The sequence below is a fragment of the Lathyrus oleraceus genome, chromosome 1, assembly GCF_024323335.1.
Source record: "Lathyrus oleraceus cultivar Zhongwan6 chromosome 1, CAAS_Psat_ZW6_1.0, whole genome shotgun sequence".
NCBI lineage: Eukaryota > Viridiplantae > Streptophyta > Magnoliopsida > Fabales > Fabaceae > Lathyrus > Lathyrus oleraceus.
In genome coordinates this window covers 123,435,540-123,507,628 of record NC_066579.1, presented here as the reverse complement: position 1 = coordinate 123,507,628, position 72,089 = coordinate 123,435,540, and the positions used below count along the sequence as shown (strand labels likewise).

General features: G+C 38.1%; 2 protein-coding genes across 2 annotated transcripts; one reads left to right on the top strand and one right to left on the bottom strand.

Annotated features, from left to right (window-relative positions):
* The first annotated feature begins 26,820 nt into the window (after positions 1-26,820).
* Positions 26,821-29,946, top strand: LOC127121380 (microtubule-destabilizing protein 60). The gene is made up of 8 exons (XM_051051882.1): positions 26,821-27,853; positions 27,964-28,009; positions 28,108-28,203; positions 28,288-28,407; positions 28,546-28,644; positions 28,731-28,790; positions 29,068-29,162; positions 29,493-29,946. Exons 1-8 carry the CDS (start codon positions 27,042-27,044, stop codon positions 29,605-29,607), a joined length of 1,443 nt encoding a protein of 480 aa, XP_050907839.1. The 5' UTR covers positions 26,821-27,041; the 3' UTR covers positions 29,608-29,946.
* A 34,480-nt stretch (positions 29,947-64,426) lies between these two features.
* On the bottom strand, positions 64,427-64,891 carry LOC127095118 (uncharacterized). Its single transcript, XM_051033854.1, has one exon. The coding sequence runs from the start codon at positions 64,889-64,891 to the stop codon at positions 64,427-64,429; it is 465 nt and encodes a 154-aa protein (XP_050889811.1).
* Positions 64,892-72,089: the final 7,198 nt, after the last annotated feature.

Sequence of the window (72,089 nt, the reverse complement as noted above, 5' to 3'; positions counted from 1 at the left end):
AATTTCTAAACTCACTCTTGTCCATTCTTGGTTTGCATTATAGAACTTTTTTATGTGTGTGCTTTTGTGTTAGGGATTCCCATTTGAGCCAAATTGAAGAACCATTGTCATGTGCATCTAAAGTGAGAGATACAAGAGCCATTGGAAGATTCCTAAGAGCTTGCTTGATTGATTGGTTGCTTGAGTATACACTTATTTGCTTGCTTATTCCAAAGGATGGGAGCTACTTGGATCATCAATATGATCTTAAGAAGGGAACTCCAGTTGTGGTCTCATTTCTTTTCCTTCATCTTTTGTATGTTTAGGACTTAGCCATTCTTCTTCTTCCCTCCACTCTAACCCAAGCCAAAACTTTTGTGCAAACATTAACATTTTGTTTTCAAACATTAGAAACCTAAGCATTATGCTTTTGATTTTCAAACTTTCTTTTCATAACACTTATTTTGAATTGAATCCTTAAGTCAACTTTGACTATATTTTGTAAATACTTTTCATTGGTAAATATAACTCATTCAAATAGTTTTGTGGTTTCAATGGCCACTTCTTACCATAAACTTTTTCCTAACCATTAGCTATTAGGTTTGAGTTATCTTTGAGGTAGATATAATACTCACCTATATCCTTAGTGATGGACGATGAGTCTTCCATGCTTATTATAGGGTTAACCCCTCACTAGCATGTTGAAGCTATCCTCACATGGTGGATTTGTAGTTTTAGGTTGATTTTTCTCCCTTGGATAACAAAAGACCTTAAGGCTTTTGGACCAATCAATTCACCAACTTATTTTGAGATTTTTACCCCGAACTACGAGGTTTTGATCCTACCTTTTTAAGATGGTACGTAGGCAATGGGTTTATCCATTCAAACATAAAAATTGTAAATAATTTGTACCTTCTTCTCTCATCTTCCCAATCATGTTTGCACAAATATTTTTTCACAAATACCAACCTACCTTACAACATTGTGAAAAGGGCTCCCTAGGAGTACCTAGGATGTTTTGGGTGCTTAAAACCTTCCCATTGCATAACCAACCCCCTTACCCCGATCTCTGACATTTTTATTAGTTTTTGATTCGATAAAACTTCTCGGTTTTTGTTCGCTTTATAACCTTTCCTTTGGATAAATAGAAGTGCGGTGGCGACTCGATTTGTATGATTTACTTTTGATTTAGTCAATAAATCTAAAGGTAACGAATACCCCGCTACAATATGGGGCTAGATAGTGTAAGCATTCACACTTTCAATGACTTGGGAGAGGCTTTTGTCAAGCAATACAAGTACAACACGGATATGGCGCCTGATAGAGACCATCTAAGGTCTATGTCTCAGAAAGATAAGGAGACATTCAAAGAGTATGCGCAGAGATGGAGGGAATTGGCTTCCCAGATCACTCCTCCTTTGGAGGAAAAAGAGATGACAAAGATATTTCTAAAGACCCTGAGTTCATTTTATTATGAACGAATGATTGCTAGTGCCCCCAGTGACTTTACCAAAATGGTAAACATGGGGATGAGACTTGAGGAAGGAGTCTGAGAGGGACGTTTGTCGAAGGATGAGGCATCGACAAGTAAGAGGTATGCCAGTAGTTTCAGCAAGAAGAAGGACAATGAAGCGAATGCAGTAAGCAGTGGGAGGCAGAGGAGGCCTCAGATCAGAAGGAATCCAACATCCCATCAACACCATCATCAAGTATCTTCCATTATCCCGGTATTTTCTAATCAACAATCAACACCAGTTCAACAACTACAACGTCAACAACAACAACCGCAACAACGAGCAAACACCTACAACAACAATACCAACAACAATCATCATCAATAAAACTTTGAGAGGAAGAAGGTCTCTTTCGACCCGATTCCTATGTCTTACGCATAATTGTATCCATCCTTGGTTCTCAAGAACCTGATCCAACCAAGAAACCCATTACAAATTCCAGAACCACTTCCTTGGTGGTATAAACCTGAACTCCGTTGTGCTTTTCATCAAGGGGAACCCGGACATGATATCGAGAACTGCTACCCACTCAAGTATGAGGTTCAGAAGCTGATGAATAGTGGAATGGTGTCCTTCGAGGACCGTGTGCCAAATGTGAAAGCAAATCCGCTACCTGCCCATGGGAACTCTTCTATGAATATAGTGAATGGTTGTCCTGGCGAGTTTAAAGTCTTTGATGTGCGTTTTATCATAAGGTCCTTGGTGCAGATGCATAAGGATGTTTGTTTGGTAAGTGATTGTGAGCATGACCATGATGGTTGTGCTATTTGTAGTGTTAACCCGAAGGGTTGTGAAGTTGTGAAAAGGGACATCCAGCGACTGATGGATGAAGGCATGATTCAAACTGTTCAATCCCGTCATGTAGATGACAATGTAAATGTCATAGTGCCCATTTTCAAGAAGCCAAAGAGATTGGTAATACAGTACGATAGCAGTAACAGTAACAATGTCAGTAATAGATCAGTATCGCCGTTGGTAATACGGTTAGCGGGCCCAGTCCCATATTCATCTGATAACGTTGTTCCATATCAGTATAATGCTACAATGATAGAGGGTGGTCAAGAGGTCTCGTTGCCTACGACTAGCTCTGTGGTGAGCATTGCTGATGTTACTAAGGTGACCCGCAGTGGTCGTGTGTTTAGGTCGGTGTTACCAAAGGATAAAGAAGAATATGTTGTGACTAAGAAGGTGGAAGTGTCTGTTGAGGATTCAGTTGGTGTTTCAAAGGGTAAGTCTGGTGAATCCAGCAATTTGAAAGTTAACGGTGATGATGAGGTACTTCGGTTAATCAAGAGAAGTGAGTTTAATGTGGTAGAGCAGCTGCTCCAAACCCCCTCAAAAATCTTAGTGTTGTCTCTGCTCATGAATTCTGAAGCACACAGGGAAGCACTACAGAGAGTTCTAGAATAAGCTTTTGTAGAACATGATGTTACAGTGGACCAATTCGATCATATCATGGCTAACATCACTTCTTGCAATAATCTTAGCTTCTGTGATGAAGAACTCCCTGAGGAGGGAAGGAATCATAATCTGGATTTGCACATTTCTATGAATTGTAAAGAGGATGCTTTGCCTAATGTGCTTGTTGACACCGGTTCATCGTTGAATGTACTTCCGAAGTCAACTCTGTCAAAGTTATCTTACCAAGGAGTGCCTATGAGGTATATTGGTGTAATCGTCAAGGCTTTTGATCGTTCGCGCAAAACAGTTATTGGTGAAGTGGACCTTCCAGTTAAGATAGGTTTGAGTGATTTTCAAATTACTTTTCAAGTAATGGATATCCACCCGGCCTACAGTTGCTTGTTGGGAAGGCCATGAATCCATGAGGCAGGAGCTGTTACCTCCACATTACACCAGAAACTGAAATTTGTGAAGAATGGCAAGCTAGTGATTGTTGGTGGAGAGAAGGTGTTGTTAGTTAGCCATTTGTCATCTTTCTCTTACATTGAAGCTGAGGATGAGGTTAGAACTCCATTCCAGGCCTTATTTATTGCTGCTGAAAAGAGAGTTGGGGAACCTATGTCCTTATTGAAAGACGCTAAGAAGATTGTGGAGGAAGGCAATGTTGATTAGTGGGGGCGCATGGTAGAGGTCTCCGACAACAAAGGCAGAACCGGTTTGGGGTTCCAGAAAGGTTCATCAACTGCAAGGTTTGAAGATATGCAACTTAGCTTCCGTAGCGGAGGGTTCACTCATGGCAATGAACAACACTTAGTTGTTGTGCTAGAGGATGACGAAGAGGAAGACTGCACCAATTTTGTGACGCATGTAAAGGCTTGCAACAATTGGATTGCTATTGATATTCCTGTTATTTTGCATCGATCTAAGTAATTGCTTTTATATGTTTTAAAATCCTTCTCCTATGCCTAAGGGATAAGTGAGCATTGTTGGGCATTTTCAAATTGATCATTAATAAAATTAATTATATTCATCCACATCTATGATGTCTTGTTTTTACTTTTTGTTTTATTCTTAAAATGGTAATCACAAAAAACATAAATAAACAATATAATTGTCCATCTGCATAATATTTGGTCACAAATTCACTTCTCTAAAATCAAAATATCAAATCATTATGCAGGTTGGTTCCTAACCCCATTGAATACAATGATCCTTATCCTTCTCCAAATTTTGAATTCCCTATGTTTGAAGCCGAGGAGGAAAGTAATGTAGAAGTGAGTGATGAATTATCTCGTCTTCTTGAGCAAGATGAAAATACCATTCATCCGTTCGAAGAGCAGATTGAGCTAGTCAACTTGGGTTCCGAGGATGATGTGAAGGAAGTCAAGATTGGGTCTCGACTGTGTCTAGATGTCAAGAAGGGGTTGATTGATCTTCTTCGAGAGTATTCAGATGTCTTTGCTTGGTCCTATCAAGATATGCCTGGTTTGGATTCTAAGATTGCGGAGCATAGATTGATGTTGAAGCCAGAATGCCCGTCAGTCAAGCAGAAGTTGAGAAGAATGCATCCTGATATGGCTATGAAGATCAAAGAGGAAGTGCAGAAGCAGATTGACGCCGGTTTCCTTGTGACCGATGAGTATCCGCAATGGGTGGCCAATATTGTGCATGTGCCGAAGAAAGATGGAAAAGTCCGCACGTGTGTCGACTATAGTGATTTGAATAAAGCCAGTCCGAAAGATGATTTCCCTCTACCACACATTGATATGTTGGTAGACAACACTGCTAAATTCAAAGTCTTTTCGTTTATGGATGGATTTTCCGGATATAATCAGATCAAGATGGCACCCAAAGATATGGAGAAGACCACATTCATTGCACCTTGAGGAATATTCTGTTATAGAGTGATGCCTTTCGGTTTGAAGAATGCTGGTGCAACTTACCAGAGAGCAATGGCTACTCTTTTTCATGATATGATGCATAAATAGATTGAAGTTTATGTTGATGATATGATTGTTAAATCAATTGATGAAGAGGAACATGTTGAGCATTTGTTGAAGTTATTCCAGCGTTTGAGGAAGTATAAACTCCGCTTGAATCCCAATAAGTGTACTTTTGGTGTTCGTTCTGGTAAGTTGTGGGCTTTATTGTTAGCGAGAAGGGTATTGAAGTTGATCTTGCCCAAGTCAAAGCAATACAAGAGATGCCTGCGCCCAAAGCTGAGAAGCAAGTCAGAGGTTTTCTCGGCCGCTTGAATTATATCTCCAGATTCATTTCCCACATGACTGCCACTTGTGTGCCTATATTCAAGCTTCTTCGGAAAGATCAGTCCTGTGATTGGACCGAAGACTGCCATAAAGCTTTTGATAGTATCAAAGAATATCTGCTTGAGCCTCCGATTTTGTCTCCGCCTATTGAAGGAAGACCATCGATCATGTATTTGACTGTGCTTGAAGACAGTATGGGTTGTGTTCTGGGTTAGCAAGATAAGACTGGAAAGAAAGAATTTGCAATTTACTACCCTAGTAAGAAGTTCATCGATTGTGAGACTCGGTATTCTATGCTTGAGAAAACTTATTGCGCATTGACTTGGGTTGCTAAGTGGCTGCGTCAGTATATGTTGAATCATACCACTTGGTTGATATCCAAAGTGGATCCGATCAAGTATATATTTGAGGAGCCTGCTTTAACTAGGAGGATTTCCCGTTGGCATATGTTGTTATCAGAGTACGATATCGAATACTGATCTCAGAAAGCGATCAAACATAGTATCTTGGCTGACCATTTGGCTCACCAACCAATTGAAGATTATCAGCCAGTGCAGTATGACTTTCCTGATGAATAGATTTTGTACTTGAATATGAAAGATTGTGATGAACCATTGCTTGAAGAAGGGCCAGAACCTGGTTCCTGTTGGGGCATGGTATTTGATGGAGCTGTTAATCAATATGGAAATGGCATTGGGGCAGTGATCATTACTCCTCAAGGCACGCATCTACCATTTACAGCTATATTGACTTTCAAGTGTACAAACAACATGGCAGAATATGAAGCTTGCATTATGGGGCTTGAAGAGGCCATCGATCTCATAATCAAGTATTTGAATGTCTTTGGAGATTCAGCTTTGGTTGTGAATCAGATCAAAGGTGAATGGGAGACAAATCAACCCGGTTTAATACCATATAGAGATTATGCGAGGAGGATTTCAACTTTCTTTACAAAGGTTGAGTTTCATCATATCCCTCGAGATGAGAACCGGATGGCAGATGCTCTTGCAACGTTGGCATCAATGATTATAGTGAAGTATTGGAATGAAGTTCCCAATTTGTTTGTGATGCATCTTGATAGGCCAACTCATGTGTTTGCTGTTGAAGAAATCAAAGACGAGAAACCGTGGTATTATGACATCAAATGTTTCCTCCAAAGTCAGATTTACCCGCCTGGGGCATCTGTGAAAGATAAGAAGACTTTGAGAAGATTAGCCGGTAATTTCTACTTGAATGGTGATATATTGTATAAGAGAAACTTTGACATGGTTTTGCTCACATGCGTGGATAGACACGAAGCAGACTTGTTAATGACCAAAGTGCATGAAGGTTCCTTTGGTACTCATTCCAATGGACATGCAATGACGAAGAAGATGTTGCGAGCAGGTTACTATTGGCTGACAATGGAATCTGACTGTTGCAAATTTGTGAATAAGTGCCACAAGTGTCAAATTTATGCTAATAAGATTCATGTTCCTCCGACGCTTTTGAATATTATCTCTTCCCCATGGCCCTTCTCCATGTGGGGAATTGATATGATTTGGATGATTGAGCCCAAAGCTTCAAATGGACATTGTTTCATTTTGGTGGCAATTAACTACTTCACAAAATGGGTTGAAGCGGGATCGTATGCGAATGTGACCAAGCAAGTTGTTATGAGGTTTATCAAGAACCAGATTATATGCCGTTATGGTGTGCCAAGCAAGATCATTACTGACAATGGATCGAACTTGAATAACAATATGGTGGAAGCTCTTTGCAAAGATTTCAAGATTGCACATCAAAATTCTTCTCCTTATAGACCCAAGATGAATGGGGCTGTTGAAGCTGCAAATAAGAACATTAAGAAGATTATTCAGAAGATGGTTGTGACGTACAAGGATTGGCATGAGATGCTCTCATTTGCTTTGCATGGGTATCGTACATCCGTCCGTACTTCAACATGGGCAACCCCTTTCTCACTTGTGTATGGTATGGAAGTTGTGTTCCCCGTAGAAGTTGAGATTCCTTCATTGCGTGTGCTCATGGAAGCCAAGTTGACTGAGGCTGAATGGTGTCAGACCAGGTTTAACCAGCTGAATTTGATTGAAGAGAAGAGATTGACTGCCATGTGTCATGGTCAGTTATATCAACAGAGGATGAAGAAAGCTTTTGATAAGAAGGTCAGACCTCGTGTGTTTAGAGAAGGTGACCTTGTGCTCAAGAAGATCTTATCTTTCAAACTAGATTCTAGGGGAAAATCGACCCCCAATTATGAAGGCCCATATGTTGTTAAGAGAGCCTTTTCAGGTGGTGCATTGATTCTTACAACTATTGATGGTGAAGAGTTCACTCGTCCTGTGAATGTAGATGCAATCAAGAAATACTTCGCCTAAAAAGAAAATAACAACTCGCTAAGTTGAAAACCCGAAAGGGAGGCTTAGGCAAAAAAAAGCGTCTCGGTGGATTGAAAACCCGAAAGGGCGATCCATGCAAAAGTTAGAGACATAAAAAATAGAAAGAAATTTCCCGATAAGTTGAGTACCCCACCTTGGGGAAACTTATGCAAAAATTAGGGATTATGGCAAGTAACTGCAGTCTGCTGATCGTCCAATTTTGGAGAAACTTTGAGCACAAGGGTTGACATCGATTCATCATCCCAGCAGCAGTCAAAAGCACAGTGAATATCAAGACTTGGTAGAAGGATTAAGGATCATTTGTATTCAATGTAACCCTTTTCCATGTAAATTACCATTTTTCAACCTTGTAAAAATCTATGGAGTCTTGTCATTTACAGACTACCATCCCATTTTCAAAGCAATTAAAAGGAAATATCAACAACACTTCAAAAAGCAACAAGTCCTTAAGTGCTAAGCATCAGAGGTTCCCCAAGCAGTTTGTTTGTGTTGATCCAGTTCCCCTGCGGAGTGTTTGTTCCCTAGCGGAGTTCCGATCCTTTTTCCCAGCTAAGTTGGTTAATTTAGTACCTTGCGACGTGTTATTTCCCGACGGTGTTTATGTTTTTCCCCAACAAGGTTGATATTTGGCAGAGTAAGATCTTTTCCCTAGTAGATCGCATTGGTTTCCCCATCAGACGTTATCCGACTCGCTCCCAATCAGAGTTTCCTCCTGGTTTCTGAGCAGCTGTTTTGTGTTTATCTTCTACATGGTTGTCTCCCATTCGATATGGTGTTGACCTAAAATTCCCTGCAGACTCGATAACTTCTCCTCTCCTCGGCAGATCTCCTCCCTCGGCTAGTTTTGAGCCTTTGGTTTGTGATTTCTCTGTTCTCCAGCAGTTGTCTCCCTCTTTTTATGGATTGACCGAGGATTGTACCGATGATTCAATTTCTTTACGACACCTTTGTATCCTTTGTGATCGTTTTGTCAACATAATCATCATATATACATGTACATATACATTCATATAATTTCATAATATGCATATTTGCATCATCATATCTGATTAACTTGTTAATTTGAGATTCTCATTCTCTGTATGGCGGTACTTTATCCCCATACCAAATTTCGGTGTTTGTCCTCCCTCAAGTGTAGAGCGTCAGCCCATTAGGCAGAAAGACTTTAACCTTTCTCCTCTTCCCCATTGAGTTTGTTTTCTCGTGGATGATTATTACTTCAGTTTCCTTTCCAGTTGTTTATCTGGATGGAATCACTCCCCATGAGTTATATCCTCATTGGGATGAATCTTGATTTATTGTTTCTTTCTAGCTCTTACCTAGATAGATGCTTCGAGTCTCCTAAGAGTTTATTGCCCAGTAACTGGTAATATTCTTCTTAGTTTGCAGTTTGTTACTTCTTGCCCAATACCTGACAAAAGTACCCCTGTTTTTCTCCTCATTAGAGTCCCCAGTGGATCTATTCCCCAGGAAGTATATCCTTGATATGTTCACCCTCACCGGTGACAAATATCTTTCTCTCTCCTGAGTTTATCCTTGATATGTTCATCCTAACCGATGTTGGATATTCTCACCTTTTAGTATTCTACCTAGCAAAAAGGTAGTTGTAATCCCTATTCTTGTTTCCCAGAGAGTTAATCCTTGATATGTTCATCCTAACCGATGACGGGTTTCCTTCTCTTTGCGGTCTTCTACCTAGTAACCGGTAGTTGTAAATCCTGCTTTTGTTCCCTCCGCAGAGCTTATCCTTGATATGTTCACTTTAACCAGTGATGGATTCTCTCTCTTGGTATTCTATCAAGTAATCGATAGATGTAATTCCTATTTTCTCCCCTCTCAGAGTCTATCCTTGATATGTTCATCCTAACTGGTGACAGATTTTCTCTTTAATGGTTTTCTATCTAGCATCCGATAGATGTAATTCCTACTTTTTGTTCAGTTGGTTTATCCTTGATATGTTCATCTTAACCGATGACGGGTATCCTCCTTGACATTCCCAGGTAAGTCTATCCTTGATATGTTCATCTTAACCGATGACGGATTTTCTTCCCTGTTGAGTTTATCCTTGATATGTTCATCCTAACCGATGACGGATATTCTCACCCTTGGTCTTCTGCCAAGTAACTGGTAGTTGTAAATCCTATTTTCTGCAGTTTTTCCCCAGCAAGGCTATTCTTACCCAGTAACCGGTAATGAATATTCCTTTTTGTTGGTTCCCAGCGAGTCATCCTTGATATGTTCATCCTAACCGATGACGGATGTTCTCTCTGTCAGATCTTTATTATCTCCTCACCCAGTAACGGGTAGTAGATAATAGATTTCTGTTCTTCCTGCATTGAAGTTTATTTCTTCCCCAGTCGAGTTGAAAACACATTTCCTTAGTGAAATCGCTTTTCTTGCATGATTCAAGTACTTCAGTTTTATCCTGACTTACTCGTATCCCTTGCAGATATTGTTGTTTCCCTGGATGAGTCTTTCCATGTTTGTATGGAATTCCTCGAGTCCCCCAGTAGTTTTAAGTCGTAGCCTGGCCTACGCATAAATGCTTTTCCCCCCATAGTCTTTGTCTCCCTAGTGAATTTTTCCTTACGGAATATGTTATACTCCTGTGGACTTTCGGTCTCTCTGATTTCTTTTCTTTTGTGGCAATATTTCCCCATAGAGCATTAACTTTTGCATTCATACAATTTGCATCATGAGGTCTCTTAGGGACAAAAATTTGTTTATATATGTTGTTATTTAAGCCCATTCTACTGAGTCGACATGAAGATTTTAACCTTCGCCTCCTCAGTTAGAATGTCCTTAAATATGGGCAGCTGTAAGACCCCAATTTTGACCCTAAGATCCCTCATGCAATTTCATCATAAGCATTAGCATTGGGATCATACCTTGGCATCCTCCTTACCCCTCTTTCATTGGGTTTGTTTTGGGAGAGATCACCAAGCACCATGTGATTGTGTCATACTTGTATATTATCATTTTACTAACCAAAATACAAAAATATGTCTTTGCATTTGCCTAACTCTTTTGAAGGTAGGGCATGATCTCCATTGATCTATCAAGTTCATATCTAGGGTTTGAGACCCTCATGACAAAGAGCACAACCATGAATTAATCCAAGAATGGTTATGAGTATCATATATGAGTTCCATTTATTCCTACATGTTATATTGATCAAGTTTTCTTCAAGAGTTTAGAGGTGATTTGCCTTGGAAACCCTAGTTTGTTTGGGTATCTTGAGTAACTTCTCCAACAAGCTATCTAACCAATTGATAAAATTTCTCAAGGGAAACTTCAAAATTCACCATCTTATGCATATATTATCTACCATGAGCCAATAAAGTCAAGAGAATTGAAGGTTAGCAAGTTGGTTGATGGTGGTTGGCCAGATGAATTCATCTGATCAAAACTGGGTCTCCCTAGACCCTATCTCCTACAATTTTCACCATATGAAAATTATTCCAAGATAAAATTTACTCTAAATGACATCCCAAACAACTTTCATGTTGATACCTAGAGCTATTTTTTCTTGTAAAATCATTTTCTATGTTGAAACATTATAGATCATTTTGTCTAAACCCTAATTTGAAAGTCAACTTCCCAAGGTCATAACTTGCTCATTTTTTATGAGATGAAAGATTTCCAAGTTGCACAATCAAATTCAAGATGTCTACTTCAACTTTTATGTTTGGAGTGAAAATAAATTCAACGCTTATGAGCATATAATATGAGGTTACATTATAGGTCATTTTTTACCTATATCATTGACCAAGTAATTTTTCCAAACTTCAAAAATGCATAACTCTATCATTTAAAATCTAAATGACATGAAATTGGTGACTGTTTTGAAGTTCTTTGAATGCACTACAACTTTTATGAAGACATTTTCCTCATTTGAAGCTCACATAAAAAGTTAAGCAAGGTGGAACATTGAGATATATGGCTTGACACTTAGAAAAAATTTCAACATGTTGAAATTTCCAAACTTCCACCTCAAAATTCTTCATGTTCCAAGCTTCAAATGAAAAAGTGTTGAACATGAAAGTTGTTCCTCTTGATCTAACCTTTCCAAAAAGTCCAATTTCATCTATTTTGGACAAGAATTTCTAAGGTTGCGCATGTCATGAACATTGCATCATCATTTGGAAAAGATCAAACTTCAAATTTCCATACACATTTGCCTTGCATTCGAAGTTGATTTCAGACTTGTTCACACTCAATTGTGGATCAAATGGAATGATTTCATGGGCCTGTACACGCCCATGCACACATGTATCACTCATTGTCAATTTTGGAAAGTCATTTAGAAGGTGCAAATATCACATGATCCAGCTATAAATAGAGCTCCATATGCTCAGAATTGAGGACCCCTTCGTGCCAGCTTTGATCCCAAATACCTAACCCTTCCATTTGAGAGGATAATCCTGAGAATTTCCTTTGGAAATTGAGTTGAATTCTCACTGTTTTGAGATTCAAAACTCCAGGGATCCAAGACCTTTTGTGCATTCTAAGCTACTTCTGCAAGCATCCTGAGAAAGATCAAGCACGAGCCAAAGTAAGAATAAGTGAATCCAGACCTGCATTGAAGGTGTTTTCTAGAAAATTTCATCTCTTCAATTCTCTCTCAATTCCGCTTAATTCTCTTGGATCTTTGGTTGTCTGAAGTCCTACCAATGTAGGCAAGAAGATTGAGTTGCTTAGAGGTCAAATCGAAGCAACTCAGTTGACACACCTCAAAATTCAACTCCTCATATCTTTTTATATATTTGGAGTTAGTTGAAATTGAGGTCAGATTCGTGCTCTACACCATTTTTTTCTTTCAGATCATGTCCTCCTTTTTTATTTTGGTGATGGTTGAAGGTGGATCAGTCCGGTGAGATCCACCGGAGAAGAAGACCGGAGCTACATCTCTGGTCGTGTGTTGACACGTCTCTAACCATAGGATCCATTTAAAATGATATAATCTCACACGTTGGTTCTGATTACCATTCCTGTGGCGCATTGACTTAAGTCCACGATGGAAAGCGCGTTGAGGACCACTTGATCTGCCACCTCAATTAATGAGGGAGATCAAGTGGTCCACATTTTTTTGATTTTTTGATTTTAATTTGTATTCCTTTGATTTTTATTAATTCATATTAATTTTAATATTGAACCAAAAAATATGAGAGTTTCACCAAAAAAATTCAAATAATTTCCTCTTTCATATTCTGAATTAAAATCATTTTTTGGATCATTATTAATATTTTTCATGATTTAATTGATTTTGAATTTGTTTTTAATTGTTTAAAAATACTTTTAAGTCTTTAAAAATTCTGAAATTTTTTCTCCAATGTCCTTTGACCTTGTTTGACCTATGATAAATCTCATGGCCATTTATTTGGTGTTTTGATGAGGTTTTAGGAATTTGACAAACCATATTTACTTTAAATGCATTATTTTAGTACTTTTAATTTGAATAAATGCCAAATAATTTTGTTGACCAATTGTGGTGACTTGTTTGACTTTGACTCTTGTTGTTGGGCATTGGTCAAGGTTGATTTGACTTTGTCAAGTTAATATCATTGGATTTAGGGGATTGATGGAATGTACATTTCATCTCCCAAAATGAATGGATGATATTAATTTGATAAAAGTCCTCCTTTGATCAATTTGAGTTTTAATCCATTCCCCTCCCTCTTCATCTCATTCCCCTTCTTTATGCATTCATCTCATTTGGCCTATGATATCTCAAAGTCCTAAAGCTAGTTGATTGAAAAATTAACATGAGTATGGATGAGATTGGGACACTTCTTTTGCATATTCTTTTTTTGTGTGTGGTATGTTTCATGAGCTTAGTCCATTATACTATGTCTCTAACATGCATTAACACCAAAATTCTATTGCCCGGCCTCAAATAGTTGTGACTTCTACATAAGTCCAATTATGATTGCTTAACATAGCACTAAATTTGTGACACAAAAAGGCATAACATTCTAGTTAGTGAGATTGTAAGTCTCCCCCCTTTCATGGTATTGTGTGGAAACTTGGCCTTTTTTCGTTCCTTTGGAAGATGTCTGGCTCAAGGATTCATGCTTGTGATAAGTGGGTTGAGTGTTCTCCAAAGAATGTCTAGAAAAAAGAAAAGCAAAAGCAAACAAAACTAACTTTTAACTCATTAACAACTAACTTTTAATTTTAAGCCATTTACTTTAATGTCATTAAATTCTAGCCTTTATTCATTTGCCATTGTTCATACCATTCTAATTGTTTATGTTAATGCAATTTTCACTTTGTCCACTTGGACTATATTGTGTGATATATCTTGTTTGTATATACTTTGCTTGTTTGTGTGGTCTTTGACCATTAATGTACATAGTAACAACAAAAATCCTAAAAAACCTTTGTGTGGACTCTTGGCTTGATCTTGGACAAATGGAATTAGAACGTAGGCAACATTCCTATGCTAAAGGACTTGGCCAATGCCAACTTATTGAGAAACCAAGTACTTGCAATTTGAAATGTCATATGATACATCATTCAAGATCCTTCTGAGTTCATCTGCAACATGATCATTGTGAAGCTGTTATTTTGAACCTGTGACTTGTGGAATTCATCTGCTACATGGGCTAATTTTGAAAGAAGATCATAGAGTGGCTATCTTTATTTGATTCCTTTGCTCTTCAAGATAATATAATTGTGCATTTGTGTGTTGCTTGATTCTAAATGTCCAAGGAAATTATGGGTTTCTATTGACATTCTTGTCTATTGGATTGCTACCTATTTGGTCAAATTTTTTCAACTCTTAACTTTTAATTTTGTGCATAGGATTAGTCTCTTCATCTTCTCCCTATTTCTTTAATTTTAAAATCTCTCCCTCCCTTTTCAAAATCTTCTTTGGTTGAACTTATTTTGTTCTAAACTTTGACCATTTTGCAAAAAGATAGAAACTTTGGCCTTCAGCCATTGCATTTTGAAACTTCTCTTTCTTAAATCAAACTTGTAAATAAACTTAATTATACTTGACTTAAACTTTCAAAAAAGCCAAAAAAGAACTAACTCATTCAAACCATTTTTAGGTCTTTGTGCCTTTCAAATTTAATTTTTTTGTTAAAAGCAATGCATCCACTTTGAAATTTGTATCACGAACTACGAGGTTTTGATCCCTCATTTTTATGTTGGTACGTAGGCACAAAACCAAAGATCTTGCCAAACAGAAAAATGTAATTAATGGATTCTTTTCTCATTCCCCCATTCTTTTTATTTGTAAACATCATTTTGTACCAAATACATATGTGTAGATGTTTAATTGGCTGCATTGTATGGTAAAACACTGGTTGGATTCTAATGTCTTGACTGATGTCATGACATGCTGTGGAGATGTTTGCTTGACTCCATTGTATGTTAGAATATCTAGCTGTACTCTGATGTCTTGGCTGATGTCATGACATTCTGAGTAGTATACTGCAGGTTTAGCTAATACAGGATTTATTGAATGTCAAACTGGATGTTATGACATTCATCCCTGTCAGCAGATACTGAGGAATAGAACAGTTGGTGTTCTGCTATAACTCAGTATTTATTTTCAGTTTGTTTATCAAGGAAATAACAGACCTGGCATAAGGCCTACTATCTGAATGTCAAACTGGATGTTATGATATTCATCATTGACAGCATATACTGAACAATAGGCAGATTGGTTTTCTGCTACATTTCAGTATGCAGCTCAGTCTGCTTATCAAGAGGATAACAGACCTGATGTAAGGCTCTATGTGTGAATGTCAAATTGGATGCTTTGACATTTATTAATGTACGCTGATACTGAAGTATGGACAGATTGGTTCTGTACAGTACAGCAAATTTGTACAGTCTGTTTTCAGGAAAAACAGACTTAGCATATGGTCTATGTTTTGGACGTCAAACTGAATGTTGTGACATTCATTCCTGACAGCGTATGCTAAATTGTAGGTTGTTTAGTTTTTCTGTTTCAACATTTTTCTCAGGCTATTCTTCAGGAATTCAACAGCTGAGTTAAAATCCAGGAAACCAACAACTAAGCTACAATTAATGAACCTAACAAATAGCCTATTTGTTAGTAACCTAGATGTGGAATTTAGGGGAACTCGCGTGACCTTAAATTCAGGAAAATACAAGTACAAGGCCCAAGTGTTGCAATATAAAAGGATAGCAATCCTTCTTTCAGAACTAGGCGTTTTAGGCGTGAAGATTTTATTGGTCCAATTTACTTCACTGCTGTATTTTTGTGTGTCTTGTATTAGACGTAACTTGTAAGCCAAGCTATTATCACTGAGATGATTGCATTGGTATAGGGTGTTCATTGAGTTGTAAGTGTTGTGTCACTCTAAGCTTTTAAGTGTGAGTGATGTGTATCTTGATTAAAGTTATTAAGCACAATCAAGAATTGTTTGAAGTGTGACTTCACAATTGTCTTTAATCTTAATTAAAGGTTGTAATCACTGAGGTGATTGAGGGGGAGTGAGTAGGAACTCTGATCTTAGTGTAAGATTGAAATTGCATTGGGTAGGTATTAAGTGATAGGGTTAAACAGTTGGTTTAAGGTCTGAATTAATACTACTAATAGTGGATTTCCTCCCTGGCTTGGTAGCCCCCAGACGTAGGTCATGTTGGACCGAACTGGGTAAACAATTACTTGTGTTATTTACTGCACTTACTTTTTAAGTTCTGCATAGTTCTTGTCTGCGCAGAATTGGATGTCATAACAACCCGTGTGACATCGAAAGTCTGATAACTAGAATTTCAATTGGTATCAGAGCAGGCACCCTGCCTGTTAATATCTGGGTGAGATCTAGGGAAGTTACTTTCTAGTACCATGGACAAGGATATAGGACACTCAAATAGACCACCCATGTTGGATGGTTCTAACTATGATGACTGGAAGCCTCGTATGATAGCCTTCTTAAGGTCTCTAGATTGCAAAGTCTGAAGAGCTGTCAACAAAGGATGGGAACATCCAACGAAGACAGGTGAAGATGGAGTCAGTGTGCAAATTCCTGAAGAAGAGTGGGACAAGGAGCAAGAGGCATTAGCCCTTGGAAACTCTAAGGCCTTGAATGCATTGTTCAATGGAATCAGTAAGAAGATCTTTAGGCTGGTGCACCACTGTGAGTTGGCTAAGGAAGTTTGGGATACCCTCAAGATAACTCATGAAGGTACCTCCAAGGTGAAGATGTCCAAACTTCAGATGCTGACCACCAAGTTTGAAAAATCTGAGGATGAAAGAGGATGAGGCTATTCATGACTTTCACATGAATATTCTTGAAATTGCAAACACCTCTGGTGGCCTAGGTGAGAAAATGGCTGAAGAGAAACTTGTAAGAAAGATTCTCAGGTCCCTACCAAAGAGATTTGCTATGAAGGTCACAGCCATAGAAGAGGCTCAAGATATCTGCAATATGAAGGTGGATGAGCTCATTGGTTCTCTCCAAACCTTTGAAATGGGCTTTTGTGAGGATACTGAAAAGAAGAACAAAAGCATAGCTTTTGTATCAAATACTGAAGAGAATTCAAAAGAAGGAAACATTGGAGGAAATGAAAGCATTTCAGAAGCCATAGCCATGCTTGGAAGACAGTTCAACAAGTTCATAAAGAAGGTTGATCAACAGGGTAGACCTAATGTCAAGAACTCTTCATATGACATCAATAGAAAGTCAAAATATGAAGAAAAGGTCACTCAAGGCAAGGGAATCCAGTGTCATGGATGTGAAGGGTATGGTCATATTAAAGTTGAATGCCCTACCTTTCTCAAGATGCAAAATAAAGGGCTATCTGTCACCTGGTCAGAAGGAGACTCTGAGAGTGAATCTGAAGGAGAATCTGCCAAACATGTCACTGCTCTGACCAGTGTCTGTGCCTCAAATGATGACTCAAGCGGAGATGAGCTTACCTTGGATGAACTTGCTGCTTCATATAAAGACCTATGTGTTAAAAGTGCAGAAGTGTGTATCCAAGGAGAAAAGCAGAAGAAACTCATCAAAGAGCTGGAAGCTGAGAAACAGAAGCAGCTGAAAGTCATAGATGGTCTGAATGGTGAGATATCTTTGCTGACATCTAAGCTAGAAAGAATGACTAAATCCATCAGAATGTTGAATAAAGGAACTGACACCTTGGAAGAGATTCTAAAGGTGGGACAGAAGTCAGGAACCATGTCTGGTTTGGGCTTTGCTAAGAAATCTTCAACTGAACTCAAAAGATCAAATGTTGAAGTTCAGAAATTCAAGCAGAAGTCACAACCGATGTCTCAACATCAGGGAACCAGAATGAGTAATCATCAGAAGAAATTTTTTTAGAGATGGAGATGTCATTACTGTGGTAGATTTGGCCACATAAAACCCTTCTGCTACAGGCTGCATGGTTATCCTAACCAGACTACTCAAGTCAGACCCAAGCAGAAGGATTCTAAGCATAATGCCCCCATTAAGAAACAAAAATGGGCTGCTATTCAGACACCTCAATTCAGACCTAAGCAGCAGGCATCTAAGCTTAATCTCCCCAGTGAGAATCAACAATGTGTTACTAAACTAGCTCACACATCTCCAAGGGTATCTACCAGACAAGACTGGTACTTTGATAGTGGCTGCTCAAGACATATGACTGAAATGAGCAACTTATTGGTGGATCTACAACCCCATGCCACCAGGTATGTGACATTTGGTGATGGAGCTAAAGGAGAAGTCAAGGGCGTTGGTAAGCTGGATTGTCCTGGAGTTCCAAAACTGAGGAATGTGCTATTAGTAAAAGGACTAACTGCTAATCTCATCAGCATAAGCCAGCTGTGTGACCAAGGATTCAATGTGCAATTCACTAGGGGAGGATGTGTAGTGTTGAATGGTTGCAATCAGGAAGTGATGATAGGAGCCAGATCCAAAGATAACTGTTATCTATGGGAAGCCAAGGGAGAGCAGGAAGTGAAGCTGGAACATGGAAGACTTGGACAACTTCATTTAAAAGGAATGAAGAAGATCATATCCAAGGGAGCAATTAGAGGAATCCCAAATCTGCTTATGGATAAAAGAACAGAATGTGGAAAATGTATGATTGAAAGTTGTGAGTCACTGTCACCTATTGGTCATCATACAAATGGTGCAGTAGCAAGGAATAAACAGATGTGTGTATCACTGTCCACTGCAGAAGCTAAGTATCTAGCTTCTGGTAGCAGGTGTTCATCACTGGTATGTATGAACCTGATGCAGACTGAGTACAATGTCACTCAGAATGTCATGACATTGAGTGCTACTCAGTTTGACAAAGTTAGGGGCAAAGAGGGAATGTGCGCCTCTGAGAAATTATAGCAACTAATGAGGTTAGTTAGTCACTGTTTAGTAAGGCAACTTATTAAAAAATTAATAGTGCACTCTGAGTGGTCAACAAATAATAGACATTACTCGTGCAATAAGCGTTTACTATTCCATCGCTTCAACTCTCAGTCTTGCAAACTTTCTTCCAAAGAAATTGTTCAACTCTCCTCCTAGATATTCATCATGTCGCACCAATCCGACTCAACCTCCTACACGACCATGTCTGATTCCCCCAGCACTGAGTCTTGCAACCCTAACCGGGAGGATCCTGTTTCTGACGCTGCAACTTCGTCCCATGCAAGAAGACCTAAAGAAACGGTCTTCGGATTCTCCTCAGCGCTCGCGCTTGATGAACAAACCAGAGAAGGTTCAAGGTATGTTCACAATTCCATTGCAACCTTGGTAACTGGAATTCTGTATGGTAATCATAAGGTTACTAGGGTCTCAGTTCCCCTAAACACGATCATACCTGATAATGTTGCATGTCAAGAAAACGCAGTCGTGTTAAGAAAGAATGTCTCTGACAATGCTGAGCAACCTGATGCTCATGAGGGGTCAAAAATTGACAAACCCTCAGACAATGTGAGAGGTGAGAAGGTTTGTGTCACTCAAGATGTCAGTGACAACCCTAATGCTGACACAGTGATTCTGGAAGAGTTCTTTGATAATGAACTGTTGACCTCAGTTGTCCTTAGCATAGCCAAAAGGGTTAGGACTAGGAGAGAGAAGAAGACTGTGGTGCAGAGGTCCCCAACAAGGGAGGTTAATGTGGCAACTTCTCCCAATCCAAAGGTGACAGAGAGTTCCCTCAAAAGGAGAGGACATGGACCTGCAAAATCTTGGAGCAAAGAGGTGCCCAAGAAAATGAAGACCAAGACTGTTGTGGTGGAGTCTGATTCAGATGTCCCATGTGATGTCACAACATCTCTGTCTAAGAAGAAGCCAACCACTAGCAAGCTTGTTGCTAGTGTTCCAGAGGTACCTATTGACAATGTGTCATTCCATTTTACCTCTAGTGTGAACAGGTGGAAGTTTGTCTATCACAAGAGGCTGGCCTTGGAGAGGGAACTAGATCAGAATGCCCTGGAGTGTAAGGAGATTGTGGACCTTATTAAAGAGGCAGGGCTAATGAGAACTGTAACTCAACTCCCAAAATGCTATGAGACTTTGGTGAAGGAGTTCATTGTCAATGTGTCTGAGGAATGTGCAGATGGGAAGTCCAGAGAATTCAGAAAGGTCTATGTGCGAGGCAAGTGTGTGAACTTCTCTCTCTCAGTAATCAATCTGTATTTAGGAAGAGCTGATGTAGTGCAACCAGAGCTTGAAGTGACTGACAACAGAATCTGTCAAGTCATCACTGCAAATCAAGTCAGGAAGTGGCCTCTTAAAGGTAAGTTGGTGGCCAGCCAACTCAGTGTGAAGTATGCTATGCTACACAAAGTTGGAGCTGCCAACTGGGTGCCCACAAATCACAAGTCAACTGTGTCTGTGATGCTTAGAAAGTTCATCTATGCTGTTGGAACCAAGGCAAAGTTTGACTATGGAATCTACATCTTTGATCAGACCATGAAACATGCTGGGAGTTTCAGTGTGAAGGGACCTATAGCCTTTCCTTCTCTCATATGTGGCATTGTGCTGAATCAATTCCCAAACATCTTGACAGACAATGACTTTTTGAAAAGAAGAGAGAGTCTGTTGGCCTTCAATTACAAACTGTTCCTGGGTAAGCATGTCCCTGACATTGTCATGACAACTGGAGAAACATCCAATGTTGGCAACCAACCAGATAAAGTTGCTGTCATTGCTGTGCTCAGAGAGACTTGCAAAGAGCTGGAGGCTAGGAAGCTCACTTTGGAAAAACTGATTATTCAATTGGAGATGTCAGCTGAGGATACAGATGGAGCTGCAAGGCAAAGCTCAGAGGGTGAGGAGGAGGCCAGTTCTGATGGTGGCACTAATGATGAGGCTGATGAATAAATCATTTTCTGTAATTCTGTCATTTGTGTGTAATTCTGTTTATGTTGGTCTGTAATTTAAAGTGTTGCTTTGGCAACATTTTTGACAAAAAGGAGGAGTAACACCTGTGATGCCCCAGGACAACAAATTGTTTTGCTAAACAGATATTCAGGACAGATATTCAAGATCCTCTAATCCAGAGGTTGTGCTGCAGCTGATGTTCCACTTCCATGAGTGTGAGTGTGTTTATGTATGCTGCAATTAGAAGTTTTTATTTAACTTCTGTATGTGTGCTGATATGTGAAGTTTTTATTTAACTTCCATGTGTGTGAGTGTGCTGCTACTCTGAGTGTATTAGTCAGGTTAATTTCCTGCTAGATGTGAGATTTCCGCTGCTATGGACTCTGTTGTGAGACCAAAGTGTTTTAGCCAAAAATTTGCCAAAGGGGGAGTTTGTAGATGTTTAATTGGTTGCATTGTATGGTAAAACACTAGCTGAATTCTAATGTCTTGACTGATGTCATGACATGCTGTGGAGATGTTTGCTTGACTGCATTGTATGTTAGAATATCTAGCTGTACTCTGATGTCTTGGCTGATGTCATGACATTCTGAGTAGTATACTGCATGTTTAGCTAATACAGGATTTATTGAATGTCAAACTGGATGTTATGACATTCATCCCTGTCAGCAGATTATGAGGAATAGAACAGTTGGTGTTCTGCTATAACTCAATATTTATTTTCAGTCTGTTTATCAAGGAAATAACAGACCTGGCATAAGGCCTACTGTCTGAATGTCAAATTGGATGTTATGACATTCATCATTGACAGCATATACTGAACAATAGGCAGATTGGTTTTCTGCTACATTTCAGTATGCAACTCAGTCTGCTTATCAAGAGGATAACAGACCTGATGTAAGGCTCTATGTGTGAATGTCAAATTGGATGCTTTGACATTTATTAATGTACGCTGATACTGAAGTATGGACAGATTGGTTCTGTACAGTACAGCAAATTTGTACAGTCTGTTTTCAGGAAAAACAGACTTAGCATATGGTCTATGTTTTGGACGTCAAACTGAATGTTGTGACATTCATTCCTGACAGCGTATGCTAAATTGTAGGTTGTTTAGTTTTTCTGTTTCAACATTTTTCTCAGGCTATTCTTCAGGAATTCAACAGCTGAGCTAAAATCCAGGAAACCAACAACTAAGCTACAATTAATGAACCTAACAAATAGACTATTTGTTAGTAACCTAGATGTGGAATTTAGGGGAACTCGCGTGACCTTAAATTCAGGAAAATACAAGTACAAGGCCCAAGTGCTGCAATATAAAAGGATGGCAATCCTTCTTTCAGAACTAGGCGTTTTAGGCGTGAAGATTTTATTGGTCCAATTTACTTCACTGCTGTATTTTTGTGTGTCTTGTATTAGATGTAACTTGTAAGCCAAGCTATTATCACTGAGATGATTGCATTGGTATAGGGTGTTCATTGAGTTGTAAGTGTTGTGTCACTCTAAGCTTTTAAGCGTGAGTGCTGTGTATCTTGATTAAAGTTGTTAAGCACAATCAAGAATTGTTTGAAGTGTGACTTCATAATTGTCTTTAATCTTAATTAAAGGTTGTAATCACTAAGGTGATTGAGGGGGAGTGAGTAAGAACTCTGATCTTAGTGTAAGATTGAAATTGCATTGGGTAGGTATTAAGTGATAGGGTTAAACAGTTGGTTTAAGGTCTGAATTAATACTACTAATAGTGGATTTCCTCCCTGGCTTGGTAGCCCCCAGACGTAGGTCATGTTGGACCGAACTGGGTAAACAATTACTTGTGTTATTTACTGCACTTACTTTTTAAGTTCTGCATAATTCTTGTCTGCGCAGAATTGGATGTCATAACAACCCGTGTGACATCGAAAGTCTGATAACTAGAATTTCAATATGCACATAAAAAGGGCTCCCTAGGAGTACCTAGGACACTTTGGGTGCTAACACCTTCCCTCTGTGTAACCAACCCCCTTACCTGTAATCTCTGACATTTTATTAGTTTTGATTTGAAAACTTCTTACTTTTTGGGTTTTGTTCGTACTTTTTCCCTTTTCCCATGGAAACAATAAAAGCGCGATGGCGACTCTTGTTATTTAATGTCTAGCTTATCCATAGCTTGATGATCATGAATTTACCGCTACATGTTGGTATGCAAGTTGCTGATATTGGGCATCGGCAATGTACGGACAATGGTAGTATGCCATAGGATCTATAGATGCTTGAACCCGAGGGCCGACATTTTCTATCATAGCACCTGCATCGGCCTCCTTCTTCTTGGCAAAACCCTGAGACTTCTTAACCACTGTCTGGATATCTACACTAGTAATTTTTCCTGTTTTCAGCCCATTTTCAATGCGTTCTTCAATGGTTACTATGTCGGTAAAGTTGGACGAAGAGCTACCAACCATCTTCTCATAGTACATACCTTAAAGCAATAAAACAAGAGCCAGAGGAAAAAATGGATCCCTATATATTCTGCTCTAGTAGGGGTCTCTAAGAAATTAACATCAGAATTTATTATAGTGCAAGATAGGTTGAAGGAGTTCCATTTGACTATGCTTTCGTGAGTTTGCATTTGGTCAGAGTTATTAAAACAAGAGTGGAAGGAATCTTCCATGTTGTGAGCCACATAACGAAAATGATATATGGGGTTGTTATCATGAATGATGCAAGTAAAATTTTTACTCTTCAATATCAACAATCTCCCACGGGAAAAAGATTATGATGAGGGTTCAAAATGATATTTTGTGAGCCAGATGATGTCTTTTTGGATTGTGAAGAAATGTGAATTAGAAAAATAAAGATTTAGCCAATGAGTTTTAAATTGATCACAATTTCAAAGACACTGGAGGAAGTTTCGTCTTCCAAACTACACCAAGTGTACACACTAATATTATGATGATACAACATAGATAAAGTTAAGTCGAGGTTGTTTCCAGCTCGTCAACATAAGATTTTTCCCCGGAAGACGGAGCTTCCAAATTCAATACCAAGAATAATGGAGAGTTAAGTGATGATTACTAGCACTCTGTATGTTGTTCAAGAGCTACAAGTAGCCATTTTTAATTATGTGATTATAAAAACAAAGACATATTCAATGTGATTTTTTAAACTAAGGATTTTGATGTTGGCCTCTAATAAGGAAGCTTTGTGAATAAATATTTGAGTTGTGGATATCTTGTTTACTGTTATATTGAGATCATAAATAGACGTTTCGGGCTCCCATGACAATAACATATTTTGGTTCAAGAATTTATTCATAAAATCAAACTAAAGAATGAACTATGTTCATAGGTACGGTGCTCGTTATTAAACTGAGGAATATATGCAAAGAACTAGAGAGTGGTACCAGTTCATAATGATCAAATCCAAATCAAGATTCAATTAATGAAGCGAATTCAGTGAAGCAATAACTAGTATCTTAGAAAAGCGATCATAAACGGGATAATATTGACCAATTTGAAAGATCATTTAATATAGTAGAAATAACTAATTTGTTTTGTTTTTTTATCAAGGAAAACTCAATGAAATTCATAATTGTCTCAATGTTTTGTTTAATTGTCTAAGTATTCAAGACTATGTGATTGTGTAAATCCTCCTTTAGAGGTTGCAAGTCAAAGACTCATTCCTTTCTTCAACACCAATTCATATTTTTCATAGAGAAATTTTGCCAAGCATATACTGAACCAAGATTAATAAATAGACTTTTGGTTTTTGTTTTGTTATTATAAAATATGTATGTGTATGCTTTAGGGGGAAAAGAATCAGAAGTTAAAGTATTCTGAATTCTATCAAAGAATCATACGTGGACGTCTAAAATAGAGATACATGTAGTATATATCTTTGTGTATTGAATTGTGAATATGGATATTTGATTTGCCTAAATATGGATATCTAATATAAATGAAAGAAAACCAATAAAAAAAATAGAAGGAAAATTTAAATCATCTCGTCTATAACCCCATAAACTAACCAATTAAGTAAATTATATATTATATTTTGGAGATTAGCGACTTACTAATTCAATGACATTGACATTCAACAGTAAAAAAAAGGATGAATTTCATAATATGCGCATATTAGCATGATAACCTTGTTTCTCCTTTCAAGATAAGACATATCTAAAAAAAGAGAAAATTGTTACTTGTTCGTAGCAAATATCAAAATAAGACAAATCACCTCGTTGATTTTTTTTTATTTGCTTCAAATTATTTTTATATTTGTCGGTAGTGAATATATGAATATGACAAATCACCTCGAAGATTTCTTTATTTGCTTCAATACAAGGAGAATTATTTTTGTATTTGTTGGTAGTGAATATCTGAATAGGACAAATCACCTCGATATTAGAGAATCTTTCATTTGAGAAGATCTTTTGCTATTAACTTGCGAGACGAGAAAGAAAGCATCTATTTAACTTATTTATTTCAGGAGAGTTATTTTTGTACTTGTTGGTAGTGAATATTTGAATAGGCCAAATCACCTCGATATTAAAGAATCTTTCAATTGAGAAGATCTTGTGATAACGACTTGAGAGACAAAAAAGAAAGTATTTATTTAACCTAGTTATTAGTTAAACAAACCTTTGTCAGAGAAAAACCTTTTTTTCTCAACAATGTGATTTGGATTGATTTTGTTCCACCCGACTTCAAGTCTATGTCATTATATTTATTATATTTATGAGACATTGTTCATTTTGGGTGTGATAATTACCACGACTTTGTTCTTTAAAAAATGTGTCTCGTTGAATTATGGTGTATGAGTATTATATATAATATGAATGGTCATGGTTCATGGACTACACTGAATCAAATCACATTAATAATTCGGTTAAATTTTTTAATAATTATTCAATAAAAGAATATTTAATCAATTAAGTGATTTTAGTTAAGATTAAAATAAGTTTAAAACAATTATATTTATAAACCGATTTATAATCTGTTTGCATTTATGAACGGTTTTATATTTGGAAGTCTTTCAAAACCAAATTTTCAACTTTTTTTTTTGTTTTAAGAAATAAAATAAAAATTTTGACAAATCAATTTTTCCATATATAAGGAAAAATATTTTTAAAATAAGTTTTTTTTATTTTCATAGAATATAATATATTATTTTATTTTCAAGAATATTTTTTCCCTAGAGATTTTTTTTTCAAAAAAAAAAATAAAAAATATATTTATAAAACAATTAGTTAAACAGTTCAAATTTGATTAATTGAATTATTTATAATATATAAATCAATGTATTAATCATTTAAATAACCCAATAGGTTCAATATAATTCAATTTGAGTATCTAATTCAGTTAATCATATTTGGATACACTCTTAATATATAAATTATCTTTAATTTTGATTTTTAAATAATGTAAAATTATTTTGACCAATTTTAAACAGATACCATTATCTCAATATTTTCAGTATAAATCCAGTCAGATGTTAACAATCATGTGTTATATGATTCTATCCAAGCTACCCTCTTCATCATAATCACAAATAATATATTTGTCCCAAAATAACCCTTTCTAATAGGAAAGTCTTAATTTATTGGATATTCACTTACTATTTTACATAATTGATAAAGTGACTAAACTTAACAATCTCAGGATAAGATTAAGAAAAAAAGAATATAAATTCTAGAGCAAAAATGCATATTCTCCCCCTATAAAAAGTTTTTCCTTAATCCACCTAATTAACTTTCAATTTATTTCTAATTTTCCATTAAGTAAATAATTGAATTACTTAAAAAAAAAATTAGGATACTATCAATACCAAGATTTGGCTTGCATTATTAATATTTTAAAAAAAATAAAAGTAGAGGCAAATCCCTATAAACCTACCTAACCTATATAACATATAACGGTCAAAATCTAGAAAGGAAATAATTTATTTATTATTTACTATTATTTATTTTAACTATTATAAAAAAAAACACTGAAATTAATCCAAAAGTAGCCGTTACGATAATATAGCGCCTCTTTCTCTCATATCATAAACAAAACAAAAAAATACGAATTTTTTTTTCATTCAATTTCGTTTCATTTGTTTTTGTTTATCCGAATTCACTCTCTCACACACTCAATTTTCAATCTTTCTCAATTTTCTGAATACCCTTTTAAATTCCGATCAAATCGGTGTATTTTTTGGGGGCAAAATCAAACTTTTTCAATGACTCCAGAGAAACCCTCGCACACTGAAAATCTGAATCCCAACTTGTCTAATCGTAGCGTTCTTCAAACATCATTGAACAAGAACATTAATGTTGTTTCGCATCAGAATAGAATTCGTCAGAGGAAGTTTGTTGTGGCGAAGAAGAAGAAGAATCGGTGCTCTGAGAAGAAAACGGTTTTGTGCAAGTGTAAGGAAAATAGTGATGGAGGTAAGTGTGTTTGTGAAGCATATGAGAATTTAAGGGCTTCCCAAGAAGGATTTTTCGATAAAGATAATATTTTTGATGATGAGGGGGGAGTGAAAGAGGAAGAGACAGAAGAAGAGAAAGCTGAGAATGTTCTTGAAGAGGTTATTGAAGCGAATTTGATTATTCATGATGTTGGTAATGAAGAAAGGAAATTGGATGAAGATGATGATGACGATGATGATGATGATGAAGAGGATGAAGAGGATGAAGAGGATGAAGGAAAGGGTTGTCATACTGCTATGGTGAAGCGTAGGAGGGAGAGAGTATTGGAAGAGGCGAGGAATAGTGTTCCGGAGAATGGGAAGGTTAAGCATTTGGTGAAGGCTTTTGAGAGGCTTTTGAGTATAAATATTTTTAAGGAGAAAGAGAATGATGATGAGAAGAAGAAAGTGATGAAATGGGCATTACCTGGATTGCAATTTCAACCAGGTTTTAACGAATCTGAAACTGGAGAAGTTGATGGTGGTTGTGATGAAATGTTTAATTGCATTTTGACATCTGAACAGCTTGGATTGGATCAAAGGAATTCGGTTTCGTCTTCTTGGGATTGCGGCAATGGAAGGTTGTTGTTTTTTACTGCTTTTACTTTGATTTGATCCTCTAAAATTTGATTCATTTTGCTTGAAATTGTTGACTTGTGTCAATTGTTGCTTGTGCTTTTTCATGGTGCAGTGCTTGTGGCAGGAATTCTTCTGGTGGTAGAAGAAGTAGAAGAAGTGTAAGTAGTACTAATAGTAATACTAATAAAGATTGATTAATGACTCACTGTTAATAAGATTGGTTTTTGAATTTTATTGAATTTGGTGTGTGTTTTAGAGCTTGGAATCATCTAGTGTTGTTGGAGGAAGAAGGTGGAAGAAGAAGCAGAAGCTAAAAATCACTAGTCAGAAACCTTTTAAGCTAAGAACTGAGGTAATAATTGGTAATTCATTGAAAGTTTCTTCGAATTTTCCGTTGATTATTTAAGTGATGTAATGAAAATAATGCTTATTGCAGCAAAGGGGAAAGATGAAAGAGGAACAGCTTATGAAGAAGGTAAAAGATATTTTGACAGAAGAAGAGAAATTGAGGATACCGATTGCACAAGGTCTTCCATGGACCATAGATGAGCCCGAGGTAATATCATTTTCTCGTGTAAATCGTTACTTTGTAGTGTATATGCTTAGGAACAACTTGTTGAGTGTGTATGTACTCATTCTCTCACTTAATTATAGCATTCTTAATGTATGCATAATATCATTCTTTTTGTTTTAGTGCTTAGTAAAACCTCCGGTAAAAGAAAGCACGAAGCCTATTGATGTAAAGCTTCATAGTGATATAAGGGCCATTGATCGCGCCGAGTTTGATCATCAGGTACATCTTTCGATCAATTCCTTCTTCCTTCCCCTTTAGTTTTACACATCATGAAATGTGAAATTGATGGTTGTTTAATTGTGTAGGTGGCTGAGAAATTGAGTCTCATAGAACAACAGAAAATGGAAATGGAAAGACAGCAAAAGGTGCAATATCTACCAACTTTCACATCTCAAACTCATGATTTTGAGTTATCGTGTTTCCTAAGTATTGGTGTCTCGGTTATACATTATGAGTTTAATTTTGATAATCGTCATTGTAAAATGTTTTAGGCCAGCCAATCACAATCAATCATATATATGTGACTTTAGAAGTAACTATGCTTTAAATCAAACCTTTTTACTGATACGACGATTATGATTGATTGAAAGTGTATAGAATGAAACTGTGTAAAATCTGTGTTTATGGTGTATTCCTTTACAGTTGGCTGAAGAGGAAGAGATTCGTAGATTGAGGAAGGAACTCATTCCTAAAGCACAGCCAATGCCTTATTTCGACCGACCTTTTATTCCAAGAAGGTATCATATATTTTTAACAAACTCTTTGGCATTTCATTTCAGAATTTGGATTCTAAACCGTTACCTCAGCATGTACACGACTACTGATCTCTTTGTCATTCGATTTGAAAACACTGTATTGGTTGAACTATCTCAATGAACAATCGTATATTTTTAACAATCTTTTTTGCCATTTTATTTTAGAATTCGGATTCTACACCGCTACTCTGCATGACACGGTTACTGATCTTTGTCATTCGATTTGATTCAGTAAAAGGTTTAATGTGTACCAATTGATCTCAAATCAATGACCGAGATGAATTAACGTGTGCTTTTTAATTTGATTTATAGGTCGATGAAGCATCCAACAATACCAAGAGAACCAAAATTTCACATACCACACCATAAGAAGATCAAGTGTTTGTCATTGAATGAAATGAAATCATACTCTTCATACTTCAACTGAGATATCATAAATCTTTTACTGATGAGAGAAAGGATTCATGTGTCTTTCATGGAATGAACAATATTCATTTTGCTGATGAGAAGGAAAATATTCATTTTGTATAGCAAGCAATAATAGTTTGCAAATTTTGGTTTTTGCTTTTGATCAACTGTAGTGCAATAATTCTTTGTACTGCTAGGCATCAGCAGATGGATTGGAGATAAAGAGTGTTATGTTGAAATGAAATGAAATGAACTTGCTCTCTTTTTTTTTTATTTGAATTCATTCTTAATTCAATCTCATATTTTATATTGTAATCTCTTATGTATTGAATTAAATTAATGTATTATGTGTTGAATTGCTCGGTCCCAAAATAAATGTCATAAAGTTATTTATTCTAAAATAAAAATTATTTTTAATTTTTAATATAATTTTAATTTTAACTTTTTAATTGTATTCTCTAATTAGTAATCTTCATTAATTATTTTCTCACTTTACATTTATAATAATTCAAATACACTAATAACTAACAATGATTTGGTAAAAATATTATTTATTTTGCGGCGGAGGTATTATTAATTTTGAAAAAAGTATTTGTTTTAAATAGTGTCTTTTCTTAGTTTTTAATATAATATATAATGTTTTTTTAATTGCCCCCTCTATTTATTATGATCATTGCCACATTATTACTTTTAACTTAATAAAAATTTTCCAAAGATCAAAATGTATTTAGTAAAATTGTTCATAATGTTATGAAAAAAGATGTGCATGTAAGATCATATTCCTCTTTTCATTCTCTAAGTTTGATTAGTTATATAGATCAAATTTTGTCATAATATTCTATTTAAATTTATATTTTTATTCTATTTATTAATTTTGATATTTTTCTAATAATTTTTCTAGGTCTTTCAAACCACCTAAACCTATTTTTTAATTATATATTTTACTATAAGTGTTAGTCCAACATTGTTTCTACTATTTTCATTTCTAATATTATCTTGTATAGTCTTACCACACATCTGACGCAACACTTTATTTTTGCTACACTTAATTTATTCACGTGATGATTATTAAATGCTTAATATTTTTTTCAATACAAACATCGAATGTCTTACCGTTGTGATAAAAAATTTCATTCGGTTAAAACCTCCGAGTACATCACCTAAGGACCATTGAGGACCTCCTCAATTCAACCATCGAGATTGAATTCGATAGTTTACATTTTCTTATATTTCTTCATCGTTTTGTATTAAGGATCCAAGGTATTTAAACCGCGTGACTTGTGGGATGATATGGTCTCTAACTTTCACACATGTGTTAAAAACATTTCTTTTTGTTGAACTTATATTCCATATACTTCGTCTTACTTCTGCATAGACGAAAGTCATTTGTTTCTAAGTTTCATCTCCAAGTTTTCCACCTCTCATTTAAATCCCCATTCGATTCTCCGTGTAGGACTATATCATCTGAGAAAAACATGCATCTCGGTATTATCTCTTGGATGTGTTATGTGTATTGTAATTGGGAAATCGTTCGTCTCTCCACCATGTATCCGCTCACTAGTCGATACCTCCTTCATACATATCTAGGATAAGTTGAATATAGGAAATCTTAACCACTTTCTTCTCTAGAGTTTTCTACAAAATCTCTTTACTCACTTTATCATACGCTTTATCCAAGTCAATAAAATTTAAGTGCAAGTCTTGTTGGTTCATCCGATATTGCCTCATCACACATCGTAGTAGAAAGATCGCTTCCATGATCGACCTCTCAAGCATAAAACCAAATTGATTCTCAGTAACTTGAATTTTTTTCTTAGTCTATGTTCAATCACTATTTCATATAAGTTTATGGTATGACTCATATATTTAATCTCATATAATTTGCACAATTATGTATATCCCTCTTGTTATTATAGATTGGAACAAAAGTATTTCTTCTCCACCCATCTGACATTTGCTTTGACATCATAATTTTATTTAAGAGTTTGGTGAGTCATACAATATCGCTCTCTTCAAGAACTTTCCACACTTCAACAGGTATGTGTATGTTGATCAAGTGAATCAAAACACAAAAGGGAAGGTAAATTGTAATGGTTGAAAATTGAAGTCCAATTATAAAAAAAATTTATAAAAATGTTTAAGTTGATTTTATATAACAAATAGAGATTAAGTAGCAAAATAAGTAAGTAAAAGAAAATCAGAGATATGGAGAGAAAGAAATGCAGTTGAAAGAAGCAAAGAACAAAAAGATAAATAGATAAGGGAAAAGAGAAATGCACCGGAGATTTATACAGGTTCGGCCTAACCAGTTGACATACTCTTGTCCGTAAGAGTTTTCTCTTGAGAGTGTCTACTAAAATGATTTTGAGATTTTTAGAGGATATGTCCAAGAACATTTTTACCATTAAATAAGATATTTTACAGAGGCTAATCTCCAAATCAAATAAGTGATTTTAATGGGCTAATCTCATGAACCAAACAAATCTTTTACCAGGTTGGGATCAGGAATCAAACCTAGTTTTTCACGGGCTAAACTCAATAACCAAACAGTGATTTTACCAGGCTAATCTCAAGAATCAAACCGAAATTTTACATGTTAATCTCAAGAAACAAACAAAGATTTTGCAAGCTAATCTCAAAGAACCAAACAAAGCTTTTAATCGATTAATCTCAAGAACTAACTAATAATTCTTACAAAGATATTACACAAGAGAAAATACCCTCTTGAAAAAAATACAATGTTAGCACAACACAAGTACAACAAAATTCTCACTGGTATTTTTCACTATCTTAGTATTAAGGCAACTTCGGTGAAAGGATATAAAAATAGAAGAAGAGGGTAGAAAATGAGAAATAGAGATTTCAAATTCGAACTCTGGTGTTAAATGAAATAAAGAGGAGTATCCTTTATATAGGAAAATATTGGTCTCAAGAGGGAAATGATCCATGGGCATATTTAATGCTCTAATTGAATAACCCTACCTGGTAATCGAATAGACATGTCAAATATGGAAAGGTTTTTAATTCCAATATCATGAATCGATTAAAGGCTTCTCTAATTGATTTGGGTCACAAAAAATGAGTTAATCGATTAATCCTAATCCGGTAATCGATTAACTAATGTGAAAATCACTTATAATTGATTAAAGAAGTTTTTAATCAATTAAGTATGCTTATAAAAAGGTTTTCATGTATTTTTATAAAATAAGAGAGAATTTAAAAAGTGTGAGTGTGAATGTGTGTGTGTGCGCGCGCGCGCGTGTGCGTGCGCGCACGTGTGTGTGTGTGTGTGTGTGTGTGTGTGTGTGTGTGTGTTGCCTTATTATCTCGAGAGTTACTCTTATATATTTATATTAAACTAATCACTCCGACATGCGCTAAGTGCAAGATCATGCGAGCTTTCACACTTCCTCTCATTCACAATCTTGGAAGCTTCAATTCCCTTAGCTAGACTTATAATTGAGTTAAAACTTCAACTGGAACTTGAATCTTATGACTTATGATGCTTTAGATAGATTATTGATCACATGTCATCATTAGAGGTTGCTAGAGTGATGTCACTGTAGGACTTTACTGAACACTGTTTGATCTAAGGTGTTGTCATTATTAAGTAGGCTTGACATTTGACCTTGCAAAGATTTTATTGACCGTTTAATTATTCTTTGATAGATAAATACTTCATTGAGCATCATTTAAGATAAGGAGTCGTCATCATCGAAACCAATAATATCGTCTAATAGTTGCAGACAGTTGTACCTGCAATTACGTGGATCCATATTCTCCCATTTCTTAATGATGATAATGCACCTCTCAAGGAGGTGGTAAAATAAAAAGTAAATGGATAAAATATTGGAGTGGTTAAACTCCTTCTCACAAATAAAGAGAGTATACTACACTTCTCTTGAGAGTATATTTCTCCCCTTTTGGCATTATCAAAAAGGTGAAAAAACAACAAAAAGATACAAAAGGAAATTATTGAAATATAAAAGACGTGAAAAAACAACAAATAATCATGTTAAGAAATAGCTTAATATTAAATTGAACGGAAAACGTTAAGAAGAAAACATCATTCATTAAGGAAAAGGAATAGTTACAAAAGGAAATTATTGAAATATAAAAGACAAAAAAACAAAGCAAACAACATAGGCATAACAGATAACAGCTACTCAATATCCTCATTATCATCATTAAACAGCCCAGGAGGCAAAGGAATTTGCACTAGGCAAGCTTGTGAGCCATGTAATCATTCTTGAAAAAAATTCTGGTTTTGAGCTTTGGTGTGAGCCTGCTGGTTCTAGATGATAATGTTAGGAAGAGTTATAGTAGATGGATTTTTAGGGATGTCATAATTGAAATCCTCCAATCATGAATTTCTTTCTTATTAGTTGCTTGTTTGTTGAGCTAGACTTGTTGTCATTGAGAACCTCCCCTTGCTCTGGTGCCTCTTTGTACTATGCATCCATTGTGGTGGTCATATTGCATATGTCTCAGACAGTGACTTCCTAATTTGATTGCATTTCCAAAGACTCTTCTTCTTCTAAATCTAATCCAAAATGTTCTAGAATTTTCTTGACCAAGTGATTGTATGGAAGCCAAGCAAACCCCTTTCTTCGAATCTCTACAAAATGACAGAACACCCCGCTGGCCCAATTAGTTTCAAATTTATTGGCTAACAACCTATTCCAAACAACATCAATTTTGGAGTTTTACCCAATATTGAATTTTCTTGGGATAAGAATGTGTGTCATCATATAATGTATGAGATGAATATCTGGACACATGTATCCAACGGTAAGGGGAAATCTATGAACCTCATCTATATTTGATAGAAGAGATTGAAAGACAAAAAGGTAATCAAAACCTTAAAGTGATTCTATAACTTCTGAATTTTAGAGATATTTGGAGCAAGGAATGTCACAAATAGCAGAGAATTTTTCAAGAGAGAGAGATTTCTTACTTTCATACCTCAGTTCTGATGATTCTATCTTTGTAGTTTAGATGAGCATAAAACATTTTTGTCAAGTTTGTAAACATATCTTCAGGCTTGCTGTAGACAAAATTCTTCAAGTTGGCTTGAACAAAAAGCATCAAAAAATTCAAATTTTTATAGAAGCTCTCATCCACAAAGTGAGCTGGAATGAGATTATTTTTACAAAAGTTTTTTAGAAAGCTTTATTTTTTTGTCTTAAGAGGAGAAATCATCTGAGATGTATGTTTGAGCAGAGGAACTACCAGATGTTTGGATTCTCTTTGGTGTCATTATAGTGATGATAATGAAAAATACTATAATAGTACTCAATAACACCAAAGAACACAAGAACACAAATAAATAATAAAACATATAAATGAAAAGGATAGTTGATATGGGATGAGGAAGTAGGTTTATTTTAATCGACTAAATGAGCATGTATATGATTAAAGCATTTATGTTAATTGGTTCTGATTTATTGATTAAGATGATATGCATGTGTAGAGTTTTTAATCGATTGGTCCCATAGGTTTAATTGATTACTTGGCGCAACATTGAACTTCAAGAGGATAACATTTGAAATTCAAGAGGATTAATCGATTAAATGTTGCCTTTTCAGCTTCCTTGGTTTGTTTGGTCCTTGGGGAACTTTGGATTTTTATTTTTATTTCTTTTGTGTTAACGGTTTTAAGATGTCTTGAGTCACACCCTCTAGACCATATTAAATCATTTATTTTAGCATAACAAAAAATATTCTAAATGACCAATTTTATGATAACCATTGCATTTATACACAAATTGATTGATATTCTTCTTAGCATGGAAAATACTTATGAACGACTTATTAGGTTGATAACTTAATCCATTTTAATAGGAACCCATTTGATTTGATAAAATCAAATTTAAATTATCTTTACCTTTAGTAAATTTACCAATTCATTTTTCAAAGAATCACATATTTCACAATTGTAGATTTTAAAGATTCTCCTAAACTCCTCTAATTTAATTCCTAGCCTTTTATTGCTACTTTCAAGAAATTAAATATGATCTTTAAAGTCTACTATTTTTATTTCTAACTTCTCATTTTTCATATTAATCATAATATTTAATTTAAACATTTTCTTTTAAAAAAGATTAGTTACCTTATCGTCATCTTCTTTAAATCATATGTTTTCCGCTTCATCAAATTCCTTTGATGATATTCTCAAAGATGCTTTATACAAATCTTCGGATGAACTTTTGGATGACGCTTTGAATAAGTCTTTGTAGGCATTTCTACACGAATCTCTATTTGATGAATTTGAGGTTTCTCCAATTGATTCTTCATATTTTATTTCATGTGATTCTACAAAAAAATTATGCAGGAATGAACTGAGGATTCTTTAAGTATTTTTCCGGATGATAATTCCTCAGAAGATCCTTCATACATAGCGAAATTTCTTTAATATGATATTACTAGTGTTAGTCTTCCAACATTTTCTTCACGTAGCTCTTTTGATGAAGATCAAGATGATGATGGTTCCATGAATGTACTTGAATTCTTTTCTTCATATGTTAGTAGCTGGATTAACTCTTTAAGTTTTATTGTGATTTCCTTCTTCTTCAATTTTTCATGAAATTCATCACAAATCTTTCTACCTTTAGAACTAAGTATTGAATTAAGTTTCTGATACCAGTTCTTAAATCTAAGATATTTGTTAGAAATGATTTTTTTTGAAATAACTACCAATGATTTAAATATTTGAGAATCATTCTTGAAGATGATTTTCACTTTCACTTGGGGTCTCTTCTTCTTGAATACATATGTTCATTCTCTCTTGATTGATCTCGAGAAAATCTCCATAGATCATTTCAATGGTGTCTCATACTTCCTTGCTAGTATTAGAGTTAAAAATATAGAAGTACTCTTTAGTGTTTAAGACACTCATCAACAAGTGTTTGATTTTAAAGCCTAATTTATCTTTATTTTAATCTTCTGTGGTCCAAAAATTACTCGATTTACTACTTTATTATTTAAAAAAATGAGTATGAACAAACAGACTATTTATAACAAAATCTCATTATTCAAAATCAATAGCATTAATGAAAAAAATTATTCTTCATTTCCACATGACGAACCTTTCACCATCAAATTGTGGAGAAGTGTTCATAAAAAGTTTCATATTAAAATAAGTATTTGAAGTCATCATATTACCACATGAGATGATTGTTCTTATAAGATGAATTAAGTTCGAATGCATAATTTGTGAAAGAGCTAGGAGTGGTTATGTGTTGTTGGGAGTGGAACTTGGAAGATCGATATTCATCAATGGAAGATGTATTACTTTCAGTGAGTCACATTAGAGAAAGAAGAGTAAAGACCCAGTGACAAAAATTTTAGAAACTATGACGGAGAAGACTTAGTTTGAAGTGGAGGTTCCTACCATGAATAGGAGTAGTAGTGAGAGAACGATTACAAATATCTATTGTTATCATTTGATTCGTGATAAGGTAATGAGGAATATTATATCATCTCAAAGGGATGATTATGTTGGCCTTAGCTGTTATATTTCGAATGTGGCTGAAGGATTACTTAACTCATAAAAAAGGACTTTCAGGGAAACATTCAAAAATAGAGGGAGTCAAAGATGGTTAAAGAACCATACTTATGGGTTTGTTAAAATAATAAAGTAGAAAAAAAATGTTTGAAAGCAACTGGATGGAAGTGGTAGGATCAGGGTTCAAACAAAACTTAAATTTGAATTTTAAAAATTGCTCGATGAACGTGGAATTGACATAGAGAAACAATTTGATTGATGGGTAAATTGGCATCAACACGCTTTCAAGTCAAGGTTTAGATTGTTGATGTCTTAAAATCTTAAGTGATGAAAAGAAATAAACATATTTAGATATTGCAGAAGCCTAAAAGTCGTAAAAACAATTAGGAAGAAGTCGGAAGGCGTCATAACTATAAGGAGACAACTCGACATAAATGATCGACTACAACGGGTGGTAGTGGCGTTCGGACTCTGATCGACAACTGTGACTGACCGTCAAGTTAATGGTTCTGATGGCTCGATTAGCCAATAGTTTTTTTGTGTTAAATTAATTTGTTAAATATCACTTATTTTAACTGTGATTGTTGTGTATTTTCATGCACCAAATTCTAATTGTGATTGAACATTTCAATTTTCTAAAGACTTACTCTACCGTCTACATTGCAATATCATATTGAATATTTAGATATGTATAGGAAGCATTTAGCATAGCTACTAGTTTTCTGTCAAGAAAATTGCACCTAGTCAAAAGGCAGTCTACCTACTTATCTGGCCATAATTATAGCTAAATAAGTGGCCATTGATGTGTGCACATGCAAGTGTTTTTATAAAAGAAATGGGAAGGAAAACAGTTACTATTGATAAATAAACTATTAATGATCATTTTATAACCATTTTGGAATCACTATAAGGATAAACTCTTGAATATTGAGTTGATGCTGTCTAATAAAATAAATACTAGCTTTATACTATAATGGTCTATTTCCTATCAATTAACATTTGAATTCTCTATCTAACTAGTATAGTTATTACATAAATTCATTAAAATTCAAATTTGAGAGTGCATTAAAAAATATTAAGTCCGTTAGTATTTTTATATGTAAAAATCCCAATATTAAGCTTCAAACTTAGTTACTATTCATTAATCACTTCATCCTAATCAATTGATTATTTAAAAATAATCTGTTTATACCAAATTTGACATAAACATCCATTAATCATTCTCAAATCCTTCTTCCACATTATTTTCAAATATTGTATTTTGATACGATCTTTTTAGTGTTTCTTTTTTCTTTTTAAATGATTTAATAGCTAAAATTTCACTATAAATTAAATAAATATAAACAGTTTATTTAATTGGGATAAATATTAAGTTAAGTATATATAAAATATTTTTTTTCATTAGCTAAATTGGGATAAAAATTAAATCATTAAGACAAAATACATTCAATTAATTCATTAAAAATTCGTTCAATTCATTCCCACATAAAAAAATAAGTTAATGAATTAAATTCATTCATTTATATATATGGATTGCATCCAACATATTTTACCGATTTAATGGATAATTTTTATCTCTGTTGTATCAATTTTAAAAAAAATAAAAAAATGATTTTTTTAGATACAAAAAAAAGGAAAATACAAAAAATCAATTTCTTTAACGAAAATAGAAAATCTTGAAGTTTTTTTAAAATACAAAAAATCAAATTTTTCCCGAAATTACAAAAATGATTTGTTTCTTTTTCGAAAATACAAAAATAACTTTTTTTCCAAAAATAATAAAATTAATTTTTTTCCAAGAAACTGATTTTTTCCCAAAAATAAAAAAACTTTTTTCTTATAAATATAAAGAAATTATTTTTTCAAAAATCAAAAAAAAAAATTCAACACAAAAATTGATTTTTTTCCGAAACAAATTGAAGTTTTATTAGAAAATAAAAAACTGATTTTATTTGAAAAAAAATTGTTTTTTTAAAATTTAAATAAACTGAATTTTTTCAAAAAAAAAAAATCCTTTTTTATCTATAAAATACAATTTTTTGGACTATAATAAAATAAAATAAAAAATTGTTATTAAAAATTATAAAATAATAGAAAAACAAAATGGTTATATTAAAATAAAAAGTGAATAGAAAGATAAAGTATGAGATAGAATAGAAGAAATAGAATGAACTAAAAATATAGTTAAATGTAAATGCATCATATAAGTTATGAAAAAAAAATAGAAGTAAGAAATGTAAATAGGAAGAAGATAGAAAGAAGAAATAGTGGGTCACAATGGGCCATATCATAAAAGCTTTGGACCCATGAAATACTGAATATATTTAGTTGAAGGGTTGAATGCCTTATGAAACTCTGTGGATTATCCAAAACGAAGGAAGTGAAATGACGACCGAGATACCAAGGAAATGATGAAGGTTGAGTAAGTTTGAGCATGTATTTTTTAAATTATGTGATGTGCAAAAAGAAATTTCAGAAATGGTGATTATAATAGATGTATGTTCTTACGGAGTTAATAGAAACTATTACAATTAAAATTCCAATCAGATGAGAGGAAATATATTATACTGATATATGTATGTGTTTGTAAAGTGTGGAAACCATATATGATTACAGGTATGTCATGCATGTAAATAAATCAACAATTGTTTTGTGAATGGTATAGGTTCAATTGAGATAACTTAACATAATACAAAAAAAAAGCAGAATTTATAAATATTAGATAGCCACTGTATTTGTACAACCATGAAAATCATCACAAAAAAAAAATGTAAAATAAATACGACAGATTTAAGAATTCGATACGGCAAATACGAATCCTGTCAAAGAAAAGAAATTACGATAAGTTCATACAAAAATTTGTATCGCAGCCTATTAAATAGGAAGAAAAATACAGATTCACATTAATTGAAATGCAACAAAAGCATACCGTAATTTGGTATCATTCAAATATTGTTGAATACTTCCTTGTAAGTAACGTTTGTCGTCATAGTTTTGAACTTGTCATTTTCATCGTGTGTCAAGATCTTTATTCCTTTTCTTTGTTGTCACCTTGTTTACTGTGGAAATTGGTAAATAACCGTTGGTCCTCCCTAGGCCTTAAAACTAAGGGTTACTTGCAGGATCGACCAGTTGATCCTAAGACATGTGCTAGTGCAAGTGAGGTTTTTCCAATTCGACGGGACAACTTTGTGAGGAACAGCTCCTAACAAAGTGTTGAACAAGCGTAGGGTTTTCCACACGAACGGTTTAAACGATGTTACAACCTATAGGTGACTCGTGACCGACAACGCTACAACGTTCAAAAGATGTACACGACGAACACGCTTTTGGTAAACTCTATTATCGTAATAGAATCAGTGTCAACAGCGTAAACGACAACGTAAAATGATAACTCAAAAGTAAATGAAATTAAGATAAAATGTTCAACGGGAACAATTGAAAAGTAAGGAAGTTGCATTGAAATAAATGTGGTGATTCACGTACATAGCACTCTCAAAAACTCTTGCTTCCTCGTGCTGGAAATGGGAAGTTTCTTACAAGTGGTTTGTTAGTACAAAGTGAACACCCCGGGCCCCTCGTGGGACATTCTATTTATAATAAACTAAAGGAACTGCTCATAAGCTAAAACTCCTAGAAACTAGCAGATGTTATGTCACACGATCTGCAAACTGTTACACCCACGTCTTGCCAACTGCTCCAGATTCTGGCGCTCTAATTCTTCTTGTAACTGCTGATTATTTTTAAATTTCAAATTTCTCCCGCCCAGACGTTTAGGGCGACGCTGTCCTCTACGCATTTGGCATAAAAGAAAATTCTTTAAGTCTCAGACTTCACTTCAGTCGACGGAATGGCCTGTCGACCAAGCAAGCTTCTCATGTCGGCTTCATCCCTTGACTTGTGTTTTTTCCACTCTTGCTTGCCTCAAACATCTCTTCATCCTTTTGTAACACCTCAAAATTTGCCCTCCTCTCTTGGGACTAGCTTAGCATATTGCATCTTATTTTTAGGGCATTAGGCATTTGCATATTGCATATCATGAGAGAATAAGCAAGTCATCCTCCTAGGTCTTTCTCAGAAGATAGAGAGGATAAAAGATTCAAGCTTGAGGGTCTCATGAATTGATCACTAATCATTTGAGTGCTTCAATTAGGGTTTTTTGGTTCCTCAAGGAGGTTGGGTATTATCTTGGTTGAAATGGTACACCATCATCATCATGGTTCATTATTCCTGATCAGATTCCTTGGGATTAGGGTTTTGACCTCTGGTCAACCCTAATCAGTTGCATTCTAGTCAGGGTTTTGCAGGAGATGAGGTCTTTATTGAGATGGGGATCATCATATGATTTTATTAAGCTTGTATAAGCTAGGGTTTCATTTTGGTGCCATTTCATCAAGTGGTTGAGGCTCAGAATCATCAGTGTATGTTCAAGTCATCTGTCAACCATAAAAGTTGACTGCAAAGTCAACTATGGATTTGGAGGTGGGAAGTGGTCAGTGATGCCTCATTCATGTGCAAACAAGTCTCATTTGACATTTCAAACATCAACATTGGAGAATTTGAAGTCAGATCAAAACTTTCCAAAAATAGAAAGTGACCTATAATTCAAATTTGCCAAAAATGGAAAGGTTTTAACCTAACTTCAACTTCAAATTACATCATCAAGAAAGCTTCAAATGAAATTTTGTTGAACATGAAAGTTGTAGATGTTTCTCTCCCATTTCCAAAAAGTCCAAGATCATCAATTTCTCATGTGTGGTTAAGGAGATATGATCAAATCATGGCAAGGTGTACTTGAAGATTCAAATGGGCATAACTTCTTAACCAAAGCTCCAAAATGGATGGCTCTTTTTGCATATTGCTCATCATGACCTCTGATTTTCAAATCATGCATCACATTACATGAATTGTCATCACATAATCATTTGTTAAGTTATTGGATTTTTGGAGGGAAATCTCAAAATTCAAATTTGGTGCATGGTTTAATTTTTTGCCATCACCATTGGTCTTAAAAATTGGTTTTAAGTGAAAATGAACCAAAATCGTGCACTGTTCACACATGCATTCCATGCATGAGGGTGAAAAGCAAATTTGCACTTACACTCCATAACTCATCAATTTCATTAGCATTTGGTTTAAGCTTAATTAAACATGATTAGCAAGGCATATATATAGAAAACCCTAACTGTTTTCAGAGGAGGATTCATAATTTCAGATCTAGATCCAAATCTCTCAAAATTCTCTCTCAAAATTTCTTCAAATTTCTTCAAACAATATCCATTTCTCTTGCTTGATTCATCATCCTGAAGTATCATTGAGCAAGATTGGACGTGGAATGGAATGAAATCGTGCCTGTTTGTTCATAATGGAAGCTTGGAAGCATTAATGGTGAATTCAAATTCTGGTGAAATCAAGAGCAATTGAACCTCAATCTCTCCTCCAATCATTCATACAAGCATCATAGAGGAACATTTGAGCTATCACAAGCCTTGAATCAAGCCAAGTCCAGATCTGCTCTTCAAGAGGTTACAAAATCGATCCTCTTAATTCTCAAAATTATTGTGATGTTATTGTAGATCTCTTTATGCTGATCATGCTGAGCTTTGAATCATGATTTTTGGTGCAAAATTGAGTTAGTTAGGGTTAATTAAAGTTCCATGCATGAAAATAGATTTGCTCGATTCTCTCTTAGCATGATGATTTAAGCTTAGCTATGCATTGATCTTTGATCTCCATGGAATATCCTACATGATGATGTCCTTAATTGTGAGTATTGGAGATTTTGTTCTTGGACATTGATGAACAGTTACTGTTCATCTTCTTCACGAGGAAGAAGATGAAGTTTCAGCATAGGCAACGGTTTTGATTTCAATTGCCACGAAAATCCGTTGCTGAATGTGTTTGCTAGGGCACGCGTGTGATTGGTGCATGCGTTTGGCCATGCTGGTCTCTGATTGGTCCACTTGCCTTGACCGTGCCATTGGCTGCCACCGCATTAGTGAAACGACCGCGTTTCACTTGCTGGCGCCAATTATTTCAAATTCAAATTAATTATTTCATATTAATCCATTTTAAATGTCACATGTTATTTCATTTTGTTCTCAATCTTTAAAAAATCATATCAAATTGAAAATTAATCCAAAAATTACCAGGTTTTTTGCATTGTGATCCTTGGTTTCTCTAGTTTTTTATCATCATGATTTTACAAGTTGTACTTGGCTGGATAATGTTTTGTGCTAGAATGTTTGAACATGTATGCTTATTTGACCTTGCCATGCTTATACATTTGTGAAATGCTGGTCTTTGATCCAATGATTCTGAAAATTTGCATGATGAAACTAGACTCACTGCTTGACATTTTGGTGTTGATTTGGTATTTTTATCATTTACCATTTCTGTTTTATGATCATGTTAAGTTGGTGTGACAATTTGTGTCACACCTTTGCTTGTCAAACTTATGTGATGTGTTTGCCATGCCAAATGATCTCCAATTGTCCTGATTTTTTGTGTGATGTATGATATGAATGTTGTGAATGAGCATGAATTTTCATGGAATTATTTGAATCATTTCTGATTTGATTTGCATTTTTCATTCTGGTTGATCACATTTGAGCTTTAAAATTGCCTTGAACTTAAATTGATCATGAAATGCTTTTGGTTAGTGATATTGATGTGAGACCTTTTGGAATGTTTCAAGATGTGTTTGAAGTTGATTCATGTTAAATTTCAGCTTTTGTTTTGAATTTTCTCTTCACCTTTGACCCTAGGCTTTGACCTAGTGGTTTGCCTCTCATCTTTGAGCTTTGATTTCAGGTTGAACATCCAAGTTCCATAGTTGTTGATGCTTCACCATTTGAGCATTGATGTTTGCTTTTGATTACTAATCTTTGTGTGTTTTGTAGGTTGATGTTGACTCATTTGAGTTTGACCTTTGGCTTACACATTTTGTACATTGGGATTGTTGGTTGCTTATTGACTGTTGTTTGATTGTCTGAGTATTGTACTGATTTGTTTGATGTTTCCACAGGTACATAAGTTGCTTTAAGTTCACTTTGAACTTTGCTTTGCTTGGTTGCTTAACCACTTAGGTATAATTTCTAATCTTCATGTAGTCTGGAAGACCTACTGTTATTGGTAGGCACCTGTCTGAAGTCCTCCGTAAGAGGCAATGCTTGTGAATGTTTAATTTTGTGCCAAGCAGGTAAAGACCTCTTAGGAGGCAATTGGCAGATAAAAGAGATGTGTAATCCATCTCCTGCTACTCAGTGTGTCATTCACTTTGCTCACACACCTTGTGTTGATGTATTGTGGATAATAACCCAAGATCATGTTGTGTCAGTCACTTGTGGAGAAGAGTTCCTAAATTCTGAACTCCAACACATTATATTTTGTCTGAAGCTCTCCCAGGCCAGGGATAAGAGCTGTGAGGTCTTACCCTCACTTCCCATTTCATCTGCTTCACCCTAACTCTCAATGTTAGGGTTAAGAGCTAACTACACCCGATTCCAGTTGGCTTGTGTTTCACAGCCTAACCTTGTATGAGCCAACTGTTTACATATAGTGTGTGTGCTTGTTTATTGTGCTTGTGTTTGTTTGCCTGTGCTGTTTAGGATAGCTTGCTCCCTGTGCAAGTTAGATAGAAACCTCAACCTAGGACCATTGTGGATTGCATGATAACTATTAGGCTCGAGTCAGGCTCCCTTCTAGTTTGTCATTTCCCAGTCTCTGGTTAGGTTAGGAGTTCTCGCCCTGTTTAGGGGAACTACGTCGCCCTGATCCTCATACCAGATGAGGTACGTAGGCAGGAGATGAGCAGATCTCTCCGGGCGCCCTTTTCCTTTTTCAACCCCTTTGTGTGTGTTAGGAGTCTGACGTAAGTCCAGCGATTGGCAGTTGGTTTCCTGTGTCTTGTTTGCTTGTTGGAGTCTGACGTAAGCCCAGCGATTGGCGCTTGGTTTCCTGTGTGTGTTTGTTGGTTCAGAGTCTGATGTAAGTCCAGCGATTGGCATTCGGTTTCCATGTTTGCCTGTTTGCGTAGAGTCTGACGTAAGTCCAGCGATTGGCAGTTGGTTTCCAGTGTGGGTTTTGTTTGGCGTGTGTTAGCCGAACTACGGTAGCTCTGATTCTCATTCCCGATGAGATACGTAGGCATAGGATGCGATATCCTAGCGAGCCCGTTCCCCCTTTTTCCATCTGTGTTTTATTCCAGTGTGCGTGCATTCTTTTGAGCAGTGTTTAGCAACCTTTCTTCTATCCTTTTGAGCGTGGATCCCGTCGAGTACGACGGATGCGTAGGGGTGCTAATACCTTCCCTTCGCATAACCGACTCCCGATCCCATTTCTCTCTGGTCGCGAGACCATGTCTTTTCCAGGTTTACTTCGAGTGTTTCCTTTCCCTCTTTTGGGATAAATAACGCACGGTGGCGGCTCTGTTTGTTTTGTTTTTCCCGCCGGTTGATTTTTCGCGGATGCGACAGTTGGCGACTCTGGTGGGGACATAGAAGTTGACCTCTTGCTGGTCCATCTTCCCTAAGCGAGTCATTCCTAGCGCTCTCTAGGGTAGTTTTGGTTGCTTTTGCTGCTTTATTTATTGCATTTATGATTATTATGTTGTGTATATATTTGCATAAATGTTTGCATGCATCATACTATCATTGTGCCGTCTTCTGTACAGGTGGTTCCTCTGATGTGGGGTGGGTGTTCTGAGTGGGGCTAAAACCCAGGCCCGAGTATACACCTAGGATTAGCGTGGTCTCATGTTGCCTCTCATGTTAGGTCAACATGTTTTGGGCAACGTGACATACCACAAGCCGGACGAGGTTCATCTGAGAGTGCTCTTCCTTTGTGGAGTATCCACTTTGGTTGATTCACCTCATCTGAACTGGTGACTTCGGTGACCGATCTTTCCCGGATCTTTGGTTTAGACGATCTTACGAGAGCTGCAACGGCACACCCGAAAGGGCAAACCCGTTGAGTATCTTTGCCCGATTGTCAAGACCATTATCCGCCTTAGGATGACCTGATTAGAATTCACCTGTGAGGGGAGGGTTGACTCTTACAGATGCGTGTTCTGATGGTGATTAATGGTTCAGCTGTTGATCAGAGTCCTATTTATAAGTCGGATTTATGGATTTATTTCTGAGACGCCGGAGTTCTGTCCGTGGTATTTATCAGTGGGGATCCGTTTATTTCAGGATTCCCTGGGTTGATACAGGTGATTTTGAGGCTATCAGTTCAATGTCTTCTTTGTGGTGACAGTGGTGATGGTGATATATCCTCAGGTTCCGTTTATTTCGGAACCCTAAGTCGGATTTGTGGTTACATATTCCCTCAGATGGATGTGATCAATTCAGAGGCCGTAGCTCAGTGCAGTAGATGTTCAGATGACTCGGAGGATGGCACAATGCATTGCATTCATACATCAGCATCATTCACATTTTGCATTTATGTGCATCTAACTCATGTTTATCCATATGCAGGGGACATTCTTGATTGAGATCCTGGTTGAGAGACTTCTTTGTTCCAGATATGAGGACCGGTTTGAAAGGCGATGTTGTATACAGCTTCTTTGACCCAGAGATTGGTGTACTGAAGGATATGATAGCATTGATTACACCTGACCATGTGGGGTTGTTCCGTGAGGCATATGGTGGTATTCTGAAGTTGGTTTTCAGGCTCACAGATAGTGATAGGAGTGCCGTCCATACTCTTTTCCAGTTTTATGACCCGGGCTTAAGGTGTTTTGTTTTCTCAGATTACTTATTGGGGCCTTTGATGGAGGACTATGCTAGCATCCTGGGTATCCAGATCAGAGACCAGATTCCGTTCTACGTCACTAAGGGGGAACCTGATGCTGTTGAGATTTCTCGTGCTCTTTATTTGAGCCCGGAGGTGACCAAGGGGGGTTTGAAGGAGAAAGGAAAGTTACCCGGTTTTCATCTGAGTTTATTGGAGGCTAAAGCCAAGGAACATGCTGTTGTGGGTAATTGGAGGGCTGTCTGTGCTTTGATTGCTGTGAGCATCTATGGAATCATCCTGTTTCCTAATCAGAAGAACTTCGTGGACATTAATGCTACCAGGTTGTTTATGCAGAGGAATCCTATTCCTACCCTGGTTGGGGATGTGTACTACTCGGTCCATAATCGGAACGAGAAGCGGCGTGGGGGATTGATCCGGTGTTGTGCTCAGCTGTTGTACAAGTGGTTTATAGGGTACTTGCCTTCCAGAGGTGCCTTTGTCTTTCTTGATCCTACTGTCAAATGGTCAATCAGACTGATGGGTTTGCGAGCCAAGGACATAGCGTGGACTCACAATGGTATGGCTGGACGAGATTTCATTTACAGTTGTGGGAGTCTTCCCAATGTGCCTCTTATAGGAGTTCAAGGTTGCATTAATTACAACCCGGTGCTTCTTAGGAGACAGATGGGGTTTGCTGTGGAGGGTCCTCCTCTTGGACGAGAGATTCAGGAGTCTTTGTACTTCCCAATTGAGGGTAATCTGACACGGTTGAGGCAAGTGTCTGGGGCATGGCTTAACATTCAGAGAAAGGGCAAGGTTCCTTTTGGCAAGGTTAGCAGCAGGTTTTTTCCTCCGTTTGATGATTGGCTTAGGAAGAGGATTGAGCTCACACATCTACCATTTCCTAGAGGTGATCCTTGGTGTCCATTGATTGAGGGGCCACGTTCTTCTGTCAGCATGGAAGAGTTCCTTGAGATGAAGAAAGCCAGAGATCAGCTGCAAGCAGAGAAGACTGAATTGGAGATGAGTGTTGCTAGAATCCAAATGGCTAATCAGGAAATCAAAGGGAGAATAGAAGACCAGGATAAGAGACATGCCCTTATGGTGAAGCGCTTTGAGGTAGACACCGCTTATTATGGCAAGGTTAGCCAAGCTTTAGAGTCATCCACGAGGGAGCACGACATCACCAAGGAGAGGTTGGCTAGAGCTTCGAAGGTCATTGAAGATGAGAAGAGGAGACAAATCCTTGTGAGGGACCAGAGGGAAGACAGAGTCAGAGTCCTTATCACTGAGTGGGAGGCGAAGCTGAAGATTAAGGAAACAGAAAACGTGAAGATCATTGCTGAGAGAGATCACTATCTTGCTGAGAGGGATCATTACTTCAGACAGATGAAGATTCATCAGAAGGAGATAGGAAGACTGCAGCAGGAGAATACCGAGCTCAGGTTTGCTGTGAAGTTTACCAAGATGGTAGATGATGCGGAGCCTTCTGTGGGGCCTTCTTCAGTGTAGCCTTTTGTTATCATTTGTGTGGATTACCGTCAGGCCTGTTGACGGAAGTCACTTGTTTGTATTTTCTTTCTGTTTCTGGAGAATTGTATTTGATTTGTATCAGACTTGATGTATGACTCTCGCACATATGGTGCACTTTTGATATACAGTGGTTATTTTCATTCAGTGATTGATCTTCAAGCTTTATTTGCTTTGCTTCACTCACATAGCACACACATGGTTGGGTGGTATCTTTGCTAAATCATAATTCTCTGCACTGTATGTCAAAATCAATCGATGAATGTCAGAATATTGCTGCCGGATTATTATCTGTCTCGATGAAGCCAGGATCGAAAGACAGAGTGTTCCTTATATGGATAGACATTGCATTCATGCATGAATCATAATAACTTGTCTTCTGTTTTGCAGGTGTCAGTTTCTAACATGTTTGATTGACACAGGAATGATGAATCCACCCAACGCCGACATTCTCGAATTGAAAGAGATAATGAGGGAGTTGTTCAATGTTGTGCGAGGGCTCGCTTTGGGGCAGAAAGCAATCGCCGAGAAGGTGGAGAGGATTGAAAATTGGCTGAGAATGGGGGAAATCCAGGGAGATGCTCTGTCGTCTGGAGTAAAGAAGCCCCCCGGCAATAGTCAGCACAAGAAGGAGGTTGAATCAAGTGATGTGTATGCCAAAAGGGGTAAGGATCGTTACCACTCGTATGCTGTTACAGTAACGATCCCTACTAGTAATCAATCTGTACTACAGCAACGGCAGTCACCTCAACAGAGAACACAGAAAGTTGGGTGCCAAGTGAGAAGAAGGACGACAGATCATCATTTTAATAAGCCGCCCGTGACTTATGCCTTTCTGTTTAAAAGGTTGAAGGATCTTGGGTTGGTTCAGCCAAGGACATTGGTTCCAGGGAAACCGGATCAGAGGCTTGCAAGTTACGATGAGAATGTCAGGTGCGAGTTCCATGCTGGTGCACCCGGACATCACATTGAGGGGTGTAAAGCTTTTAAGCATGTCGTTCAAGATTTGGTGGATTCTAAAGCCATCAATTTTGCACCAATGCCGGATGTTAATGCTAACCCCATGCCGATGCATGGTCCTATGGAGGTAAATATGATGACAGAGGATAAAAGGAAAATAGAGGTGACGGGTGTGGATCAGTTGAGGACTCCAATGTTTGAGGTCAAGAGACATTTGATGAAGAGTGGAGTTTTCCCTGGTTGTGATAATCGTTGTGCTGCCTGCGCCGTCACTACAAATGGGTGTGTAATGCTGAGGGAGACGATTCAGAGAATGATGGATGAAGGACGTCTCCGATTTGAGAAAGTTGATTGGGGGGAGGAGGACATCTTTGTCAGCCACTTGTCATCGTTTAAGCAGGTAGAAATGGACGGTGAAATATTTGAAACACCATGTCAGGCAGTTGAGACCGTCAAAGTAGAAAATGCCATTTGTGTTGAGAAGGAGAAAAAGCTGTCCATTTCTTCTTACAAGCAAGCCATGGAGGTGGTGAAGAACGGGAAAGCCCTAGGTTGGGGAAAAATCATAGACATTGTGGTGAAAGCAGATATGTTCGGGGTTGGCTATCAGCCAGACCAAGATTTGTGTGGGCAAAATAGAGGACGCCGTCAACCGTTCCCGTTCATCAGTGCTGGAATGTTGGATCCAGGTCACGCCTGTACAGTAGGTGGAGAGATTGACAGTGACTGCGAACGGAACTCGTGGATAAAAGGGTGCGTACCAGGGAACTGGAAGGCCTAAAAGATCATCACTGTCACTCTACTTGAAGAGTAATATTTTATGTTTTCAATTTTATTTGCATGGAAGCCATACGTTTTGCCCGAAACGTAATGGTTCATTGTAAGGGCTACCTCATGTGTTTCATTTTACAAAATTTGCATCAGTAATAAATGAATGTTTTTCAATTAAAAGCGGTGTTCCCTGTTTTTCATTTATTTTTACAGTTTAAAGACAAATAAAAATGGCAATGTTTGTTTTCATTTTTCCCTTTTTTTTGATTGGTCTCGTTCCGACTTCGAAAAATAATTCTCCGGATCTCATTGATAACAATTCGGTTACACCTTTGAATGACTTCGACAATCCGATCTATCATGCCGAAGAAGAAGGCAAAAAAGATGGTGATCTGCTGGAAGATTAGCCAGATTGTTGAAACAAGAGGAGAAGGTGATTCAACTGCACGAGGAACAAGTTGAGCTTGTCAATTTGGGTACCAAGGAGGTCAGGAAAGAAGTAAAGTTTGGGGCCGCCCTGGAGGCGAGTGTCAAGAGCGAAGGTGATGCCATTCGGTCTCAAGAACACCGGTGCCACGTGTCAGAGAGTCCTGGTGACTTTGTTTCATGATATGATTCATCATGAAATCGGATGCTATGTTGATGACATGATAGCAAAGTCCCAAACAGAAGAGGGGCATTTGGTAGATCTGGCCAAGCTGTTTGACCGATTGAGACAGCTCAGACTGAGGTTGAGACCGAATCAGTGCACTTGTGGAGTGCTGTCCGGTAAGTTGCCGAGGCTTATTATGGGCAAATAAGAGGAGTCGAGGTTGATCCTGCTAAAAAAAAGAGAGAGAAAAGAAAAAGAAAAAGAAGAAATAAAAAGCCATACAAGAAAGTGCCTGAACCGAGAACAGAAAGAGAGGTTCGTGGTTTCTTAGGTAGATTGAACTGCATTTCACGGTTCACATTTCATCTAACAGCCACGTGGGAACCCACTCAAGCTGTTGAAAAAATCAAATCAAACGGTTAGGTGAAATAATGGTTGCCAAGGGGCATTGAGAAATAAAAGAATAAGTTGCAGGAGCCTCCGATTCTGTTGCCTCCCTATGGAGAGAGACCATAAACCCCATACTTGACAGTCCTCGAGGAGTCTATGAGGTGTGTATTGGATCAGCATGACGAGTCTGGTCGAAAAGAGCATGCAATTTACCTTAGCAAAAAGTTTGCCGACTGTGAAACAATACATTCACTGCTCGAGAAAACTTGTTGTACTCTGGCATAGGCTGCTCGCCGACTGAGACAGTATATGCTGGTTCATACCACTTGGTGGATTTCCAAGATGGATCCAATCAAGTATATTTTTGAAAAGCCAGCATTGACCGGACGGGTTGCGAGGTGGCAAATGATTTTGACTGAATATGATATCCAGTATACCTCTCAGAAGGCGATAAAGGGGAGTGTATTGTCTGATTACCTCGCCCAGCAGCCCATGGAGGATTATCAACCGATGAAGTTTGGAGTTCCCTGATGAGGACATCGAGGTTCTCAAATCGAAAGATTGTGAGGAACCGATCCCGGAGGAAGGGCCTGACCCTGAATCCGAACGGATTTTGATGTTTGATGGGGTCGTTAATGTGAATGGAAGCGGGGTTGGTGTTGCTTTGGTTACGCCGAAGGGATCCCACGTTCCTTTTTGCTGCCCGACTAGCATTTGAATGCACCGACAGTGTGATTGAGTATGAAGATTGTATCCTGGGTATCGATCTTCGGTGCGTACGTCTACAGGGGCAAAGCCTTTCTAGCTGTGTATGAGACGGGAGCCGTGCTACCAGTTGAGGGCCTGATCCGTTAGTGAGAGTCCTGATGGACATCAAATTGAAAGAGGCTGAGTGGATAAGGACTCGGTAGGACGCGTTGAGCCTGATTGAGGAAAAAGGGCTGGTAACCATTCGTCCTGGGGCAATTGTGCCAGCAGCGAACAAAGCGTGTTGTTGACCGAAAAGTGCGACCTCGTGCGTATCACGTAGGAAATCTGGTACTGAAAAGGATCCTTCCTCCTCAAAGTGATCGTAGGGGCAAGTGGACACACAGTTATGGATCCCATTCTTGGTCAATAAGGTTTTCTCTGGCGGAGCCTTGTTGTTGACGACCATGGATGGTGAGGATTTTCCATTCCCTGTGAATGCGGACGCAGTTAAAAAATACTTCGTATAAAGAGACCCGCTGGACGAAAAGAATAAAATAGTCCAGGCAAAAATGGGCATCCCGGCGAACCAAAAAAAATGAATGATAAAAAGGTTTGGGCAAAAATTAGGGATAAAATGAAAAAAACTGTACACCCGGCAAGTCGAAAACCTGAAAAGGCGGCTTGGGCAAAAAAGGGTATCCCGGTGGACTGAAAACCCGAAAGGGCAATCCAGGCAAAAGAGGGATTGAAATGAACAACTGCGTCCGGCATGATCGTTTGTATCTTTGGTTATGACATCACGGATAATCCCCGGTAGGGATCAGTTGGAAACGTCTTGTTCAGAAGGCAGAAAGCGCGGAGAGTCTTGAGGACATATGGGGTGTAACCAAGTTGGAACTCGATGAGATCGCGGTTTCACATTGCCATTAGGATAGATTTTCCTTTTATGCGCAATTACCTCTTTTCAGGAATTGCTTCCTTTGTATTGCTCAGTTTGAGCCACACCTTTTCAATCAATAAAATGCATATTCAGTCAAATAATGTTGTTTTTTGTTTTTCATTACCGCTTTGATTGCAAAAACATCCGTTGATTTTGATAAAGAATCTTTGCATTTCGAAACATGGAGATCCCTTCCAATGCATGCTTATAAGATTGAAAGCTTGAAATCTTATTCGGAAGGTTGAGTGACCCAGGTGTTGAAGTTTTGGCACGCCTGGGGCATGTTTTATCCGACGATCTTTTTTGCAGGTGCTGTTAGATATTTTCACTTACTTCCAGGTTGTGATGTGAAGCCTTTGTGACAAAGGATCCCCGTGGAGTCCAGCCAGGGACAAGAGGATTGAAGAGTGGTGAAAAAAAAAACGACAAAAAATGTACGACGATCCTGGATATTAATCAAGAAGACTCTTCAAAGTTTGAGGACTGGAAAGTTTGTATAAATTCAAAGAGTTCGATCTCCGTCGAGTACGGAGGAGGCGAGAATACAAGGTGATGAATCAGAAAAGTCCAGACGAGTCTGGGAGCTCTCAAAAGTGGAAAGCTGACACTGGATTTGGATGTTGGATACCAGGGTTCGACGAGTCGACGGGTGTTCTGCGCCAGAATTTCCTTGTTTCCCCAAGCAGAGTTGGGATTGTTACCTCCCCGGCGGATCCAAGGTCTGTGTCTTCCCTAGCAGGGTCGGGATGGTTATCTCCCCAGCAGGTTTCAGATCGATGTTTCCTCAGCAGCCAGGCCTGAAGGTTGCTATTTCCCTAGCGGAGGTGTCCGTTGCTGGCTCTTTCTCCCAGCAAGTCAGAGACTGTTGTTTTCCCCGCAGAGTGCGGTGGTGGTTTCTTCCCCAGTGAAGTCCCCAAGTGGATTGGGTTCAGTGGAGGTCATCCCCGATAAGGGTGGTCCTCTTCCCAGCAACAGTACTATTCCCCAGTAGGGTGAAGGTTGGAGTGTTGTTGAGTTCCTTAGCAGAGTGCCTCGAGCTCCCCAGGAGAGTCCCTTAAGGGGGATACTTTTTATGCATGCATCATTTAAGAGATCATAGCATATTGCATAATAAATTGCGTAGCATTTCCATAATTATGGAGCATTGTGCTAAAAAAAATTCATGCATCATCATCGCAAGCATCAGCTAGTCTCAAGCCGTGGTTACCGTTTGAGATTTGGTTTCGCCAGTGGGTGAAGATGCTACTCAAGCCGTGGTTACCGTTTGAGAAGTGGTTTCGCTAGTTGGAAGATCAGCATCAGCATTGCAAGCATCAGTTACTCGAGCCGTGGTTACCGCTTGGGAGTTGGTTTCGTCGGATGGTGAAGATGTTACTCTGAGGAGTTTAGCATCGTGACGTTGGGTCAACGGTATTCCCCAGTAGTGCGATACTGGAGGAGATTTCTGTCGTGCGAGATAGAAGTGGGAAGATGTTACTCTGAGGAGTTTAGCATCATGACATTGGAGCAACAATGTTCCCCAGTAGCGCGATATTGGTGGAAACTTTTCTGTCGGGCGGAGATGGAAATAAAGTCAAAGAACGTTACGCGATCAGCGCGAAAATATATTTCGATTGGAGAAAGGGAAGTGTTGCGGCATTTTCTGGAGAACGGGGTTCAAATAGAGATTGGAGTTGAAGATTATATCCGGGATGGGGTCCTCAGGATTATCTTCTGATCATGTGTCACCTTAGACTTTGGCTGAGGCCAACAGAGGTCGTTATGGGTGTCTTCTGAGGAAGAGATGCACATGTTACCTTCCTTTCGTGAAGGTGTACCCTCTGATATGTCGCCATCAGAGTGGTGTTTTGGTGTTATTTCCGGCGTTGTCAGCGGAATTATCACAAGAAAACGGAGAACGGGGTTCAAATGGAGAGAAGGAGATGCTGAGAATTTTCTGGAGAACGGGGTCCAAATGGAGAAAGGGAGACACGGGATGTTTTCTGGAGAACGGGGTTCACAATGACGATCACAAGTTATCGTCAGGCGATTGGGGTTCAATTGGAGAGCGGGGTTCATTGTTTGGCAAACAAGACTACTATGAAGATGTCGGGGTTCAACTGCGGTGATCCGGGATCATTCGTGCGAAAGAAAATATTTGTTCGGGGTTCCAGAAAAAACGAAAAAAGAGGAAATCATCAATCAGAAAGTTTCGGGGTTCAAGAAAAAGTAAAAGAAATAATAATAATATAATCCCCGGAGGATGCGGTGTTCATGCCATGGTTATTCCTGTGTTACCGTTTATTTTGGTAGCCAGGTTAACATTCTGTTTCGGTGTTCATGCCGACTTTCTCCGTACCAGACGGATTCTTCTTTTGAGATCGCTTCTTTGCCGATTCTGACAGGCATTGTTAATTATTTCCCAGCGGAGTGCAGATTGTTCGTCTGTTCTTGGTATTCAATCACTCTTCACCCTGATCATCTGAAAGCCGAGGCTATTCATATCGACAGGTTCACAGTGGATTGAATAGGGGCAGCTGTAACACCTCAAAATTTGCCCTCCTCTCTTGGGACTAGCTTAGCATATTGCATCTTATTTTTAGGGCATTAGGCATTTGCATATTGCATATCATGAGAGAATAAGCAAGTCATCCTCCTAGGTCTTTCTCAGAAGATAGAGAGGATAAAAGATTCAAGCTTGAGGGTCTCATGAATTGATCACTAATCATCTGAGTGCTTCAATTAGGGTTTTTTGGTTCCTCAAGGAGGTTGGGTATTATCTTGGTTGAAATGGTACACCATCATCATCATGGTTCATTATTCCTGATCAGATTCCTTGGGATTAGGGTTTTGACCTCTGGTCAACCCTAATTAGTTGCATTCTAGTCAGGGTTTTGCAAGGAGATTAGGTCTTTATTGAGATGGGGATCATCATATGATTTTATTAAGCTTGTATAAGCTAGGGTTTCATTTTGGTGCCATTTCATCAAGTGGTTGAGGCTCAGAATCATCAGTGTATGTTCAAGTCATCTGTCAACCATAAAAGTCGACTGCAAAGTCAACTATGGATTTGGAGGTGGGAAGTGGTCAGTGATGCCTCATTCATGTGCAAACAAGTCTCATTTGACATTTCAAACATCAACATTGGAGAATTTGAAGTCAGATCAAAACTTTCCAAAAATAGAAAGTGACCTATAATTCAAATTTGCCAAAAATGGAAAGGTTTTAACCTAACTTCAACTTCAAATTACATCATCAAGAAAGCTTCAAATGAAATTTTGTTGAACATGAAAGTTGTAGATGTTTCTCTCCCATTTCCAAAAAGTCCAAGATCATCAATTTCTCATGTGTGGTTAAGGAGATATGATCAAATCATGGCAAGGTGTACTTGAAGATTCAAATGGGCATAACTTCTTAACCAAAGCTCCAAAATGGATGGCTCTTTTTGCATATTGCTCATCATGACCTCTGATTTTCAAATCATGCATCACATTACATGAATTGTCATCACATAATCATTTGTTAAGTTATTGGATTTTTGGAGGGAAATCTCAAAATTCAAATTTGGTGCATGGTTTAATTTTTTGCCATCACCATTGGTCTTAAAAATTGGTTTTAAGTGAAAATGAACCAAAATCGTGCACTGTTCACACATGCATTCCATGCATGAGGGTAAAAAGCAAATTTGCACTTACACTCCATAACTCATCAATTTCATTAGCATTTGGTTTAAGCTTAATTAAACATGATTAGCAAGGCATATATATAGAAAACCCTAACTGTTTTCAGAGGAGGATTCATAATTTCAGATCTAGATCCAAATCTCTCAAAATTCTCTCTCAAAATTTCTTCAAATTTCTTCAAACAATATCCATTTCTCTTGCTTGATTCATCATCCTGAAGTATCATTGAGCAAGATTGGACGTGGAATGGAATGAAATCGTGCCTGTTTGTTCATAATGGAAGCTTGGAAGCATTAATGGTGAATTCAAATTCTGGTGAAATCAAGAGCAATTGAACCTCAATCTCTCCTCCAATCATTCATACAAGCATCATAGAGGAACATTTGAGCTATCACAAGCCTTGAATCAAGCCAAGTCCAGATCTGCTCTTCAAGAGGTTACAAAATCGATCCTCTTAATTCTCAAAATTATTGTGATGTTATTGTAGATCTCTTTATGCTGATCATGCTGAGCTTTGAATCATGATTTTTGGTGCAAAATTGAGTTAGTTAGGGTTAATTAAAGTTCCATGCATGAAAATAGATTTGCTCGATTCTCTCTTAGCATGATGATTTAAGCTTAGCTATGCATTGATCTTTGATCTCCATGGAATATCCTACATGATGATGTCCTTAATTGTGAGTATTGGAGATTTTGTTCTTGGACATTGATGAACAGTTACTGTTCATCTTCTTCACGAGGAAGAAGATGAAGTTTCAGCATAGGCAACGGTTTTGATTTCAATTGCCACGAAAATCCGTTGCTGAATGTGTTTGCTAGGGCACGCGTGTGATTGGTGCATGCGTTTGGCCATGCTGGTCTCTGATTGGTCCACTTGCCTTGACCGTGCCATTGGCTGCCACCGCATTAGTGAAACGACCGCGTTTCACTTGCTGGCGCCAATTATTTCAAATTCAAATTAATTATTTCATATTAATCCATTTTAAATGTCACATGTTATTTCATTTTGTTCTCAATCTTTAAAAAATCATATCAAATTGAAAATTAATCCAAAAATTACCAGGTTTTTTGCATTGTGATCCTTGGTTTCTCTAGTTTTTTATCATCATGATTTTACAAGTTGTACTTGGCTGGATAATGTTTTGTGCTAGAATGTTTGAACATGTATGCTTATTTGACCTTGCCATGCTTATACATTTGTGAAATGCTGGTCTTTGATTCAATGATTCTGAAAATTTGCATGATGAAACTAGACTCACTGCTTGACATTTTGGTGTTGATTTGGTATTTTTATCATTTACCATTTCTGTTTTATGATCATGTTAAGTTGGTGTGACAATTTGTGTCACACCTTTGCTTGTCAAACTTATGTGATGTGTTTGCCATGCCAAATGATCTCCAATTATCCTGATTTTTTGTGTGATGTATGATATGAATGTTGTGAATGAGCATGAATTTTCTTGGAATTATTTGAATCATTTCTGATTTGATTTGCATTTTTCATTCTGGTTGATCACATTTGAGCTTTAAAATTGCCTTGAACTTCAATTGATCATGAAATGCTTTTGGTTAGTGATATTGATGTGAGACCTTTTGGAATGTTTCAAGATGTGTTTGAAGTTGATTCATGTTAAATTTCAGCTTCTGTTTTGAATTTTTTCTTCACCTTTGACCCTAGGCTTTGACCTAGTGGTTTGCCTCTCATCTTTGAGCTTTGATTTCAGGTTGAACATCCAAGTTCCATAGTTGTTGATGCTTCACCATTTGAGCATTGATGTTTGCTTTTGATTACTAATCTTTGTGTGTTTTGTAGGTTGATGTTGACTCATTTGAGTTTGACCTTTGGCTTACACATTTTGTACATTGGGATTGTTGGTTGCTTATTGACTGTTGTTTGATTGTCTGAGTATTGTACTGATTTGTTTGATGTTTCCACAGGTACATAAGTTGCTTTAAGTTCACTTTGAACTTTGCTTTGCTTGGTTGCTTAACCACTTAGGTATAATTTCTAATCTTCATGTAGTCTGGAAGACCTACTGTTATTGGTAGGCACCTGTCTAAAGTCCTCCTTAAGAGGCAATGCTTGTGAATGTTTAATTTTGTGCCAAGCAGGTAAAGACCTCTTAGGAGGCAATTGGCAGATAAAAGAGATGTGTAATCCATCTCCTGCTACTCAGTGTGTCATTCACTTTGCTCACACACCTTGTATTGATGCATTGTGGATAATAACCCAAGATCATGTTGTGTCAGTCACTTGTGGAGAAGAGTTCCTACATTCTGAACTCCCACACATTATATTTTGTCTGAAGCTCTCCCAGGCCAGGGATAAGAGCTGTGAGGTCTTACCCTCACTTCCCATTTCATCTGCTTCACCCTAACTCTCAATGTTAGGGTTAAGAGCTAACTACACCCGATTCCAGTTGGCTTGTGTTTCACAGCCTAACCTTGTATGAGCCAACTGTTTGCATATAGTGTGTGTGCTTGTTTATTGTGCTTGTGTTTGTTTGCCTGTGCTGTTTAGGATAGCTTGCTCCCTGTGCAAGTTAGATAGAAACCTCAACCTAGGACCATTATGGATTGCATGATAACTATTAGGCTCGAGTAAGGCTCCCTTCTAGTTTGTCATTTCCCAGTCTCTGGTTAGGTTAGAAGTTTTTTCCCTGTTTAGGGGAACTACGTCGCCCTGATCCTCATACCAGATGAGGTACGTAGGCAGGAGATTGAGCTGATCTCTCCGGGCAACCTTTTGCTTTTTTAACCCCTTTGTGTGAGTAGGAGTCTGACATAAGTCCAGCGATTGGCAGTTGATTTCCTGTGTCTTGTTTGCTTGTTGGAGTCTGACGTAAGCCCAGCGATTGGCGGTTGGTTTCCTGTGTGTATTTGTTGGTTCGGAGTCTGATGTAAGTCCAACGATTGGCATTCGGTTTCCATGTTTGCCTGTTTGCGTGCAGTTGGTTTCCAGTGTGGGTTTTGTTTGGCGTGTGTTAGCCGAACTACGGTAGCTCTGATTCTCATTCCCGATGAGATACGTAGGCATAGGATGCGATATCCTAGCGAGCCCGTTCCCCCTTTTTCCATTTGTGTTTTATTCCAGTGTGCGTGCATTCTTTTGAGCAGTGTTTAGCCACCTTTCTTCTATCCTTTTGAGCGTGGATCCCGTCGAGTACGACGGATGCGTAGGGGTGCTAATACTTTCCCTTCGCATAACCGACTCCCGATCCCATTTCTCTCTGGTCGCGAGACCATGTCTTTTCCAGGTTTACTTCGAGCGTTTCCTTTCCCTCTTTTGGGATAAATAACGCACGGTGGCGGCTCTGTTTGTTTTGTTTTTCCCGCCGGTTGATTTTTCGCGGATGCGACACCTTTGATAGGGTATAACCCCCAAATTGACAGGACTCTATCACTAACTATGCTTTCAGCATGCCTTAGAGATTTTTCGTGGTAACAAAATGCCCCCCAGAGATGCCATTTTCAACTGTAGAAGTTGGTGAGATGATGGCATCTTTGAAATGTCAACTTACCCCTTACTGCTTCCACTTCTACTTAGTGGGACCTCTGTTTACCCCATGCTGATGACGTCATATAATTATGACGGACGTTTCCTTTTTCCCTCGAGACGCACAAAATCACATCCCCATCACTTCACGTTTTTATGACTGAAACGTGTTTGCTATCACGTCTGCCTTCTCTCCTCCACGTGTCTGCAAACATGGGAACGTGGGCATACGTGTCGAAGGTGGAAGATCAAACGCTCACTCTTCTCTGCTCAGGGTTTAACCCCTATAAAACCTTCATTCTTTCTTCTTCTCCCCTTTTTCCGCCCTTTTGCTTCAGCATACACTCATCTCCTGTGCTCTGCAAAAACTCTTCTTCTCTAAAACAAAATCTTCCATTTTCTCCATGGAAAGCTCCAACAAACCCTCTGCTGCTAAACTCACACATCCCACCACCATTGATGGTAGGGAATATGTTCCTGAGCCTCCATTTGCAGAAGAGAAGGCAAAAATCTGGTGTTCTCAGGTATTGATTCCTCTTTCTTTGGCTGATGAACCCTTAGAGTTCTTAGGTCCTCTTCCAGAAAACCGACACCTGGAGATTACCAGAAAAGATTCTTCCCTTTTCCCCTCCAGTCACATCTCTGAACCCGTGATTTCTGCTCAAAAACCCTTTTCCCTTCGCTACGTCGACAGGAACTTCAGAACTGCTCCTCCAAAAAATTGTCCTAAGTTTTGTGCTTGGATGGATCAGTTGGAATCAGAGAAAATCGACCATTGGAAAAGGACAGACATCTACACCCTTCTACAGATTGCTCGTTGTGGCCCTCCCCAGTCTTGTGGCATGTTATTAGCTGCCCTCCAGTTCTGGGAGAGTTCAATCAATTCTTTCCATACTAAGTGTGGCATGATCACGCCGACACTCTTGGACATCGCTGCCATCACTGGCTTAAAACCGATTGGCGAAGTCTTCGACTGCGAGGCTGTAGCGCCAATCTCCCTACGGTTTGATGTTGGTGATTCTCATAAGCCAACACACAACAATTTCATTGATCACCATGCCACCTCTTCAGGCCCTGTGATCGACGAGGAACATGCGGCTTTCCTGACCCTCTGGCTATCCCGCTTTGTCTTCTGCTCCAGATCTATGCAGGTAGCCAAGCATTTTGCTCTCCTGGCAACTCAACTGCACCAAGAGCGTGACATCTCCTTGGGCCAACTGATTTTAGCTTCTCTCTATGAGCCTCTGTCTGAGGTCTTCTTCCAAATTAGACTCTTCGACCCTGAGAACTCCAGAAAGAAAAATGTATTGGTCCATGGCCCTTTCTAGTTCTTGCAATTGTGGCTCAATGCCACTTTCTCTAAGGATATAGCCCCCTACGGGATGAGGAGGGTTGCGTGTCCCCCCAGAGGAATGACATCTTATCTAGAAACGGTTGATCCCTCTGACGCTCATCGACAAAAGCTTCCCTGACCTCCAAGTGTTTCGACTTTTGTTCAACATCATGCTGACCCATGTCGATTTTCTACCTTCTATGGCCCCTTTCAGCCGTCGAACTGAGGGTCCTGCATGGCTCACCAGACATTTTCCTCCGACTGATGAGGAACATAGAGATGAAACCTTCCTCATTTAGAGGCGTCTTCTGGTCCCTCGATTCCTGTCGGCTGAAACCTCTAGCAGTAATCCTGGCTTAGTGGCTTATCAGCCTAACTTGGTGGCCAGGAAATTTGGCCTTTGCCAATTCATTCCCAAGTCCCTGTTCTCCTCTCAAGAATTACTCGCCAATATCCTCTGTGGTCAACCTTGGAGTGAGATCGAAGAGGAACTTGAAACCATTTGGAAAAACCGACCACGTCTCCCTTCTCTTCCTTTTCGACCAGCCTACTTTTGTACCAAAGAATTCCATGATTGGTGGCAATCGTATTTTACCATTTATGTTGGCACTCATGAGGCCAAACTATCTGAATTAACTGAAGCTTTTGTTTACTTGCAGGCGAAGTCGACCAAGTGTAAGGCTCTTCATGTCAAACAAATTCGCGCTTTCCAGAATTATTTCCAAGTTGTGTATCGATCAGATAATCTTTGTCGGACCATCTGGGAGGATGCGGTCGAACTAAAGGAGAAAGTAACCGACAGGCTTCCAAAACTTAAAATCCCCGGTTACGCGAAAGACAAGTATCTTTACGCCCTTCACTTTGGAAACCTCAAGTTCCCTCCTCTGCCATCTAGCCCCTTGGCTTTGGCCTTTGGTCATTTGGTTCCGGTGTGGTTTTATTGTCCCATTTCATACGTACAAAACGCCTATAAGAAAAAGGTCGACAGAGTGGTCCCGACGAAGCATTATCTGCCTGACTACTCAGGGTCACTTCATATTGATCCTCAACATGTTAGTGTGTTCGAATCCACACAACTTGGTAACACTTCTCTGGAAATTTTAACACTTCCTTTCAACTGGATTTCGTCGCTCACTTGCATTTCTTTTGTTTATTTGCAGCGATCCCTCTAGATCTTGTAGGTCCTGCTCCTGCTAAAGAACCTACTCCTTCGGCACAAGAGGCTCAGGTTCGACTCTGGCTGAGTTGTTGTTTCCTTTAGCTTTTTGTTTTTATTCTTAGCCATCTCTCCCTTTCTGCAGGCTGCCCCTGAGAAATCCCCTGACGATGATGAGCGCCCTATTGCTCAAGCCTTGAGAAAACCCTATTCTTCGGTATGCACCTATCTAAAGCATTCTCATTTACTCCTGTGATTTTTTAAGGGAAATACTACGTGGTCTCTAATTACTTACTTATGTGTAGGGTCAACCACGTTCGACAGACCCCACTGTCTCCTCTCACTCCAAAAAATCCAAAAACAACAAACGCTCTGCCTCCACAAGCTCGGAGGTATTTCTTATCGGCTTGTCTGATATTCTAGCTAGAATATCTGCTTATAACCTCTCTTCGTGTCTCCAGCACACTTCCCCGCATAAATCCAAAAGCCACCATGGCCACAAGAGGAAGAAGCACGACTCTCCCTCCAGGAGTGGTGAACCAAGAAGAAAAGATACCATATGATGCCCACTCCAGAGGTTCCTGCTGAAGACATCGACACCATTGTGGTCGACACTTCCATCCTCGACAAGGTCCCTGATCTAGCTGTGAGAGCTTCACAGTCGACTGGCACCTCCCCTGCTGCTGCCTTGGGGGAAAGAAAATCAGGATGCAATCTCCCCTGCGTCGACATAGGTAATTACTTGTTTTCCTGTTTACTCCCTTGAATTATTGTACTTCTCTTACACATTTTTTTCTTACCGCCGACTAATGTCTCTGCTGAGCCGACTCAACCTGTTGCCGACTACACTCCTTCGTCCCCGGTTTCTTCTCTAGCTCGCCCACTACAATCTGTCGACACCGCTGGTGAGTTCATTGAATTCCCTATCCATATTAGTGATAGTGACTCTAACTTAGTCACTAGTCATGCAACGCATACGGATTCCAGTTCGACTAGTTCTGACTCTAGTCTTTCTTCAGCTTCCTTTCCTTTGCAGGATCCAAGGGGACCAGTAGGTGTCGACACCAATAAGAAACAACCCTCTCAGACCACTCCTATATCAACTGCTTCTCCCTCTTCTCAGACTACCCCTCTATCGGCTGCTTCTCCTTTGTCTTTCCCGGGGCTGGCGATAAAGCCTTATGCTTCAGAAGCAATTGCCAGGATCCGCAATCTGGTGAAATTGTGTGATGCCTCTTTCGACTCTGAGCAGCTTCACTCTCGCAAAATGGGCCCTGAGGCGACGAAGACTAAGACTCTAATGGATAAAGTCCGCGTTCACGCCTTGAATCCTGACCTCCCTTTTGTACTCATGCATGAACCCATTGTCGGTCCAGAGATCCTGCGTGTGCTTGCCCAACTAAAAGATCTCCAACTCTCAGATTATGCCAAACGTGCAATGGCCGCTTTAGAACAACTTCTGGTTCCCATGCTGCACCATCTCGACAACGTCAGGGACATTGAACGCCAGATTACTGCTACTGAGGCCTCTGTGAAGGAAAAATGGGAGTTGGTGATACACACCGATGCGAAAGTCACCAACATGTTAGGGGCTATGGAGGAGCGGAAGAAAGAATTGATCTCCAAACAAACAAGGGCCACTGAGATACGTCAACAAATTGATGCCCTTCGGCGTCAAATTGCCACTCTGGACAGTGAGTTGGAATCAATTACTAAGGAGGAGTCTTGCTTTATCGACGAAGTTCTAAAACCTGCCCAGGCCACTGTGGAACAAACCACTGGTGATGCCTTAGCAGTCGCTGAAGAGCTTATGACTGTCGAAGGGAAGCTTGAGAAGCTCAAAGCCCACGCCGACACCTTGAAGCCTACGTCCTTGCATTATAATTTTGCGCTTAAATCTTTCCAATCCAAGTTCGGCCAACTTTGACCGTTTCTATTGTTTGTATGAATTTTTTGTAATATTTAAACAATGGATTCTTGCCAATTTAATGTTATCCTTCTTACTTTTAGCATTGTGTATTTATTTTCTGTGCCTTTTGTAGCTGGTTTCCAACATAGTTCTTTCAACAGTTATTTAGTTTGTCAAAATTTTGACCTCTTGAAGGAGAGGCCTATATTTTTTCAAGTACTTTCCATTCACTCTTAGGATTCGCCTATCTGGTGCCAACTCCTCGACCTCGTAGGCGTTATTAGAGAAGGCCTGCAAAACCTTAAACGGTCCTTCCCAATTAGGGGACCATTTACCCAAACTTCTATCATTTCTGTCCATAGGCAAGATCACTCTCCAAACTAGATCGTCGACAGCAAACACTTTACCTTTCACCTTTTTATTGTAGGCTCTGGCGACTTTTTCTTTCTGCCTTTGCAGGGAATCCAAAGCTAACATTCTCTCTTCATCTACGTCGACCAGTTCGTCTGTCATCATACTCCAGTAATCTTCAGACGGTATTTCATATTGCCTTTGGGTTCTGACCGCCTGGACCTGAATCTCTACTGGCAACACTGCGTCATGCCCATATACCAGTCGAATAGGAGTCATTCCAGTTGCTTCTTTTGGTGACGTTCGGCATGCCCACAAAGCTTAGTCTAACGTCTTATGCCAATTTCTTGGCTTTTTTCCTATGTGTTTCTTTATTAGGATGATGATCACCTTATTAGCAGCTTCGACTTGGCCATTTTCCTATGTGTAATAGGGGGTAGAAGTAAGTAATTTGATTCCTATTTCTTTTCCAAAATCCTTCACTTTTCGCCCAGTGAAAACTGACCCCTGGTCGGTTGTAATTGTTTCTGGTATGCCAAATCTGCAGATGATATAACTTTGGGTAAAATCTATCACAACCTCTTGGTCTACATTTGTTAATGCCACGGCTTCGACCCATTTTGTGAAATAGTCAATACCGACTAAAACATACCTTTGTTGTTTCGACGAGGCTGGTTTTATTTCTCCTATAACATCTAGTGCCCACCCTCGAAAAGGCCAGGGCTTCACAATTGTATGCAGCTCGCTTGCAGGCACATGCTGTATGCCCCCATGTAATTGGCATTCTTGACAGCTTTTAGCAAATTCAATGCAATCTTTCAACATTGAAGGCCAATAAACTCCTGAGTGCATCAAGAGCCATTTCATCTTCAAACTTGCTTGATGCGCCCCACACGCCCCACTATGTACGCTTGACACAACCACATATGCCTCGCTTTCTCCTAGGCATTTTAGTAACACTCCTTCGACCATCTTTTTGAATAATTCATCATTTACCAAGACATAGCTAAGGGCCCTATATTTTATCTTTCGATCTGTCGACCCTACGGGATTGCGTAAGTAATCGACTAGCGGTTTACGCCAATCAATTTCCCCCTCGTCATCGACGGTCAGAATTTCAAAATGATTTTTATCTACAGCTCCCAACTTCACAATCGACAAATCTGACGGTGACAACAATGTCGCTCGTACTTTCTCTCTTACTTGGACCTCTTCATCCTGGTCTTTCGACGCTTTGTACCCTGAAGCCTCCTGCGCCAAATCATTTGCTCTTTGGTTCTCTTTTCGTGGTATGTGTTGGAGGTTGACTTGCTCAAACCTCTTGAGTAATCTGATGGTGACCACAAAATACATAATTAAATTTTCTTTCACACACCTGTATTCTTTTGATGCTTGCTTAATCACTAACTCCGAGTCTCCCATAATTTCAACATTCCTTGCCCCCAATTCTAGTAGCAGTTCAAGTCCTGTGATCAGTGACTCATATTCTGCTTCATTATTTGTGCATAACCCTTCGATTCTGTATTTGAACTCTGCTGGAATTCCGTCTGGAAAAATTATGACTCCTCCTATCCCAGATCCATGCTTATGTCTTGAACCGTCAAAGTATAACCTCCATGGCGCTAAGTCTACGTAATTTTGCACCATTTCGACCATTGAGTGGTCGACAAGGAAATCCGCTACTACTTGCCCTTTCATTGCTTTTAAGGGTACGTACGTCAGGGAGTATTCCATTAATGCTAAAGCCCATTTCCCAATTCAACTATGCAAAATTGGTTTAGATAACATGTGTTTAATAATACCAAAGTGGGAAGATACGTACACATCAACATGCTTGATATATTGCTTTAGTTTCATACAAGAGAAATACAGGCATATACATAGTTTTTTTATATCACTATACCTAGTTTCAGGGTCATTAAGCATTCGACTAAGGTAATACGCAGGTCTCTCGACACATTTTTCATCCTCTTGGACTAACATACTTCCTATAGTCGATTCTGAGGCTGCAATATACAGTCTCATTGGCCTATTCCTAACATGAGGGGCCAGTACTGGAGGCCTAGTCAAATACTCTTTGATTTTGTCAAAAGCCTATTGGTGCTCATCCTGCCACTTGAAATCCTCGTTCTTCAGTCGAAATAGTGGGGAGAAAGCTTTTGTTTTGCCACTTAAATTTGATATAAATCTTCTAAGAAAATTTATTTTTCCCAGAAAAGATTGTAGCTCCTTTTTGGTCGACGGAGGCTTGACGTCCATAATGGATTTTGTTTTGCTTTGGTTTACTTCAATACCCTTTTTATGCACCACAAAGCCAAGGAAGTCGCCTGCTTGCACACAAAAAGCACACTTTAATGGATTCATTTTTAATCCACATTTCCTCATCCTTAGAAAGGCCTTTCGAAGATGTTTGACGTGAGCATGTCGACCATTTGATTTTATCACAATATCATCAATGTATACTTGCATGAAATCTTTAATAAAATCATGGAACATTGAGTTCATTACCCTCCGGTATGTTGCTCCGGCATTTTTCAAGCCAAATGGCATGACAACCCACTCATATGTCCCCAAGGCTCCTGGGCATCGAAACACCGTCTTCGGCACGTCTTCTTCTGCAATAAAAATTTGGTTATATCCAGCATAACCATCTAACATACTTAAATATTCAAAACCAGCAGCCGAATCGACCAACATTTCCGTCACGGGCATGGCATACTCATCTTTTGGGGTGGCAGCATTTAGATCTCTAAAATCAATACATACTCTTAAAGACCCATTTTTCTTGATGACTGGTACAATATTGGCCAACCATTCGACATACCTTGCAGTTTGAATAAACTTGCTTTTCAGGAGTCTTTCTACTTCTGCTTTTATCTTTGCCATGATCTCTGGGGCGAAACACCTGGGCGTCTGCTTTACTGGCTTTCTTCCAGCTTTTATTGGCAGCTTTAGCTCGACCAAATCCCTACTTAAACCAGGCATTTCGTTATAATCCCAAGCAAAACAGTCCCTAAAATCTTTAAGTATGGATATTACCTCAGACTTTAGTCCTTCGTCGATGTTGGCGCTGATGTACGTTGGCCTTTTTTCGCCATTTTTGCCAAGGTCGACTTCTTCCAAGGGGTCTTTTGGTTGGATTTTCTCTGGTGCCTTCGGGTCTTTTTCAAACCCCAAAGGTTCGTTGTCATAAATACAATCCAAACGCTGCATGTTGATGTTTCCTTTAGCCAAAATTGGCTTGTCTGGGGGCTCTGGCCCAATAGCCATATAACCCTCCTTTTTTAACGTATAGGCTTCGACAACCATATTTTCTTCAGCCTCTAGAGCTGACTTTATTTTGTTCTTGGCAACATATGCCGAAATCTTTCTTAGGGCTTCTTGCTCAGTCATCATCAATGACATCTCCCCAGCCTGTCGGCCAGATACCTGTATAGGGTGGATCATCCAGGCGTTCCACATCCCAAATGAAGCCATGAGCCTCGTGCAAAGTTAGAGAAACGAAAGCCTCACTCAGATTAGCATGTACATCCTCAGCTGGAAAGCAAGGAGAAATGTTGGCCAACTTTATCTCGAATTCCTTCTTACCGACATTATTTACGTCAGCCATGAAGTACCCTTGGTCGGCTTCGATATTTTCGACCACTCCATCTTCTCTCCAAATCACCAACCTTTGGTGCGCTGAAGATGGTACAGCTCCGACACCATGTAGCCACTCTCTTCCAAATAGCAAGTTGTAACTTGGCTTAGCGTCTATCACCATAAATAGTGTTGGCCTAGTTACTGAACCCACCGTGATGTTCACCATAATTACACCCATGGTGCTTTTCATTTTCCCCCCATAGTCAGACAAGACTACATTGTTGGATCTGAGGTCAGTATCATACTTACCAATCTTCCTCAGAATATGGTGCGGCATGATGTTGACAGTGACACCACAGTCGACCAAGACTTTGTTGACAGTCACGCCTTCCACTTTGGCCCTTATTGTAAGACCCTAATTTTGTCCCTAAGATCCCTCATGGCATCATATCATTTCATTGCATTGCCTCAAGGATCATTGAACACCTTGCTTCCTTCCCTGTGGGTGGGGATCCCTTTGAGAGTGGTTCTTGATCACCAAGCATTGCTTGCATTTGTATGTCATTGCTTTTCTTTTTATCACTAACCAAAATGTACAAAAATATGTCAGTAATCTTTGTTACTTGCAGCTTAAGCAATCAACAGTCAAGGCAATTCAAGTGAATCTTGTGTACAAGAGATGAAGTTTCCATTGAGATATAGGTCATGTGATCATTTCATTGAGCTTATTTAAGCTATAGGTTCATTTTGGAGCAAGTTCCCAAGTGGCAAAGTCCCCAAATTCATCAGAACAATTTCAGGTCATCTAAGGGCCTATGCAGTCAACTGAAAAGTCAACTGTGGGTTTTGAATTGAGAAATTGAGTTTCTTCATCCCATTCATGTCCAAATTATGCTTATTCATCATTTCAAAGATTAAGGTTGAAGAATTTGAAGTCAAGTCAAAAGTTTCCAAAAATGGAAAGTGACCTATAATTTCAACTTTCCAAAAATGGCAAGTTTTTGATCCAACTTCAACCCAACTTTCCAACATCAAATAAGCTTCAAATGAAATTTTGTCCAACATGAAAGTTGAAGATCTCTCTCTCCCATTTCCAAAAAGTCCAAGATCATGAGCATCTGATGAATGGTTGAGGAGATATGATCAAATCATTGCCAAGTATATATGGAACTTCACATGAGCATATCTTTTGATCCATAGCTCCAAATTGAGTGGTTCTTTTTGCAATATTCTTCTCTTGACCTCTAATTTCCAAATCATGCATCACATTACATAAAATCTCATCACATAATCACTTGCATATCCATGCCTTTTTTGGAGGGAAATTGCAAAATTCAAAAATGGTGCATTGTATGGACTTTCTACCATTGCCATTGTGTTTAAAAGATGATTTTAAGTGACTTTGATGAAAGGAGTGGTACTGTTCACGTGGGTTTACTACATGCACCATGCAATTTTGATTTTTTTGCAAAACACCTTATTTTCATTAACCAAGTTAATTATGGATTAGCAAGTTGATTAGGAAAGCATATATATACTAAATCATAACAGAATTTGAAGGAGGTTAATCACAATTCACCATTTCTAGATCTAGTTTTCATCTCCCTCCAAAATTTTCTTCAAATCAAAATTCAAAATTCTTCAACATAGCACCTTGTTTTTGTTAAAGATTCATGATCAGTGAGTTGATTATAGTGTGAATCAAGTGTTGGTTTGTTGAATTCGTGCAAGAATCAAGCAGTTGAAGCTCATGAAGTTGAAGATGGAAATTCAGAATTAAGCTAGATCTACACGTGTTCAAGCTTCTTTTTCTTCATCAAACATCATCACAAGCATTCTGGACTGGATTTGGATCAATACAAGCTGTGGATCGTGCATTTCCAAGATTCTGCTCTTCAAGAGGTCAATTTTCGAACCTTTTAATTTTGCAATTCATGTACATATTCTGGTAGATCTTGTTTTCCTGATGATTCTGAGCTAAAAATCGTGTGAATTGGTGCATTATTGAGCAAGATATGTGTGTTTAAAGTTTTGCACTCAAAAATGTTTCTCATCGATTCTCTCTTGTTATGATGATTTATGCTTAGTTGTTTGTTGATCCGTGCTCTATGTTGCATGAGGATTTGTTTGGTATGCTTTTTGTGGATTTCTGGAAAGTTTCTGGAAAATCTGGAAATTCGTATGAATGTTCATGTTACTGTTCATCTTCTTCCTCGTGAAGAAGATGAAGATTCATAGGTAGCGACGGATCCTTCATAGTTAGCGACGGAACTGGTTTTGGCTAGGGTTACAGGCAAAACGACACCGTTTTGGTGTGGCGCGCTTCATATTCAAATATCAACCTAGTTCGATCCTTGGCGCATCCACATTTTCAAATTGCCTCATGATTTATGCATTTCCCTCCTATTTTCCATGTACATGTCCATTTTGATTTTTATTTTTTTCATCAACTTGGAAAAATCATAATAAATTGAAAAATGATCCAAAAAATGCCTGGTTTTTTGCTACTTGATTCTTAGGATGTCTAGTTTTTTTATGATGATGAATTTGGAAGTTGTGCATGGCTGGATTTTTGCTTGTGCTATAATCTTTGGTCATGTGTACATTTGTGACCTTGCCTTGCTCTTTCTATTGTAAAATGCTGGATTTTAATCCAATGGACATGAAATTTTACATGATGATTCTAGACACATTGATGGATGTTTTAGGCTTGGTTTGATATTTTTCTCATTTACCATTTCTGTTTTATGCACATGTTTGCATGGTGTGACAATTTGTGTCACACATTTGGTTGTTCAACTTGTACCATTTAATTTCCATGCCAAATGATCTTGGATGCTTCTGATTTTTTGTATGATGATCATGTTAGATGTGTTGAATGCTCATGAATTTTTATAGAATTATTTGAATCATTTCTGTTTTGTTTTGGAATTTTCATTCATGATGGTCAAATATGAGCTTTGAAATTGTCTTTGACTTCTCTTGCTTGATACATGGCCTTGCTTGATGATTTTGATTTGATCCTTTTTAGGACATGTTAATATGTGTTTGAAGTTGCATTGTGTTGAATTTCAGCTCCTGTTTTGAATTTTTTCTTCACCTTTGACCCTAGGCTTTGACCTAGTGGTTTGTACTTACATGTGAGCTTTGAATTTCAGGTTCAAGCATCCAAATTCCATGGTTGATGTTGCTTCACCATTTGATTGTTGATATTTGCTTTTGATTGCTAACATTTTCTGTTTTGTAGGTTGATGATAACTCATTTGAGTTTGCCTTATGGCTTATGTGTTGTACATTGGGATTGTTTTGTTATTGACTGTTGTCTGTTTGTCTGAGTATTATACTGATTTGTTTAGTTGTTTCCACAGGTACCTAAGTTGCTTTAAGTTCATTTGAACTTTGCTTTGCTTTTGCTTGTGGTTGGCATACCACTTAGGTATAACCCCTAATCTTCATGTAGTCTGGAAGACCTGTCATGTTACTTTGGCAGGCACCTGTCTGAAGCCCTCCTTAAGAGGCCATGTTTTTGTTTGTTTAATTTTGTGCCAAGCAGGTTAAGTCCTCTTAAGAGGCAATTGGCAGATAGAAGGGATGTGCAATCCATCCCCTGCTATTCAGTTGTGTCATTCACTTTGCTCACACCCCGTGTTGATGCATTGTGAATAAGAACCCAAGATCTTATAAAGTCAATCATTTGTGGAGAAGAGTTCCTTCATTCTGAACTCCCACACCTTCTATTGTTTAAAGCTCTCCCATGCCAGGGATAAGAGCTATGAGGCATAACCCTCATCTCCATTTCATCTGCTTCACCCTAACTCTCAATGTTAGGGTTAAGAGCTCAAAACACCCCATTCCAGTTGGCTTGTTTCTAAAAGCCTAACCTTGATTGAGCCTC

What these genes read in the sequence shown, in the direction of transcription:
- LOC127095118 (XM_051033854.1), bottom strand. Translation starts at nt 64,891, where the DNA reads ATGACTCCTATTCGACTGGTATATGGGCATGACGCAGTGTTGCCAGTA.
- LOC127121380 (XM_051051882.1), top strand. Translation starts at nt 27,042, where the DNA reads ATGACTCCAGAGAAACCCTCGCACACTGAAAATCTGAATCCCAACTTG. An exon ending in AAATGGAAAGACAGCAAAAG is followed by an intron (nt 28,791 to 29,067) that starts GTGCAATATCTA and finishes ATTCCTTTACAG; the next exon opens with TTGGCTGAAGAGGAAGAGAT. An exon ending in CGACCTTTTATTCCAAGAAG is followed by an intron (nt 29,163 to 29,492) that starts GTATCATATATT and finishes TTTGATTTATAG; the next exon opens with GTCGATGAAGCATCCAACAA.